This window comes from Chenopodium album, chromosome 9 (genome assembly GCF_948465745.1).
Source record: "Chenopodium album chromosome 9, dcCheAlbu1.1, whole genome shotgun sequence".
Taxonomy (NCBI): Eukaryota; Viridiplantae; Streptophyta; class Magnoliopsida; order Caryophyllales; family Amaranthaceae; genus Chenopodium; species Chenopodium album.
Genome location: NC_137842.1, coordinates 14,901,047 through 14,973,135, shown reverse-complemented (window position 1 = coordinate 14,973,135; position 72,089 = coordinate 14,901,047). Strand labels below are relative to the sequence as shown.

Sequence of the window (72,089 nt, the reverse complement as noted above, 5' to 3'; positions counted from 1 at the left end):
GCTCTTTTATATGGTAAGTCTTACTCAGACTTGGAAGGGTGCCGTATGAACAGCTCAGCCTCTTCTAGAGTTTTCTGTACTTGTTCAGATGAAGGAGCCATTCAATGTACACTCGGACCATATAAAGATCTGTACATTGCCCTATTAAGGGAGGCTTATATGAAGGTATTAATACATTTATTGGGCCAAAGCCTTATACTAAGGGGGGACATTTGTCCCTAATTTCATGAAGTGGTTACTCAATAAGGAATGTTTGGACCTTAGTCTCTCTTTATTTCCCCAAGGGGGTGGCTTGTGTTTCAAAGACTTGAATAAAATGTGACGGCTAACACTTAGTATAGTAATTAGGCCGTTCAAAAACTAGAAGAAACTTGTCCTATCTTATCTTTGATGGCTTTCTTCTATATTGTAATGATACCCGACCTTGAAGCTATCTGGTGAGCAATGAATGCTTGTATAGAGGGTCGGACACTAAGTAGGCATCTTGACTTCATGGAGGGCCTTATTGCATTAGGATTTATAAGCTTGCTGTCGTTTGCGGTCTTTAGTAATAAGTCGAGGCCGATGGTCTTTGTCCACTTGGCTTCTCACAAGTGCCGCTCATTTTTCTAAAGGAAGGTTGTTCGCTTATTAGCTGGTCGGCACTTTGACTCTTCCAACTTGTCTTCTCAAAGGAGGGTTATCGTTTGCTCAAGCTAGGCCTTTTGGCTCAGCTCGATCAGTTGCTTTGCTATCCTTTGCATACTAGCCCCCATCCATTAGGACTTTATGCTTGGTTAGTCTCATGTCCGCTTGATTATTCTCGGACAGGCCTAATATTGGTGCTCAGTTTCACTTTGTTGCTGGACGACTCTCTAGTGGCCTATCTTTAGATATTGGCTAGGACCTTAATGCCTTGCCCTTGATTGATGTTGCTAGATACTTGATGCCATTCGGTTGGAGCATACTAAGTCTGGGTGACTCTTTTGATGCCCCTTATACCATCCTTGGGACTCTACATTTGGAATCTCGGCACGAGTGTCACCTAGCCCCTGCTCATTGGGTGCTAGCCGCTTAGCTACTGCCCTTGCCCTTGCTAAAGGCTCTTTTGCTTATCATTGGCCGTTATTCGACCATCTTTAGCAATTCCACTTGGACAATGGTTAGCTTGAATGCTTTGATTCTATATTCAACTCTTGAATGTCGAGCCAATTATCATAGTCGACACTTCACCAAGTTCAGATGTGAAAGTTGCTTCTGCCTTGGTACCGAACTGTTTGTGCTGATTAAATTCCTTTGCAAAGGCCGCCTAGAAATGAGAAGGAGGCTCCTTTGTTTAATAGCAGCTCGGACACCTAGCTCGGACTTTGTACTAGTCTGCCTGAAATCGGAAAGGAGGTCCCTTGCTCAACAGCAACTCGGACACCTATCCATAGCCGACTATGGATAGCTGTCCGCCTGAAATAAGAAATGAGGTCCTTTGCTCGATAGCAACTCGGACAGCTATCCATGGCTGACTTATAACATGTCCGCCTGAAATTGGTTAGGAGGTCCCTCGCTAAGTAGCAACTCGGACACTTATCCATGCCAGAACATTCGTTCACTCGGCCAGGAAGCTCGGACAATAAATAATTTTTTTTTTTTTTGGAATCAATATCTAATGATTAATCAATCAATCAATCATTATTAGTACAACTCTACTAGTTGGCATACAAATGTTTGCCAATTTTCTTCCTGCCGTATCTAATTCAGCACATGCCTGTGTAAATGTGAGCATCAATTGCTTCCAATATTTCTCCAGGAGTACATATTGATGAAGCTTTTATTAATAAGCTCCTTTATAGATGCACTTAATAACTTTGCTAATTACAAGGCACATACCACGACACTTGGCTTAGTGCTCTTTATTGCTCTATGGACAATTTCCACTCATCATATGTGTACTCGGCCATCTGCAATTTTTGACTTGGTAAAAAATTATGGCCGCACCAAATTGGGAATTCAATGCTTCTCTAATGTGCAACTCGGCCTGCTGTGGTGCAATTGCTGCCGCATAAAAGCAAGAACTTGGTGTTTATCTGATGGGCTACTCGTACACCCTGCCCCATGCTGGCCGACTATCTATACTAGGAGGGGTGTCGTTTGCCATTTAGCTCGGAATATACTCAACTCGGCCACGCTTCTGTCCGCATGAAAGTAAAGAGATGGTGGCCCTTTGATATGCAACTCGGCCTGGCTAGGCGGCTGATCCAGGCAGCTAATACGGGCAGCTGGCCGCATGAAAATAGGAACATAGAGGGGTAGTTTGAGGGCAACACGGCCAAGCTGCAGCTCGGCCAACTTCCTTGCCCTTTTTACACGGGCACCACTCAATTTTTTTTATCTTTTTTGTCTTGAAAAAATGTTTGAAGGCCATTTTCGGGCCCTAAATGAACTCGGATGGCTAAAAAAGCCTGTCAGTCACAGCAAATGTGAGTTTGACTTATTGGCCCCTTTCCATTTCTGAAAAGGTATTTTATGAAGCGTTCTGACACCGTGAGCCCGACTAGTAGAAATCATTTCCCTTATTTTGGACGATTTTCTTCGTCATCAAGTGGATGAAGGACGAGCTTCTATCTTACCTGTCCGACTGAATTTCATTACATTACCCCTTACTCAAAGGCAAGTCGGACACCCAACTTCATTACACTCCCGTCCGACCACCTATTCTTGCGAGGACCATCTTCAAGCTTTTACTCGGCCTCTTGGGTAGCTCGGACAGGTTGCTTGGCCGCACTAAAGTGCAAGGGAGGTTCCTTGCTAACAGGCAGGACGGACACTTACCAAAGGGCCGACCTGCTATGCATGGGAAGGCATGCTTTCCTTTTTCACTCGGACAAGGCATTCGGACAGGGCATTCGGACAAGCAGTTGGCCGCGCAGAATAGGGGACATGGTGCTTCTCTATAAGGCAGGTCGGACACTCTTTGAAGGCCGACCAGGCACGCTTGCGAAGGAGGGCTTTCTCATTTTGCTCGGTCAAGCAACTCGGACAGATTAAGGATCGAAGCTTGGCCATGTTGCTGCTGAGTTTGGTCGGCCAGATTGCTGCTCGGTCAGGTAGCTGCTCGGTCAGGCTGCATGGTAGGCAACCTATGCCTTGGCCGTGTTGCTATGCTTGGTATGGTGAGGTTCCGAATTTCACTCGGACAAGCAGCTTGGAACTTATTGTTGGCCGCTTAAAATCAAGATCATGATGCGTCTTTGGCTTGCAACTCGGTCAGGATGCCTTGGCCGAGTTGTTATGGGCCGAGTTGCTATGCTTGGAAGGGTATAATTCGCCTCTTCACTCGGCCACGGTGCTAGGCTACTCGGCCAAGCAGCTCGGTTCTCGCTCTTATCTCAGTCAGGGCCGACCTGCTATGCTTGTGATGCCTATCATCATCTTCTTACTCAGCCAGAGGTTGTTCGACCACCATTGTTATTCAGCCAACTTCATGGCCGTCTTGCTAAGATCTAAACCACCAATGTTTGCATTTTACTCGGCCATAATGTTGCTTCTATTTGCCGAATATAGAATTATTGTTCATATAAGCACTTTTTCTCGACTTCGGCTTGGCATATAACCAATTTGCTAAGCTTTGCAGCTCATCGGCAATTTTACTTGTACGAGCACAGTAATGAATACTCGTCTTTTAGACCAACAATTTTTCATAATTGGTTGAGCTGCTTGTGAAGTTGCCGCTTAGGAACTTGTATCCACCATCTTAACCAACACTCTAAATTAATCATTTTATCTTATATATATATATATATATATATATATATATATATATATATAAGAGGGGGGTGATTGTCCTTTACATGCCTATGCAAATGATATGCATGTCAGCTACTTTTATACACATTTTTTTTATTATATATATATATATATATATATATATATATATATATATATATATATATATATATATATATATATATATATATATTTCATATATATATATACTTTTGTATACATATTTTATATATTTATTTATTTACTTATTACTATTTTTTTTTATAGTATTGAGTCGTCCTTTGACGCTATCTCTCGGACGTACTCATGAAATTTCAAGTATTTTCTCAACTTGCAAATTTCTAAGGGCGTGTACGCCTAGGAGTGTCCTTGCCTTATTTAGGTAAAAAATACCTTAGGCGATTTTTTAGGACTTCCTAATGTTCATCTGTCCATTATAAGGTCGGATGGACTTATCGACCGTGTGGTCTTCATGGCCGAGTAATTTTATCTAGGGAATGCCCCTGCTTGACATTCTGCTCGGCCTATACGAGTAGCTATGCTTGTGTAAACAAGATTTTCAATTTGACTCGTACAGGCTGCTTGGCTGCCCTGTACGGGTAGCTATGCTTGTGTAAGCAAACTTTTCAATTTTGCTCGTACAGGCTGTCTGGCTGCCCTGTACGAGTAGGTATGCTTGTGTCCACGAGCTTCTTGCTTTTCCTCGGACGCTTTTCCTCATCCATTTAACAAGTCGTTTGACTAGCTCGCGGGCACACATTAAATAATGTAGCTCGAAGAAAATTTGAAAAAAAATTTATTTGATAACAATCATAATAATGATCACGACTTTGGGTTTTAGTATTGCCCAAGTCTTATCTTCATACAAGAGTTTGTCTCATTCTCTTAAGAATGATCTAGAAGAATTACAACTTTGCCCATTGGGTTACATTTGTAACGAAGAGTTCTATTTCTAGAAAAGGTGTTCGATTATGGCTAAGTGCCATTCCAGATGTGCCTCCCCACAGACGGCGCCAAATGTTTCGGGCATTTTTTGGATAACCCGAAAGGGGGGTATGGATTCCCGCGGGAGACAGATCTGGGATGCAACACTCGTACGGCCGAACACCTGCAAAACAATGGAACTCCGGTTTACCGGAGTTCCGCCTCCGACGATCAAGTTAGTGACCGGAAAACGGAATTTTAGAGAGAGAAAGTAGAGAGAAGTGAGAGCATATTTTGGGCATTGTGCCTTTGGGAATTGTGTGTTCCCCCTTTCTATCATGAAATGATGGGGTATTTATAGAGAAGTGGGAGATCATGCTCCTAGGGTTTCATAACCTAGGAAGACTGGCTGCCCTATACGTGGTTGACACGTGTATTAGGGTTTCCTTCATGCTAGGCATGTTTCCTTAATAGGCTTTGAGCCCTTCATTTTTTGATATCTCTCTTTAGGCCACGTGTCATGCTCTCATTAGCCTTTATTTAGCTGAGCAGGATGCCACGTGTCGGCTTATAATCGGGCCACTTGTTGGCCTCTCATTTGTCTATAAAAAGGGGGTAAAAATACCCCGAAACACTAGCCATATTCGAAGTTGCCTTCGCCCTAGACGTGCAAGGTTTAATTTCTGAGGGTTTGGTCCCAAATCTCTCTTTCTATTATTTAATTTAATTTTTTTGATTATTATTTCCTTGAAGTTACTAACGTGTGTATTTTGTTATTAGAAAGAGATACGAAGCATCAAAGTAAGTTCTTTAATGGTTTTAATTTATTTTATGATGTAGAGATCATGTTTACATTGTTATTATGATATTCCTAGTATCATGTCTAGGGTATTTTTAATATTGAATATGATTATTACGATGCTTCCTATGTTCTTCCTAATATTTTTTATTGCTTAGTGACATGCTAGGGTTTGTTATTATCTTGTTAGTATCATGCCTAGGATCTTGCTATTTTTATTATGCTTTAATATTAACATGAATCTGATTATGATTATAATTGTTATAATTTATGATGATTATGAATATTATTATTTTATGTTGATTATTATTATTATTATTATAATTTTATTATTCATGATATTGATAATTTATTATGTTGCTTGATATATTATTTGTTGTTATTGTTTGATCACCTTTTATGCATGTTTAAAGGGAATTGGTACTTGTAATCATGCTTAATAAGATAATTTATAATCTTGTTTAGGGTTAACGTGATTATAATTCAAGTGATCGCCAATAATAGTTTATTTGTGCATTAATATTCAACCAACATAGATAAACAGGTTTAGGGTTAATCCTAATGATTGCATGTTAGTCAGAAAGCGCACATGAATACGATAAGAACAAAGTAGAGGCCTATTATTAGGGCAGGTTCAATCTCTTTCAGGTTGGATTTGTACTTTCATCCCCGAACCCTTATTTGGTTCTAGACCTTATGGAGTTGACGATCTCTTGGATCGTTAAGGGGTGTAACCTTCACCCTGTGAACGGTTTACAAGTTCCTAAAACTTTTTGGCGACTCTTTTGCTCTATCTTCTTCCCTTTTGGACGCCACCGTACTTTAGTGTATGATCACAGTGGGGTTCAAGCTAGGGGTTAACGCTTGAAATTTATTCCCTACAGTTTTTGGCGACTCCACTGGGGAGGATTTCTATTTTAATTCCTGAATTTGTTTCGGCAATGATTTAGAATGAGTGGATGAGACTCGAAACGTTCTAAGTATTTCATGTGCGTAATTTTGATTAACATTATTGTCATATGCATAAAAAAGATCTCATTGGAAAGACCATCCGTAATGAGTTAAAAACAAAGGATTTTACACGTAGGAAATTTGAGAAATATCTTTCACAACTAGGACCGAAATAACACCGCGCGAAACTGGAAAATTTTATCGAGCACAGAAACACTAGTAGAAAAATGCTTATTTGCGTAGCTCATTTATAGTGTATTTTCGTCGCTCATTTAAGTCATTTGCGTCGCTTCTAGGCGCGACGCAAATAAGAGTCATTTGCGTCGCTCCTTTATAAACAAGCGACGCAAATGACTCCTCTGATAAACTTATTTTTTGTTATTTGCGTCACTCCTTTATAAAGGAGCGACGTAAATGACTCTTTAGATAAACTTATTTTTTGTTATTTGCGTTACTCCTTTATAAAAGAGCGACGCAAATCACTTTTCTGATAAACTTCTTTTTTGTTATTTGCGTCACTCCTTTATAAAAGAGCGACGCAAATGACTCTTCTGATAAACTTCTTTTTTGTTATTTGCGTCACTCCTTTATAAAAAGCGACGCAAATGACTCTTCCGATAAACTTATTTTTTTTATTTGCGTCACTTGTTTATATAGGAGTGACGCAAATGACTGAGTAGACAATACAAAACTGTTGTATTTGCGTCACTTGTTTGTTTAATGAGTCACGCAAATGAGGTGAATTTTTTTTTTTTTTTAATTATAATATAATAATTGCCTTGTATATGTTTGTAGTACCTGTTTTCGTTACTAGTGGTATAAAGTAATATGCTAACGCTAATATAACTGAAATTAAAATGCAATATTATTGAATAATGCAAATGTAAATTTCGGCAAAGTCTCCTTTGTAATTTGGCCTACCCATAAAATTGGGAATGACGACATTATATTAACAACCTGTCCAATAATTTACATCTCAATATCATAGACATTATACTCATCATCCCAACACCAATTAACCAAATTACTTCATTTCAAGCCTATAATCCAAAACAAGAGTCAAACATGCGCTAAGTGGTAAATCTAAAGTTCAACATTACATATAAAATACTCTGCCCAAATATCTCGGATCTCATTTATCTCCTCCTCGGTGTACGGTGTAGTTCTTGAAAAATCCTATCAACACAACAAATATACAAGAGGAAAGTTTTAATTCAAGATTGTAGCTAACATCAAATTATATTTATCAAACAAAAATGAAATATTTGACAACTCATACCTGAATAAGATCTTCACTGCTATGGTGATGTTCAAGTATTTCGTACATATAACGCATGACGTAGTAGCCACACTCACGTCCACCCAATTGTTGAGGACACTACAATAAAAATTATAAAAACTAAAGATTCTATTAGAGAAAAACACATATTATCGGGGATAGAATTGCATTACATATTTACATTAAAATAGACATTCACTACAAAATACAAATAAACTCATTACCACTGTGAATTGAATGGTGTAACAGGAAGAGCAGCTATTGAAATTACATAGTATAGCAAGTGGTTTTAATAATACAAAGTAGACTACACTGTACACAAAAATGGGTATTTACGCATAGTAAACCACACAACTAGAAATGGCTCCCAGTGATACCGAGCCATGGTGATATATTCAAGGCCTCTGGAACCAGTGAAAGGAGAGTTTAACAATGCAAGAAAGGATACAGAAAACACACTGCACTATCAGATTCCACAATCAAACTCACAACACAACCAATTATGATTAGCATGGCAGCTCGTTCATGTCATTTATTTACCGAGAGAATGTCGTGCACATATCATTACCAAGGGCATCTGAGTAATACCCATTGTAATTCAGGCAAGTCCAAAACCGAGCAAGGCCGAACTGCCCGTGCTTGGGAGACTTGAGATAAGATGAATGCAGTTCTTTAAGATTTTCATCGAAATTTTTCTTTATCAAACTTACCTGCCGATGAAATACAGAAGAATAGGATCAATCAGCTATTTACTTATTCCATCATCCTTAAATTTAAAACCTAAAGAGACATTCTTAAGAATAAAGTCAAACAAAAATGAACAATCATCATTATATTAGTTTCTTGAAGAAACTTAACCAAATCAAACAAGAATGCAGATCCAAAATGAGGACAAAAGGTATGAAACTCCTCCCCCCCCCCCCCCCCCCCCTCCACACTCCCCTATAAACAGACAAGGAGTACACTAACGATAAGTAACATCTATCACGTGAATGGAAGTTGTTTTGCAGGAACCTCAAATGAATTAGAGTTATGTCAAACGGCAAAGCTTAATACAGGCAGAGAAATAATGCTCTGTAAGTCTTTTACCTGAGAAATATTGATCTGTGAAATATGGTCTATCAAACCCTGGTTGTCAGACTGAAAATCTCCCACTCCATTGACAAGGCATGATCGAAAATCTAAGGCACATTGCAAAATTCTCTCAATGTTGTTTGATATGGATAAAGTTTCACCAGATAGGAAGCAACAACCTGTATCATCAACTTGGACAGTTCATATATGATAACTACGTGAACGACTCCAAAACTGTGGCTTCCTTCAGTTCTTTACTGGTAAAAATTTACCTCTTCAAAATGACTATGTACTTTATCATAGAACAGTCATTTTAAGATCCTTTTGTATGTCACATAGTCACATAATCCTCATCCCACAAAGTTATGAATTTACCATAATCTTAACAGGAGTATACTTGATTCTTTTACATAAAACTCTTCTCTAATCGTTGTAACACATGTGCATCTTCTTTTCCCTAATTTTTAATGTTCAATAAGGGGTGTCCAGACAAGCACCAACAAGGGTCTTACACTAAGAGCTTAATTCATCTATTACTGCATTACTGCTGTCATCTAGTTTTGCTTTCATAACTACTTCATTCATCCCACAAAAGTTGTCCACTTTTGACATTTCACAAAAATTTAAGTTCATTAGACATAACCCAAAAATTTAGTTGTCCAAGTTTTTCTTACTATTATGGTGGAATCCACTATATTCATATACAGGTATTCAAGCAACGACAAAGATGACATAGTATAGATGGTATGTTAGTTAAGAAGGGGAACATCTTCAAAATGGCTAAGTTGTTGTACTAATAGAGCAATAATCGACACATAAACTACTAGAAGCACGCAATCTTTGCTTACATGCGCTTTGAATCTGTTAGATACGCCATATGCACAGATTCTAGATCCATCATATCTTTGACCTGCAGTAAAACAACTCAGAGGTGAGGCAGAGATCACAGACATCCAGAAAAGTGCATATACTACAAGAAATGGAAAAAGAAAAGGATAACACTTCAGAGAGAGAGAGAGAGAGAGTAAAGAAGGGCAAAATGCTTAAAGTCAAGCCTTAGGAAGTCCTGTCATCAGATGTGAAGAAGGCTTACTAGTCTAGCACCAACTATGTCAACTCCCAAGCCCCTTGATAAGCAACGGGTGTCACTTTCCACTGTTCAGATTTATGAACCACTAAAAACTCTAAATGATCATACAGTGAGGCCATTATGAATAAGAATACAATGCAGGGGGTTAAAGCAGTAGAATTGGTATAGATATAATGTATTCAGAGCTCTTGATTTTTATTTTTCAACCTATATTAGTTTTATTTAAAATAAAGCACTCTAGTCGAGTAAATCTGATAGAACCGCTTCAATAATTTCCTCTTTAAATGCCTGACTAATTCATCTGATGCACCTCATGTGGCCATGCAAACTAAGGAGAGAAGAAAGGGACAAACCGACAAACAAGGGTTTTTTTTTTTTTTTTTTTGAAGGGTGTTGAGAGAAATCAAATAGATAGAAATATGTTATTATAGAGAACCAAGAGACATAAGACAGAAAAAGAAACAGGGTATACTTATAGGTTATAGCACTGGCTCAAACCTCATGCTTGAGGGAAAAGCAAAATCTACTCCAGGATACATCCGATAACTGCGATAGCACATATTGCTGCAACGTGGAGACAAAATGATTAACCTAATGCCTGAAACGCAAAAGTAAACTACGTCATCAACCTGTGATTATGTGGAGTCACTTGAGATTGTACATAAATGTGGAAATCTATTGTAAGTTGGATTATAAATATATTGATCAAGAACATGAATAAAAAAGAGGATATAGTAGGGATTAGTTACAGAACAGAATTACATAAGGCTATTGCTTTGTCATTTATATCAAAGAAGCAGCCATATAGGTAAGAGCCACTTCAAAACAATTGATTGTTGTTTTCCATTTACATATTAAAACTAAGTAGAAAGCATTGTCTCATCAAAGGCCTTGTTTAGCTACTGCTTACTGCTAGTAAGGGAATAAATGGAAGGCCCAGAAATCTATACTATTTGCCTAGAAAATTTCCAAAACGTCAAGTTCTTTATGTAACAACTTATCTTGGAGCTCTATGTAGATTGTTGTCTTCTTTAGTTCAACAAATTTCAAACTCTCTTAAAAGTTACAGTAGTCAAACGCCCACCCATGGCATTGCAACCAAGAATAAAGTTTTATAGATTCAACTTCTTGGGTGTTTCTAAACCCCCCCCCCCCCCAAAAAAAAAAAAAAAGAAAAAAAAAAACTCCCAGGCCCTCTCCAAGCCACAGGTAAGCAATTTTCTATGTCTCGTAGTGAGTTCTATACAAAAGATAGGTGAAGCTTCTTGTAATTTAACTAGCCAAACAATGGCCATACATATGTTCCAAGGAAGTTTGATTTTTATATATTTGGAGTACTAAAGTATACCATCAGAGAAAGCTTTTGTTTTTCAAGTAATAATGAAACCACATTTTGGTCCCTTCCCAGTTCCCACACTAACTCCAAATGGCAAAGGCACCCCACCCCCTCCCACACACACACATAAAAGCAAGATCAAAATTGGCACTCACCCCCTTGGCACATTTAATCCAGTGACAATGGGCAGTGGGGCCCTGTGGAAATAATTCTGAGCTATCAACTACTAGTAGCTACACCAAACCAATAGGTGGTGCCTACATGCAGAAATGCAGATGATAAAACATAATTCTAGGGTTCCTACTTTGAACACAGATTTGAGTTTTCTTCTGAAGAAGATGGTTAATAGAACAACCAACAGCAAAATAAGGCAAACAGAAGCTTTCAGGACATTTCAATCGAATAAATACCTCAATTTTACGATGCAATTAAATTTTGTCCTTGCCTGCTGATGATGTTCATCAGTCTCACTGATTAGGTGCTTAAAAACCTGCAGAAACAAGCAACGAAAAGCCATTATCCAAGGTTGGTAATGTAATCAGATCATTAATAGCGTTTTTTCAACACATCTACAACCATATATCATAAGCAAGAGCACCAAATAAACAAATGCTGCATATAAGTATATAATAGTGGTCATTCACAATTTAGGTGATACATGTATTTTGGACGTTTTGTCTCTATATTCTCACTTCCATTCAATCACGTGTCAAAAGTGTTTGTAGAAACTATATTGGGACAGAGGGAGTGCAATTAAGTATAAACAATAAATGCCCCAATTACCCAACAGAATAAGAACCATCAAAACAGATGTGATGAAATGGTGATTTGGAGGGAACACAAGAATTCACATATTCGAAGGATAAAAAATGTGTATATGGGGAAATAACCTACTCCTTGATAATTGGGTTCTTGAGTTTTGAGTTCATGACAGGTATAAAGATCAAAGTCAACACATAATTAATATCTTTTACAAATATATATGATATGCTCTACCTACAAAGGATCATTTACTTTAAACCATCCAATATTCTATAAGCAGCTCAATAAATCAATACCTTCAAAGAGCACCATACATCAGCCAAAGACAGAACAACAAGCTTGAGCTGTATGAGATAAGTGAATATCTCAGCATATATTTTCAATGCACTTGAGGTCAGCACGATAGTGACCGGCCAATCAACTCTGTAACCAAGTCCTATAAAATCAAATGAATGGAGCCCTGCAATTCACATGATTACTAAACACTTCAGAAACTAAAGAGCAAACGGCAGCCACAGATGAGATATGCAGATCAAATAATGAAAACACTGAGATGAAGGAATAATTCCAAAAGATTTGAAAGTAAGAAAATTACCAAGCGCAGCAGCTGAAAAAGGAGTTGTCTTCTTTAATTCAACAAATTTCAAACTCTCTTAAAAGTTACAGTAGTCAAACGCCCACCCATGGCATTGCAACCAAGAATACAGTTTTATAGATTCAACTTCTTGGGTGTTTCTAGAAATTCAATGACTGAAATTATAAAAATTCAATTAAATCTGCCATATAATTTCTAATTAGTGAACTAACACTAAACCTGAAATTAAACTAAGTCATTGTTCAAGTTAAATGCTACATTCTATCTACCATGAAAAGATTGAACATAAATAGAAGCAATCTTACCATAGGTGAAATTGACTTCAAAAATTCAACAATGTCGAGCCGAAATCGATTTTTGGGGGCGAAATTAAGCGATTTTTCCACTCGAAAATTCAAAAATTCAACATTGCTGTAATTTGCTTGAACTTCCTCGGGTTTTTGGGGGCGAAATTAAGCGATTTTTCCACTCGAAAATTTCAGTTATTGCTCGAATTTTTTCAGCAGGATTTTTAATTGAATTTTTTGGGGTTTCTAGGGTTCGAATTCGTATGGAATTTAGTACATTTTTTGCTCAAAATGGGGGATTTTTGGTCGAAAATAATCAATTTTTCTGGGGTTTAAGGGTTCGAATTAATTAGGGTTTTTGGTCTAATTTTTTGCTCGAAATTGCTCGAATTTGCTGCCGATTATGGGTGTTGAACTTGATTGCGATTTTGGATGTTGAATTTGCTGGGGAATTGCAGTTTTTTGGGCGAATTTGTGGGTGTTTTTTGGGCGAATTTGTTGGATTGAAGGGTCGAATTGCAGTTTTCTATAGAAGCAACTCTGTTTTTTTCTTTTTGTTTAGTGAATTAGTGAAAGGTAGGCGTGAAAAGCTAAGGTCAAAAAAGCGCAGAATGAATAACCTAAAATGCAACAGAGTTATTTGCGTCACTTTATAATAAAAATGCGACGCAAATAACAAAATCTGAAATGCTGAAAATTTGTTATTTGCGTCGCTCATTTATTAAAAGAGTGACGCAATTTATTCACTCCCTTATTTGCGTCGCTTGTCAATAAATGAGTGACGCAAATAAGGTTATTATATGCGTCGCTTCAATAAATAAGAGCGACGCAAATGATATAAAGCTAACATACACTTGACTTTTGCGTCGCTTCTTTAATAACAAGCGACGCAAATAACTTTAAAGGATGGTAAAAATACACATTTGCTTCGTTCTTTAGAATGAGTGACGCAAATATGGCGACGAAAATGAGCCTTTTTCTACTAGTGAAAGCTGCTGAGGCATGTGGGAAGTAGCGTCAGGGGCAAGAGCTTGGCGCCAGCATTTTAGTCGTAGTGCCAGACGCCAGTATTGGCGCCAGGCGCTACAGCTAAAAGCTGGCGCCAGTCTCTGTTTGCTGGCGCCAACCTCCCCCAATACCGAGCCAGAAATATGCGTTCTAATTTCGACCAGTTTTTCGTATTGTTTGCTCGATCCTACTTCCTGATTAAATTTTTTCTCACTTTTTTGAAGCCCATATGTGTTCTACATATGGACATAACCCTCTGGGAATTCATGCTCCATCTACCCAATTGAACGCTCCGTGCAACAAAGGGTACATCCGAGATTGTTGAATTCACCAAACCATGGAAGCGAGTTTTTTCTAAAACTCGCGGTGTCCCATCCACTCGCGCCAACCCTTCACGGTTAGGCTTCCGCGCGGTGCATCCGGACAATTAACCATGGACCCTCTATTGACTAAACCATATCCCAAACTTTAGAGAAATAGAGTCATGGTTAGGTTGCAAACTCATTGCATCATGTTGTGACTACTTGACTACTTGTGCATCTCCTACTTGTGCATACTTATTATGTGACTAAATTAATCGTTTGGTTTGACTTGTGTTTGTAAGTAAATCTTAATAAACTAATTAATGACTAAAGGAGTTTGTTTAATTAATTAATTAATTGATTAATTTGAGCTAATAAATAAATATAAAATCGAGTCATAGTTCCTTTAAGTCAACCAGGATTTTTATTCCCGTATACTGCACAAACGTCAACATGTTTTGGTCATAGCTGGAGTTCTAGATAGAACTACGAGTCGTACAACCTATGGATTTGTAGCCCCTAGGTTTTTCTTTAATTTGGCGTTGGTTTCATCCCAATCAGAGTCGCAGATCAAAAGTTATGACTAAAATACCACAGTCTGTCCAGTTTAATGCATATACGTGAAGTCTTAACTTAGTCTTTGCTTGAGTCTAGTCACATAGTCTAGCCACATGGTCATGACACGAGTCTTAACATGTCACCTACACTCACTAGTCTTAACACACAGTTTGAGTATACATCACCATGGCCATGTCTTAGGTTCATCCATGAGTCGGTCTTTTCCGTCATTTGAGTTGGGCGGTACATTCTATTCCTAATTCTTCCTATCCTTCCATCTAAATCTTCTTTCACATTCTATTCCAATTTTTCTTCACTTCCTCCATCCATTGCATGTTGAATAAAGTTTGAGTCAAATAATTAACAATAAATATCCCCAATTTCCTTTTCCACAGTACTTGGTCGAGGAGAGAAGGGCGATTAATCAAGGACAACCTCTTTATTCAGGTCTAGCTTTTTGATAAACCGATTCGTCAAAAGAGGAAGGCTAAAAAGATAATGGCAACTCAAGAAGAAGTCAATGAGCTTAGGAACCAATTGGTTACCATGACTGAAACACTGAAGCTCCTCACACTTAAGGTCGATGACCCCGTGAAGCAACAACAGATGGACCTCATGCAAGAGAGCCTAAGCAAGTTGTCTAGCGATTACAAGTTTCAAGCGCTTACATCACAAGGGGTCTCGGTGGACAAAGATCTTCTTCCGCAGAAGTTCAATGCCAACGAAATCCCAAAATTCAAGGCAACGGATAATCCTTACTTTCATCTAAGAGCTTTTGAAACCATAATGAGTATTAAGGGTATCGATAAGAAGGTTTTTCCGTCTCTGTTCTCACTATCTCTTGACAAGGAGAAAACCTCTACCTTGGAATCGATAGTAAACGCTTTCATTGATAGATACAAGTGCAATATTCAAGGTGAAACCGATCATAAACAACTTGATATGCTAAGACAAAAAGAGAATGAAGGCTTTACTTCTTTCTTTAATAAGTGGAGAGAAACTTCTGCCAAGATGATTGAGGTCTCCACCGAAAAGGAGTCTGTGAGGATGTTTATCAAGAATCTTCAAGAAAAGTATTCAAAGCATTTAAAATATCAACACAACTTGAATACTTTCAAGGCCGTCTATGACATAGGTATTGAAATCGAAGACGACCTCGCAAAGCAAAAAGCTACTAACAATAGTAACCACGGTGGCTGGAAAGGAAAGAGGGATGACAATCCTTCTTCTTCCGAAAACGCCCACTCTAGCAATAATGTTAGTACCTTTGACCATAATGATGTCTTAGCCATGGAAAATCAAGGATCTAAAAGGAAACCCAGGCGAGAAATCACACCCATTGGAATGACCTACGATGCTGCTTTTGATCGTCTCTATGATCGAGGATTAATTAAACCTATTGGCCCTACCGAGGATCCAACACCAGAAAACCGATCTTCGAGATGGAATCCAAACTCCTACTGCAAGTACCATCGAGGAAACGGTCATACTACTGATGAATGTTATAGGTTTCAAAATCTCATTCAAGATCTCATAGAAGCAAAAAAGATTCCATTGCCTCTAGCTAGCGAGAAGACTGGGTGATGATGACGCGAACAACACCAGACAAGAGGCGAGCTTCAACGACAAGATTTTGTGACCTCTTTTTCTATTTCTTTTTCATTTTTTCCTTTCTCCAATAAGTCTAGCATAGGCACCTTTCTTTTCCCTTAGATTTATTTTGTAGGATCATTATATATTTTCTTTTAATAAAAATGAGCATTTATTTCCTTATATATGATCATCACATTACATTGCATCGTAAAAAAAACAAATAAATAAAAATAAAAATAAAATAAATAAATAAATAAATAAAAATCCATGTCGAATCAAGCACAAGGTATACCAATGATTTGAGGCACCCTTGTAGCCACATCATATCTCCTTTCACCTTTCAAATATGCAATCCTTTCTTCATAAACCACTTTGAGCTTCGTCTAACGATAGACCTTTCTTTTTTCAACCTACATCTACCTAACCTTGGGATGGGATGGTGTGTAACTTATGCAATTTCAAAAAGAGCTTGAGTACTTCAAAAAATCAAAATAGCAAAAATAGCAAAAAAATAAATAAAAGTGTACAAAAGGGTAAGTGTTCCAATGTCTTTGATATGAAGATATCTTCGATAAGAACACGTCTCAGATTGCGTCTCTTATCGAGTGCTCGGTACCGTGCCTGAGAAACATGAATGCCAAGTGAGTGATAGACCGCATGATCGGGATTGCCCACACTTATAAAAATGAAATAAATACTAAAACAAAGAGAGCTAAACAAGAGTAGAAACTCAAGCATAAATATAAAGATTCAAAAGCAAGGTTGCACACCTTGGGGGCTTATCCAGGGTCTTGAGCCTTTTATCCCCTTCTTCTTTAAACCTTTAGCCTAACCACGTTACAACCCTTAAAAAGACCTTTTTGAGGTATATACACACTTGTGCGAGGTTTGGCTAGAGCTACGTTCGGCCTGATTCCTAACGGATACGTAGGCAACCTCACATCGAGGTGCGGCCGTAATAAACATGCATTCACATTCACATTCACACACTTACACCATGATCATATCAAAGGATCTCCCATTCTCATCCCTTTTCACTTAAAGCTAGACTTGGGGGCTTGATCCCTACATCATTAGCTTACCTAGCCTAAGAGTCACCACCATTTGATTCTTTTAACAAATAATATTTTTTCCACACACTTAGCCTTTGCGGCCTAACTTTAGTGTCACTTTCACACACCGCACAAATATATGACCAAATATACTTCCCTTAGGAACCCTTTTGTCATGAAATCTTAATACAACGCTAAAGCATGCCTTGTCATATCAACATCACTCATCATTGCATCACGAAGCATGAAGTACTTAGCCTCCGTGACTAAGTTACCCAAATGCTTTCATCATTGAGTCAAAAGTTGAGATAGCCAAGGATGGATTAATCCTCGCACCTTGAGAGATAGTATCAAATGACATTTGACTAAGCTCATTCAACATGCACCTTCAAACTTCGTTTCTTCTTTTTCACGTCTTTCTTTTTCGTGAGAAAGTCGGTACCCTCCACAAAAATGACGGAAAATTTTTGTTTTTTGCATTTTCGAGTCGCACGATCACATTACAATCCACACACGAGTCATGTACACATTGAGTCATGTCGTGTCATATCACTTTGATTTGATTCTAACACGTGTGTCATTTCACTTCGAGTCGAGTCAACCTCGAGTCAGTCAATCATAGCGAGTCAAGTTTATACCTTGAGTCGTGTCAAGTTGATGAGTCAAGCAATGCTAAACCTTAGGTCAACCCTAAGATGATTAAAGAGATTGGCAAAGTTCTATAGTCAAAATAAATACAGGTACAGCAGAACAGGGAAGACCCTACTCCAGCGCCTGGCGCTAGAGATATCTCAGCAGCGACAGAGCTGGAAGCCTCTCAGAAAGGTGATTTCGACCTCATACAACAATTTCGGGTTCCTTGGTACGCCAGTTAGCCCCTATAAGCAATTTGACATGATTAGTAGTCGGCTCGATTACAATCGTAGTAAGTGATTGACCTGACAAAAAAAAAAAAATCGTCTCACTTAGCTTAAGCGCCTAAAGCACTGGCTCATTACAATCGGTCCAAAAGCAAGCACTTAAACGACAATATTTCCAAATATGGATTGTCGCGCATTCTTATTAAACGAAAAAGTTTTCCAAATATTGGATTGTCATCCCCAACTGACAATATTTCCAAAAATGGATTGTCGTGCATCTTCTTCAACGACAATTTTTCCAAGATTGGATTGTCATCTCTGGCAAAGTTTCCAAGCGTGGATTGTCGTGCTCCTTCTTTGTTGGCAAGTTTTTCCAAGTTCGGATTGTCATAAATTCGTCGGCTCGTTGGCAAGTTTTCCGAGATTAGATTGTCATGCACCAAGTTCCCTACGGCAAAATTTCCCAAAAGATTGTTGTAGGTCTCTATTCATCATAAATTTCGACAAAAGTTCCTCAATGTGGATTGTCTTCAGCAAATGGCAAATTTTCCCGAAGTGGATTGTCGGTCGACTCTTTTTTTTGCAAATGTTCCAAAACGCGGATTGTCAATGGTGGCAATATTTTCCCAAAAGGATTGTCGCATAGCATTGGCAAATTTCCAAGATGGATTACTTTCAAGAGTTATATTCCAAGATATGGATTGTCGATCGTAGCAAAGTTCTTATGAAAGATTGTTACGAAGCATTGACAACTTTTCCAAAGATTGGATTTTGACAAATTTTCCAAGATACAGATTGTCGCTTCATCGTGGCAACATTTCCAAGAATAGATTGTTACGAAGCATTGACAACTTTCCCTAAATCGGATTGTCATACATCATACAAGAGTTGTGTTGGCAACTATTCCCAAAGAAAAGAGGATTGTCATCACAGCAAAAGCACCGACATACTGGTTTACAAGCAGCAAAGCGCCGACGTACTGGCATAGCAAATATTAAAAAGCAGTGATCTTTTCGAAGACTATCACAGCAGGAAAAAGAAGCTCTTTGTTCAGAACGTCAAAGCAGCAAGGTGGCATTCCCTAGATTATGGAGAGTTGTCACAAACAACTGAAGGTAATTTCGGGCGAAGTTGTCTTCGATGGTATTCCCTAGGATGTGGAGTATTATCAATGCGGATGGAGATTGTTTCAAGAGAAATAATCTTCGATGGTATACCCTAGGATGTGGAATATTATCATTGCGGAGGAGGATCGTTTCAGGTGAAGCAATCTTCCAAATTTGAAGCAGTTACAGGCGTAGCGGTTTTCAAGCGGGATGACATTCTCTAGCTTGTAGAAGGTCATCAAAACAACAGTGAAGCGGCAACAATCGGTTACTTATAGAGACGTGTGCTCGACGGTGCAAGATACGCGTTTCTTAACTCTTTTATCTGTTTAACTAACGCTAGTTTGCAAGTATCGGCGTTGCAAGATTGATTTAGGATCACAGAACGTTCTAAATCATTCTCCGTCCCTATCGATACTTTGAATTTTGTTTTCGAAACTTGCGTTTCTCCAAACTCAGTCAAAGTGGGGGCTTCTGTAGACACCCATTTGTGTCTCCCCAAAACCAAACCCAGTGATGAGTACCTTTCACGTCGAATCATAATCGAATGAAACGAAAGTGTGGAAAGGTCTAGTGTTGCGGATAGTTTTTATTTCTTTTCTCTTCTCTCTGTTTTTGAAAACTTATTTTAAGAAAACAGCCAATCCAGTTTGGGTGGTCCATGATATGGGTCCAATAGTAGTGTAGTTGGATGGGGCTTACAAAGACCTTTCCAACAAAATATTATAAGCCCAATTCCGATGAATATTGAGGAAATTATGGCCAATTTACCAAACTGGGCCCGGTTTGAGCTTTATGTACGGCCCAATGATCTAGGGGAGGGCCTAATATGATTTATCATTCCTAATTCAATTAGGAATGGTTTTAGCCTTCTAGAATCTTCTAGAAGGTTCTTTTCATTCCTAATTCAATTAGCATTGATAAATTGACTTTTGTTGACTTTTCAGAGTTTTAATCAAAATCAAATAGCATTTTCGAGGAAATTATATTATTTTATCCTCCAGTACGGTAAACTTATCGGATTTTCGAAAACGCGTTAAATTTGAGCTTGGCGTCTAACCCCAGGCCTGGCGCCTGGCGCTAGCCACTGGCGCCTGGCGCTAGTGTTGGTGCTTGGTGCCAGCTAGCCAGGGTTGGCGCCAACCCTGTTTTCTGAGCGTCGGACTCTGTTTTGTTAAATTATCTTTTTGGCTGATTTTCTCTATAAATATCGTATTAAAAACTCCGTTTTCATTCACCAATTCTCACCTATTCTCACCAATTATCATCATCTACATTCATTCACCAATTGATTTCATTCATCTCTCTTAAACATTCAATTCTTTCTTACTTTGTTTTTTTACATACAAAATTCCGCATTCACAAGATCTAGAAACACCTAGCCATATTCGAAGTTGCCTTCGCCCTAGACGTGAAAGGTTTAATTTATGAGGGTTTGGTCCCAAATCTCTCTCTCAATTATTTAATTTAATTTTTTTGATTATTATTTCCTTGAAGTTACTAACTTGTGTATTTTGTTATTAGAAAGAGGTACGAAGCATCAAAGTAAGTTCTTTAATGATTTTAATTGATTTTATGATGTAGAGATCATGTTTACATTATTATTATGATATTCCTAGTATCATGTCTAGGGTATTTTTAATATTGAATATGATTATTACGATGCTTCCTATGTTCTTCCTAATATTTTTTATTGCTTAGTGACATGCTAGGGTCTGTTATTAATCTTGTTAGTATCATGCCTAGGATCTTGATATTTTTATTATGCTTTAATATTAACATGAATCTGATTATGATTATAATTGTTATAATTTATGATGATTATGAATATTATTATTTTATGTTGATTATTATTATTATGATTATAATTTTATTATTCATGATATTGATAATTTATTATGTTGCTTGATATATTATTTGTTGTTATTGCTTGATCACCTTTTATGCATGTTTAAAGGGAATTGGTACTTGTAATCATGCTTAATAAGATAATTAATAATCTTGTTTAGGGTTGACGTGATTATAATTCAAGTGATCGCTAAAAATAGTTTGCTTGTGCATTAATATTCAACCAACATAGATAAACAGTTTAGGGTTAATCCTAATGATTGCATGTTAGTCAGAAAGCGCACATGAATACGATCAGAATAAAGTAGAGGCCTATTATTAGGGCAGGTTCAATCTCTTTTAGGTTGGATTTGTACTTTCATCCCCGAACCCTTATTTGGTTCTAAACCTCATGGAGTTGACGATCTCTTGGATCGTTAAGGGGTGTAACCTTCACTCTGTGAACGGTTTACAAGTTCCTAAAACTTGTTGGCGACTCTTTTGCTTTATCTTCTTCCCTTTTGGACGCCACCATACTTTAGTGTATGATCACAGTGGGGTTCAAGCTAGGGGTTAACGCTTGAAATTTATTTCCTACAGTTTCTTAACTCTTTTATCTGTTTAACTTCTAATTTGAAAGCAGTTACGGGCGTAGCGGTTTTCAAGCGGGATGGCATTCCCTAGCTTGCAGGAGGTCATAAAAAAATCGGTTACTTTCAGAGACGTGTGCTCGACGGTGCAAGATACACGTTTCTTAACTCTTTTATCTGTTTAACTAATGCTAGTTTTTCAGGTATCGACATTGCAAGATTGATTTAGGATCGCAGAACGTTCTGAATCATTCTCCGTCCCTATCGATACTTTGACTTTCGTTTTCGAAACTCGCGTTTCTCCAAACTCAGTCAAAGTGGGGGCTTCTGTAGACACCCATTTGTGTCTCCCCAAAACCAAACCCAGTGATGAGTACCTTTCCGTCGAATCATAATCGAATGAAGCGAAAGTGTGGAAAGTTTAGTGTTGCGGAAAGTTTTTATTTCTTTTCTCTTCTCTCTGTTTTTGAAAACTTATTTTAAGAAAAACAGCCAATCCAGTTAGGTTGGTCCATGATATGGGTCCAATAGTAGTGTAGTTGGATGGGGCTTGCAAAGACCTTTCCAGCGATATATTATAAGCCCAATTCCGATGAATATTGAGGAAGTTATGGCCAATTTACCAAACTGGCCCCGGTTTGAGCTTTATGTACGGCCCAATGATCTAGGGGAGGGCCTAATATGATATATCATTCCTAATGCAATTAGGAATGGTTTTAGTCTTCTAGATTCCTCTAGAAGGTTCTTTTCATTCCTAATTCGATTAGCATTGATAAATCGACTTTTTTTTTACTTTTAAGAGTTTTAATCAAAATTAAATAGCATTTTTTAAGAAATTATATGATTTTATCCTCCAGTACGGTAAACTTATCGGATTTTTGAAAACACGTTAAAATCAGGCTTGGCGCCTAACCCCAAGCCTTGGCGCCTAGCGCTAGCCATTGGCGCCTAGCGCTAGCCATTGGCGCCTGGCGCTAGCGTTGGTGCCTGGCGCCAGCTAGTCAGGGTTGGCGCCAGCTCTGTTTTCTGAGCGTCAGACTCTATTTTGTTTAATTTATCTTTTTGGCTAATTTTCTCTATAAATATGGTATTAAAAACTCCGTTTTCATTCACCAATTGATTTATTTCATCACCTATTCTCACTAATCATTCACCAATTCTCCTCATTCACAAGTTTTTATCTACAATCATTAATTCTTTAGCATTCTCTTAATCATTCAATTCTTTCTTTAAACTTTGTTTTCACATACAAAATTCCGCATTCACAAGATCTAGAAACACCCACTAGTAGAAAAATGGTAATTGGCACCGAGCCATGGCCACCGGTTTTAGAAAACCGGTGGGGAAGAAAAGGGGAAAAATGGGCGCGGTTTTGAGGGTAGAGTATTGCCACCGGTTCGGTTCGAACTGGTGGGAAAATATTAATACCACCGGTTTTGAACCGGTGGCTTTGTTAAAAAAAAAAAAAAAAAAAAAAAACGCGCTCATATGAATAGGCCAAAACCCTAGCCTCTTATGCATCGCCTCCCTCCTCCTCTCTTTTCTCTCTCTCTTCTTTCTCCTTTGCTTCTCTCTCCTCAACTAGCTAGATCTCTCTGCTTCTCTCTCATTATCAACAACCATCATCGCCGCCGCCCTTCTCTCATCTATATCTCATCTGCTTCTCTCTCGTTCTCTCATTAAAGCTCAGTTGCAAAATCGAAAATCTCCCCTAAAAACATATAACTCCGGCGAAAGCTCAACAATGGCGGACGGAGGCGACATGGAAATCTCTCTTGACAAACTCCCTATCAAACGCCTCGAAATCATCGAAGAATCCGGCGCCGAACGCTTCTCATCGTACATTATCTCTCCTCCATCTTTACAATAGCTTAATTTGACCTAATTTTTCTGTAATTTTTGTTGATTTTGATTTGAAATTGTGGAATATTTTCAGCGACATCGAATACGAAGAGTAAACGGTGAACTTGATTCGGACTTCGCTTGGGCGTTGGAAAGAGATGCGAAGAAGCAGAAGAAGACGAAGGAATCATCAGCGCCCTCCACATTGCAAGGGGTGATTGAGAATTTGAGATTGGCTCATCAAGAGCTCTCTGTTATCATTGATCTAATTAACACTGTAAGCTCCTTTTTCTACGAATTACACTGATTTTATTTAATTATTTACTTTTTTTTTCTGGTTGTTATGTTGTATAATCATGCCTAGAAGTAGTATATATATATATAGCTTTAGTACCATTAATTATTGTTGCATTTTGTGGTGGTTTTCAAGTATTAATTGTACTATAATGTTCACGAATTTGCTGCTCTAATTGCTGTAGTTGTTCAGTGGGTTTACAGCCTCATTTGGTCTTGATTTAGTTTGTTTTTGTGCCTAATATGGTATAGCATCATGTTAGATATATCTCTAAGTTAAAATATCATGTTTTGGGTAAGTTTCGATATGATTATGAGCCTAAACCTAAGCAAAAGTGCTGCTGTCAGGTTAATTAGTGAACTGTGTGAATTGAATGGTTTTAACTGATTTATTTCATAATTTTTATGCCTAATCTTGTGCCTATCATGACCTATTATATTTTTAGAGTATGTATGTTAATGGGTTAAGGTTGATTATGGATTTAAGGTTGGTTGTAAGCAATTTTGTTATGCAATATGCTGCTGTAATCTTACTAGGGGCTGCTAGTTTTTAGCATGTTAAAGACATGAATTTAAGCCATAATTCTAATCACTAGGTGTTCACAACCCATAATTTGGTTTTATTTTTGAAGTATAATCATTCAATTTTTAATTGCAAGTGTTCAAGATGCACGATGAAAGTATTGTAGAATAAGGATCCAATTTGAGCTTGAATATCAGTTTTTTTTAAGCCTAAAAGTAAATTTCCCTGCTTTCCTCAAGCCTTTTCATTGTCATTGCATCTTATTCACAGTTGAGTTCTTGGACATGAAGTTGGCCCTTCTCTTTGGAGAGAATTAATAATTGGATGATCATTTGAGCTTTACTTATTGAACATGGTGTTAATTTACTGGAAAATTTTTTGTAGCTTTATTAATGAAATTTGCTATCTAACATCGTGGCTGTTATCAATGTTGCTCACCCCAAAGATGGGTGACCACCAGCTCATATTAGGTTGAGCAATTTTATACGATTATAATTGGAGCTAGTTTGCTAATATTTTTTGAGGGACTATGCCACCTCTTTTGCATTATTACCCCAAAATTGACATTTTTAGTTCTTGATAAGCTGCTGAGTATTATTTCATTGACTTAAGGGCTCGACATGGTACCAAGGGCTATAGAATTTGCTCTGCCATTTTCCACTTTTGAGGATGCATGTGTAAGTATTTGAGGTATTAAATTGATTGCTTTATTTGTTAGGTGTTTGTACGAATTATCCAGATTATTGCATTTCAGTGCTTATCTATCTTCTTTCTGATATGCGTTCCCATATCTTAATAAGGGCTTATAATACTAGTTATGTTATTTTCTTCTAAATGGTTCAGGTTCCTCCGGCATCTGCTAGTGCTGTGGCTTTTTCAATGGGGCTGTTCAGTGAGAGAGGAAGCCTTGGGCCAGGAAAACATCGGGCTTTTGCTGTTAGCACCGAAAGTCGTGCAAGTGACTTATTGCTGAGGTTCTTTGATACCTACCAAAGCATGAAGCATAATTGATTGGTTGTTATGTATAAATTCTTTCTTTGGAAGATGTTATTTTGTGTTGAACATACATGGATTTTTTTTAGTAATCTCATATAAGGAATTCCTCAGTATGTTGTTCCTCAAATTGGTTTGATTTCCTTGTCTTAGCATGTCACTTAAATATTTGTCCATGTCACCTAATGATTTAGCATGATAACCATCTTGAATATACTAAATATGCAATCCTTGTAAATAGAATCCATATTTTATTTGTTTTATAATTAATCTGCATAAGTTTGTTTGTTTCTTGAGGTTGGGTTGTCTCACAAGGTTCTATATGGAATGCATGTATGTTTTTCCTGTGCTGGTAAATTTTTCACCATGTATATTTTCAATTCTATTATGTTGCTCTTATAAAGTTCCCATAACACTCATATTGATGGTACTTGGCCTGTGGAAATTTTAAAATCATGTAATATGATCACTTCTGGTTTGTGTGCTTAAAGTTGTGCGTTTTCACCTTGCTCCACTTTCTTGCTCTCTACATGTTGTAGAACTACAGGAAAAATGAGGAGACTGCTGTTGAGAAGTTAAAGGAGCTTATTTTTTATGAGATCACTCATGCCTTAATCGGACGCTATAAGTTGAATTTCACCAGACAAGATATATCTTCTCTCTGGTTTTAATGCAAGCAGGTGTGTGTTCATGTGAAATCATAATTTATTAGATGTCTAGTAGATATCTCTTCTTCTTCTTCTTTTTTTCTTTACTTTTTCTTTTTCTTTTTCTTTTTCTTTTTCTTTTTTTTTTTTTTTTTTTTTTTTTTTTTTTTGCCTCTATTTGTGTGACAACTTGCTTTTGCTATGGCAGGAAGCATCATTGCTAGACATAACTAATCAAGCTTGTGGTCTTTTTAACCCGACTGAGGTACATGGACTTGTAGTTCTCCCTTTGTTGCATTTATCCTTATATTTTTTCATTTTCTATGGTTGTTTTCTTCTGAATGATGCATTGAATATTAGAACTATAAGTGGCATTAGATGTAGGTGGCCTGGCAAGGCTGCAGCTACTGCTGCCCTGCTGCCTTGCAGAGGCTGCTGCTGCAGGGTGCCATGGCAAGGCTGCAGCTGCTGCTGCCCTGCCGAGGCTGCTGCTGCAGGTGGCCTAGCAAGGCTGCTGCTGCCCTGCCGAGGTTACTGCTGCAGGTGGCCTAGCAAGGAACTTTGATCCTCTTGTATTAAAAAATTGTCTTATTCTATTTGTTAAGATTCGCGTTTTTAAATTATATAAGCTTCATTAACTAATCTCAATTTCTATTGCTTTCTTGATTTGCAGGTTCCAGAATTTCATCTAAGAAGTTCAATTTGTTTTACTAAGATATGGGGCTGCTTCTGTGCTGGTGTTCTGCTTCTGTGCTGCTCCTTATGTGTTGTTGTTCTGCACTTCTGCTACTGTGTAGCTGCATATGTTTGTAACCTTGTAATTTATTTTAATTTTTTAGACAAAAATTGTAATATTACAACATTTTTTTAATGAAAATATGTAAGTTTATATATATGTTAGTGTTTATTTATCAATTTAAGTGAAAAAAATGCAAAAAAAAAAAAAAATAAATAAATAAATAATTTTTTTTAGCCATTATTGGCACCGGTTTTGAACAGGAACCGGTGCCAATAACCCCTTTAAAAAAACCCCGGAATGGTTATTGCCACCGGTTAACCGGTGGCAATACTTGTTTTTGCCACCGGTTTAGAACCGGTGGCTTTTTAGAGGAGTATTGCCACCCCCCAAATGCCCAACGGTTCAAAACTGGTGGCATAGGGGGGTTTTGAACTGGTGGCCTTTTGGGTTTTTCTACTAGTGACCTAGCCATATTCGAAGTTGCCTTCACCCTAGACGTGAAAGGTTTAATTTCTGATGGTTTGGTCCCAAATCTCTATTTCAATTATTTAATTTAATTGTTTGTTTATTATTTTCCTTGATGTTACTAACGTGTGTATTTTGTTATTAGAAAGAGGTACGAGGCATCAAAGTAAGTGCTTTATTGGTTTTAATTGATATTAAGATGTAGACATCATGTTTACATTGTTATTATGATATTCCTAGTATCATGTCTAGGGTAATTTTAATATTTAACATGATTCCTGCGATGCTTCCTATGTTCTTCCTAATATTTATTCATGTTAGTATCATGTTAGGGTTAAAGATTTGATTTTTATTGCTTAGTATCATGCCTAGGATCTTGCTTTAATATTAACATGAACATGATTATGAATATTATAATTTAATTTTATGATGATGGTTTTATTATTATTATTATTATTATGATTATTATTATTCATGTTTATCCTAATGATTATAATTAATTTGTTATGTTGCTTGATATTTATTCTTTATTGCTTGATCACGCCTTTATGCATGTTAAAGGGAATTGGTACTTGTAATCACGCTCAATAAGATAATTAATAATCTTGTTAGGGTTAATATAATTATAATTTCAAGTGATCGCCAATAATAGTTTTATTTGTGCATTAATATTCAACCAATATAGATAAACAGGTTTAGGGTTAAACCTATTGATTGTATGTTAATTAAAAAGCGCACATGAATACGATCAGAATAAAGTAGAGGCCTATTATTAGGGCAGGTTCAATCTCTTTTAGGTTGGATTTGTACCTTCATCCCCGAACCCTTATTTGGTTCTAGACTTTATGGAGTTGACGATCTCTTGGATCGTTAAGGGGTGTAACCTTCACCTCGTTAATGGTTTACAAGTTCCTAAAAAAAACTTGTTGGCGACTCTTTTGCTCTATCTTCCTCCCTTTTGGACGCCACCGTACTTTAGTGTATGATCATAGTGGGGTTCAAGCTAGTGGAATTTTAAAGGCTTGAAATTATTCCCTACACTAAGCATTGAGAACTAATGGGGACACAATCCACCCTAGCCCCAACCAATCGGGCCACGTTCTCTCCACTAGCTTCAAATCAACCCTTAAGCTAGCTTCTCATGATTCCACGATGGAACCAGAAAAAGATAAAGAAATGAAAAACTTTGAGAAGGTAATCCCGACATCTCAACTATGCATACTCTCTCCATAGGTTTGAAGTCTATCTCCCTCCACTGTTCTTTGACCCAACCCCACTAAAGTCTAAGGATCTTTTATTGGGTTATAACGTAAGGCTAAGGGTTAAGGCGGGGTAAAAATTTGAAAATTTTGGTGATATTTCCTAAGTGAAGCAAAAGAGTGGCCTACTCTCAAAAACAAACTCAAGAAGTCACAAAATATCAAACAAATATACCAATAATGCCATCTCCCCCAAGCTTATTCAACACTAACACAATATATACCAAAAACGAAGTAACGCTCCCCCCCCCCCCAAAGCTTGAACGAAGCATTGTCCTCAATGCTTAAACTAGGGAAGAAAACGAAACAAAACTAAAATATTTTTGTGTTTTTTTTTGTTTTTTTTTTTGCTATGGACGGTTTTTTCTTGAAACTTCATTTGATTTTCTTGAATTGCATCTTTCTTCCCAAACTTTTTTGCATTTTCTTTTCAAGCTCAATTTTTTATACCTTAATTAAACCAATTCACAAAGTTTTCTTGCTCATGATCAACACTCTCAAAACTCAAACCTCACATGCCAATGCTTTACTAACTAAAAGGGTTGGTAAACATAGGCCATTGGGTTTGTAATGTGGTTAAGACAAGAAAGGGAAAATTAGGCTCAAATTGGTTAGCAAGTAGGTTAATGCAAAATAGAAAATCAAATTTGTAACAAAACAAAAAGAAGATAAAGAAAAATGAGAAAAGGTGCCCTTTTCCTCCCCTAGAGTGGCTCGGTCACGATCTTTGGAGCTAGAGGTCAAAACAAGGATTAAGACATGCATAGTTAAGGATCCTAAATAGCCGCTCAACAAGGTGATGAAGGCTAGAACAAATGAAGCTCACAAGGGATTATAACCAAACAAATACTAACCAAGGGTTTCAAATCCACTATAGAGAGCAACTCCATCTTACCACATTCCCGTGAACTAAGGCTTCATGGACCCCTAAAAGTTCTTAACCGACTACCTTAGCATATAGTATCCTAGAGTCAACCAATGACATTCTCAAACCGTGCACACATTTACCACTTAGGAAGAAAAACATCCAAGAATGCAATTCCCAAAATAGAATGTCCAAAATAAGAACAAACAAAACACATTTTGCCAAAATTACCTTGAAAGTAAACAAAAATCTCTTTAGATTTTTCAAAATATAAGAAAAGACATGGAAATGCATATACTCAAGTGCATGGCATAAATGAATCAACATCCCACCAAAGCATGATAGAGTACCCTCCCCCAAGCTTGAATGAGACAATATACTCAAACATAAACCAAATAATCCATGGGATGGGAAAAGAAAGAAATCAATCCAACAAACCAACACACGTCCAACGAGTCACCAACCATTAGAGAAAGAGCTAAGAAAGATATTACCGGATATAGGTGGGTGTAAACACCCGCAAATGAACCCATTTAACCTTTCAAAGCCGATTTCCTCTTGAATTGAATCTCGATTTCCATATGCTAGCAAAAATAGGCATTAAAATTCCTTAATTCTTGATCCAAACCAATGCATAAGTGTATATCAAGTCGTGTACCTAGCAAGGGGCACACAAACATTTCCATGAGAGAAAATCTATGAAAGCGATAAAAACCTCGGGTTACTTCCCGAGAAAGGCTTGTTTAACGTCCAAGCGAGACCGCTCTAGTAAATAATATTGCAACGAACGCAAGAGCTTATCAAATGCACTAGTACACATTTCATATGATAACAAGTAGGAAAATGACGGGAGGAGGACGTGCAACAAGATTATTGCACGTAAATGAGGAGGAAAATGCCAAAAGAAAGAAGAAAAATCAAAAGAAAAATCAAGAAAATAAGAAGAGAAAGAAGAAGAAGAAAAATAAGGAAAAGAATAAAATGGAAAAACCTCCTCAAAATCTTTTTGGGTGGCACAATCACCTATTTCCTCAATAATAGGAGGATGAAAAGGAAAAGTCTCATCAAACAAGAGAGGGTCCTCAATAGGCTCTTTGACAAAAGAAGGGAGGAACATGGGATAGTAGGAGATGTGGTCAAATTTCCTTGAGAAAGGGACATGAGGAAGGGGAGGAGAAACAATGGTCTCACAAAGCCTCACATCACCAATGAGGGCATGAAAATCAACCATAGAATCCTCAAAAGACTACTCATGACTCACATCTCCCTCAAACAAAAACTCTCCAATAGAAACAACCTCATCCTCCTCTCTATCACAACGATGAACAACAACTCCCTCAAGAACCTCAAAGCCTAGAGTCTCTAAACCATGCATGAAAGGATAAAGGCTTCTCTCAAACTCATCCCTTTCCTATGAAGCATTGCCAATGAACTCTCTCAAAAGGCTATAATGTCTTGTTACACCTTCAATGAACATACTAGCCATAACCTCAAATGAGTCCAAAGACTCATGGATAGAAGGGTCACCAACATGCAAGGTAAACTCATCAAGATGGGGAAGGGGGTTGGAAACCTCAAAATCGACATTATCTTCATTCACAACTCTTCCACCATCACTGAAGGGACTCTCAATCTCTCTTGATTTCTCAAACTCACCATCATCATCCTCATGAACTCCTTCATTCAAACATGAAGATGGCTCACTCACATCCTCACCAAGGGAAGCTCTCAAAGGGGGTAAATATGGGGAAGGATGACATTCAAGCTCTAATGGAGAATGAAAAGGATCAAAATCCTCAAAAATCCTCTCATTAAAAGAAAATCTCCCCTCACCTTCACACCCTTGGCCCACATCATTCTCAAAAACACTCTCACACTCTAAATGAGGTGCCTCACATCCATTTACATCAACCAAAGCACTCATCACTTGGGCAAGCCTCACTTCTCTCAATTTTTGTTCCTCTTGAAGCTCTTGGAGTTGTTGGGTGAGATATTGCATTTGAGAAAGAATTTGGGCATCAATGTTATTGGGTTGAGGTTCATGATCAAAGTCAAATTGCACATCATCAAAATTAGCACAAACCTCATCAAAATGAGCATAAGGGGGAAAGGTGTCAATTTGCATACTTGGATCATCACAAGGCACATAAGAAGAATCAAGAGAATTCATGCAAAAATTAAAAGAATCTTGGCATTGAGAATCAAAATAAGAAACATGAGATTCTCTGTCTAAAGAATCCTTAGCAAGCCATGTGAAGAAATCCCACGCATCATGCATAGACAAATGGAAAAATCTACCATTATTCATGTCCTCAACCATTCCCCTAGTATACTCATTCATGCCCCAATAAGCTATACCACAAGCATCATTAAGAGAACACCCATGGTAACTAAGAAAACCATCTAGTCTTTCAAAGTAAGCATAGAAGGGTTCACCATCAAATTGAGGAAAAGATAAGCATGCCATTTTTATACAAAGAACAAAGAAAAGCAAACAAAATCAAATAATATACAAGAACTTAGCTAATCTAATCAACACAAACTAATGAACGCCTTAGTCCCCGGCAACGGCGCCAAATTTTGATCGCGGGTAAAAGTAGGTTGTTGGGCTACCACCCTAACCAAATCAATCATTTATAATACCTAAACTTACACTAAACTAGTTAGTGGCAAGTAAAGGGTCGAACCCAAAAGGACTAAGTGTATCAATTTGTGCTAACTAGACTACTAGGAAAGTTTGTGAGATAGAGAGAGATTCAACTAAACACAACTAAGAACAAATAACTAAAACTAGGGAAAGTGGAATCCAATTACATCAATACATTCAATAACATCATACAGTTAGATGAAAATGACCTTGATTAGGAAAAATCAACACATTTAACTCACTCTCGCACAATTAAGCATGTTAATTATCCTACTAAACTAATTCACTCTCGTGCAACTAGCCTAGCAAAGGTATGGAAGAAATTAGGGCTCTCAACCAACTCACTCTCGCACAATCGATTGAAGGCACAATTAAGAACATAGAATCAATTAGCTAGAAAGATTCTAATACATAAAAGCATCATCCATACACAATAATCAAGAAACAACTCCATGCTAATCACAATCAATCATTCAATTTATTAACATAACCTTCATCCATTTTCCTATAACAAAATCTAAGCTAACATAATGAAGAAAGACATGGAAAACAAGGTAAAATAAGAATAAAAACAAGATTAAACAAATAAACTAATTAATCTACTCAAATCAATAAACAAAAAGCATAAAACTAAGAATTAAGCAAAGAAATAAAGATGAGAGAAAGTTAGAAAATGCTCATTGAATAGATGAGAAGAAGTTCCACAAAGTTGCTTCTTCAACCTCTCAAAAACTCCATGGAAATCCAAGCTTTCTCTCTCTACACTACTCCTAACCCTAAGAGAGAGAAAATAAAGACTAAACTAATCTAATCTCTCTAAAATAAAATGTTGATTGATAAGTTATTAGAAAATGACCCAAAGAGGGTATTTATAATACAAGCTAAAAATAATATAAAAGAAAAAGAAATAAAACTAAACATAAATAATTAAAATACTAAACTAAAAACCAAAAATAAACAAAACAACCATAAAATAAAATAAAAGGAAAATGAAAATGAAAAAGAAAAACGAACCCCAAAACCCACAATTCCCGTCCAAACCCACGAGAAATCAGACCCCCAAAAACTCATTTCACTTTCGAATTCCCCTGCTCCAATTCAAGCACCATCAGCCATCATCCCCAAACAACCATCATCACCGTTCATCAGCATCGTCGTCATCTAGCATCCAAAATCGTGGCCGTCCAATTCTCATTAAAAATCACGTGAAAAGCTCGTGATTGACCCACAATTGCGCGCTGTAGGGAATAATTTCAAGCCTTTAAATCCCACTAGCTTGAACCCCACTGTGATCATACACTAAAGTACGGTGGCGTCCAAAAGGGAAGAAGATAGAGCAAAAGAGTCGCCAACAAGTTTTTTTAGGAACTTGTAAACCATTCACGAGGTGAAGGTTACACCCCTTAACGATCCAAGAGATCGTCAACTCCATAAGGTCAAGAACCAAATAAGGGTTCGGGGATGAAGGTATAAATCCAACCTAAAAGAGATTGAACCTGCCCTAATAATAGGCCTCTACTTTATCCTGATCGTATTCATGTGCGCTTTCTAATTAACATGCAATCAATAGAATTAACCCTAAACCTGTTTATCTATGTTGGTTGAATTTAACGCACAAATAAATCTATTATTGGCGATCACTTGAAATTATAATCATATTAACCCTAACAAGATTATTAATTATCTTATTAAGCGTGATTACAAGTACCAATTCCCTTTAAACATGCATAAAAGGTGTGATCAAGCAATAAATAAATATAATCAAGCAACATAATAATAAATCAATATCATGAATAATAGTCATAATAATCATGATAATAATAATATCATCATAAATCATAACAATTATAATCATAATCATATTCATGTTAATATTAAAGCATAATAATAATAGCAAGATCCTAGGCATGATACTAACAAGATTAATAACAAACCCTAGCATGTCACTAAGCAATAAAAATCAAATCTTTAGCCCTAACATGATACTAACAATCATAAACATTAGGAAGAACATAGGAAGCATCATAACAATCATATTTAATATTAAAATTACCCTAGACATGATACTAAGAATATCATAATAACAATTTAAACATGATTTCTACATCATAATATCAATTAAAACAATTAAAGTACTTACTTTGATGTCTCGTACCTCTTTCTAATTACAAAATACACACGTTAGTAACTTCAAGGAAAATAATAAACAACAATTAAATTAAATAATTGAAAGAGAGATTTGGGACCAAACCCTCAAAAATTAAAACCTTTCACGTCTAGGGTGAAGGCAACTTCGAATATGGCTAGGTGTTTCTAGATCTTGTGAATGCGGAATTTTGTATGTGAAAACAAAGTAAGAAAAAGAGAATTGAAAGATGGATGAAGATTATGAGAATGATTAGTGAGAATAGGTGAAAATTGGTGATGAATCAATACAATTGGTGATGAATGAATACAATTGGTTAATGAAAACGAAGTTTTTAATACGATATTTATAGAGAAAATCAGCCAAAAAGATAAATTAAACAAAACAGAGTCTGACGCACAGAAAACAGAGCTGGCGCCAACCCTGGCTAGCTGGCGTCAGGCACCAACACTAGCGCCAGGCGCAAATGGCTAGCGCCAGGCCTGGTTCCAGGCGCCAAGGCCTGGGGTTAGACGCCAAGCTTAAATTTAACGCGTTTTCGGAAATCCGATAATTTTACCGTACTGGAGGATAAAATCATATAATTTCCTCAAAAATGCTATTTGATTTTGATTAAAACTCTAAAAAGTAAAAAAATGTCAATTTATCAATGCTAATTGAATTAGGAATGAAAAGAACCTTCTAGAAGAATCTAGAAGACTAAAACCATTCTTAATTGCATTAGGAATGATAAATCATATTAGGCCCTCCCCTAGATCATTGGGCCGTATATAAAGCTCAAACCATGCCCAGTTTGGTAAATTGGCCATAACTTCCTCAATATTCATCGGAATTGGGCTTATAATATATCGTTGGAAAGGTCTTTGCAAGCCCCATCCAACTACACTACTATTGGACCTATATCATGGACCAACCAAACTGGATTGGCTGTTTTCTTAAAATAAGTTTTCAAAAACAGAGAGAAGAGAAAAGAAATAAAAACTTTCCGCAACACTAAACTTTCCACACTTTCGCTTCATTCGATTATGATTCGACGGAAAGGTACTCATCACTGGGTTTGGTTTTGGGGAGACACAAATGGGTGTCTACAGAAGCCCCCACTTTGACTGAGTTTGGAGAAACGCGAGTTTCGAAAACGAAAGTCAAAGTATCGATAGGGACGGAGAATGATTCAGAACGTTCTGCGATCCTAAATCAATCTTGCAATGCCGATACCTGAAAAACTAGCATTAGTTAAACAGATAAAAGAGTTAAGAAACGTGTATCTTGCACCGTCGAGCACACGTCTCTGAAAGTAACCGATTTTTTTTATGACCTCCTGCAAGCTAGGGAATGCCATCCCGCTTGAAAACCGCTACGCCCGTAACTGCTTTCAAATTAGAAGATTGCTTCGCCTGAAACGATCCTCCTCCGCATTGATAATATTCCACGTCCAAGGGAATACCATCGAAGATTGCTTCTCTTGAAAAAATCCTCATCCGCATTTATAATATTCCACATCCTAGGGAATACCATCGAAGGCTATTTCTCTTGAAATAATCCTCATCCGCATTATGACCATCTTCCATGCCTGAGGGAATATGATCGAAGACAACTTCGCCCGAAATTACCTCCAGTTGTTTGTGACAACTCTCCGCAAGCTAGGGAATGCCGTCGAAGATATCCTCACTTGAAATCATCCTCATTTGATGCAATAATTTCCCAAAGGAAATTACCGAAGATCCACGCATGTCGATCTTTAAAAGTTCGCCTGAACTTCGATTCCGCTATGCCTATATGTCGACAATTCTGTTGCTTTGAACCTGTACGTCGGTGCTTTTGCTGTGATGACAATCCTCTTTTCTTTGGGAATAGTTGCCAACACAACTCTTGTATGATGTATGACAATCCGATTTAGGGAAAGTTGTCAATGCTTCGTAACAATCCATCCTTGGAAATGTTGCCACGATGAAGCGACAATCCGTATCTCGGATAATTCGCCAAAATCCAATTTTTGGAAAAGTTGCCAATGCTTCGTAGCAATCTTTCATAAGAACTTTGCTACGATCGACAATCCACATCTTGGAATATAACTCTTGAAAGCAATCCACCTTGGAAATTTGCCAATGCTATGCGACAATCCTTTTAGGAAAATATTGCCACAATTGACAATCCGTGTCTTGGAACATTTGCCAAAAAATAGTTGATCGACAATCCACTTCGGGGAAATTTGCCACTTGCTGAAATGAATGACAATCCACGTTGAGGAACTTTTGCCAGAATTTATGATGAGTAGAGACCTACAACAATCCTTTGGGAAATTTTGCCATAGGGAACTAGGTGTATGACAATCCAATCTCGGAAAACTTGCCAACGATCTATGAATGTATGACAATCCGAACTTGGAAAAACTTGCCAAACAAAGAAGGAGCACGACAATCCACGCTTGGAAACTTTGCCAGATATGACAATCCAATCTTGGAAAAATTGTCGTTGCACGACAATCCATTTCTGGAAATATTGTCAGTTGGGGATTACAATCCAATTTTTGGAAAACTTTGTCATTTAATAAGAATGCGCGACAATCCATATTTGGAAATATTGTCGTTTAAGTGCTTGCTTTTGAACTGATGCTTTGGTGCTTGTAATGAGCCAATACTTAGGCGCTTAAGCTAAGTGAGACGATCTTTCGTCAGGTCGATCACTTAGACTGTAATCAAGCCGATTACTCAATCATGTCAAATTGCTTATAGGGGCTAACTGGCGTACCAAGGAACCCGAAATTGTTGTATGAAGTCGAAATCACCTTTTGGAGAGGCTTCGAGCTCTGTCGCTGCTGAAATATCTCTGGCGCCAAGAATAGACTCTGTCGCCGAACGCTGTGATAGGGTCTTCCCTGTTTTGCTATACCTGTATTTATTTTTTACTACAGAACTTTGCCAATCTTTTTAATTATCTTAGGGTTGACCTAAGGTTTAGCATTGCTTGACTCAATAACTTGACACGACTCAAGGCATAAACTTGACTCGATGTGATCGACTGACTCGAGGTTGACTCGACTCAAAGTGAAATGACACGTGTGACTCGTGACTCGTGTGTGCATAGTGTTGACTCAATGTGACTCAAAAATGCAAAAAGCAAAAATTTTCCGTCATTTTTGTGGAGGGTACCGACTTTCTCCCGAAAAAGAAAGACGTGAAAAAGAAAGAAGCTTTCGAATGCATGTTGAATGAGCTTAGTCAAATGTTGTGTCTCACAGTTCAAGGGTTATAATATGTTAGACTATCCTAGTTGACTTGATAATGAAAGTATTTAGGTAAATTAGGCGCGGAGGCTAAGTACTTCATACTTCGATGCAATGATGATTATGATTGATGAGACAAAGCATGCTTCAGCGTTGTGTTAAGATTTCATGACAAAGGGTTCCTAAGGGAAGTATATTTGGTCATGTATTTGTGATGTGTGTGAAAGTGACACTAAAGTTCGGCCGCAAGAGCTAAATGTGTGGAAAGAATATTATTTAAAAGAGTCAAATGGTGGTGACTCTTAGGCTAGGTAAGCTAATGATGTAGGGATCAAGCCCCCAAGTCTAGCTCTAAGTGAATAGGGATGAGCGTAGGATATCCCTTGATATGATCATGGTGTAAGTGTGTGAATGTGAAAATGAATGCATTTTTATTACGGTCGCACCTCGATGTGAAGTTGCCTACGTATCTATAGGGAATATTTTCAAGCCTTTAAAATCCCACTAGCTTGAACCCCACTGTGATCATACACTAAAGTACGGTGGCGTCCAAAAGGGAAGAAGATAGAGAAAAAGAGTCACAACAAGTTTTTTTAGGAACTTGTAAACCATTCACGAGGTGAAGGTTACACCCCTTAGCGATCCAAGAGATCGTCAACTCCATAAGGTCAAGAACCAAATAAGGGTTCGGGGATGAAGGTACAAATCCAACCTAAAAGAGATTGAACCTGCCCTAATAATAGGCCTCTACTTTATTCTGATCGTATTCATGTGCGCTTTTTGATTAACATGCAATCAATAGGTTTAACCCTAAACCTGTTTAATCTATGTTGGTTGAATATTAATGCACAAATAAACTATTATTGGCGATCACTTGAATTATAATCATAATTAACCCTAAACAAGAATATTAATTATCTTATATAAGCGTGATTACAAGTACAAATTCCCTTTAAACATGCAATAAAAGGTGTGATCAAGCAATAACAATAATCATGAAGCAACATAAAAAATAATAATCATAACCATCATAAATTATAACAATTATAATAATAATCATGATCATGTTAATATTAAAGCATAATAATAGCAAGATCCTAGGCATGATACTAACAAGATTAATAATAAACCCTAGCATGTCACTAAGCAATCAAAATCAAATCTTTAACCTTAACATGATACTAACAATCATAAATATTAGGAAGAACATAGGAAGCATCATAACAATCATATTTAATATTAAAAATACCCTAGACATGATACTAGGAATATCATAATAGCAATGTAAACATGATGTCTACATCATAATATCAATTAATCAATTAAAGTACTTACTTTGATGCCTCGTACCTCTTTCTAATAACAAAATACACACGTTAGTAACTTCAAGGAAAATAATAAACAAACAATTAAATTAAATAATGGAAATAGAGATTTGGGACCAAACCCTCAGAAATTAAAACCTTTCACGTCTAGGGCGAAGGCAACTTTAAATATGGCTAGGTGTTTCTAGATCTTGTGAATGCGGAATTTTGTATGAAAAAACAAAGTTTGAAAGAATTGAAAGAATGCTAATTAAAACTGATTGTAGGACTTGTGAATGATGAAAATTGGTGAATGATTGAAAAGAATAGGTGAATGAAAACAATTGGTGAATGAATGAATGTGATCGGTGAATGAAAACGGAGTTTTTAATACGATATTTATAGAGAAAATCAGCCTAAAAGATAAATTAAACAAAACAGAGTCTGACGCTCATAAAACAGAGCTGGCGCCAACCCTGGCTAGCTGGCGCCAGGCGCCAATAGCTAGCGCCAGGCGCCAGGCCTGGGGTTAGGCGCCAAGCCTGATTCCAACGCTTTTTCGAAAATCCGATATGTTTACCGTAGTGGAGGATAAAATAATATAATTTCCTCGAAAATGCTATTTGATTTTGATTAAAACTTTGAAAAGTCAACAAAAGTCAATTTATCAATGCTAATTGAATTAGGAATGAAAAAGAACCTTCTAGAAGAATCTAGAAGACTAAAACCATTCCTAATTGCATTAGGAATGATAAATCATATTAGGCCCTCCCCGAGATCATTGGGCGGTACATAAAGCTCAAACCGGGCCCAGTTTGGTAAATTGGCCATAACTTCCTCAATATTCATCGGAATTGGGCTTATAATATATCGTTGGAAAGGTCTTTGTAAGCCCCATCCAACTACACTACTATTGGACCCATATCATGGACCAACCAAACTGGATTGGCTGTTTTCTTATAATAAGTTTTCAAAACAGAGAGAAGAGAAAAGAAATAAAAACTTTCCGCAACACTAAACTTTCAGCACTTTCGTTTCATTCGATTATGATTCGACGTGAAAGGTACTTATCACTGAGTTTGGTTTTGGGGAGACACAAATGAGTGTCTACAGAAGCCCCCACTTTGACTGAGTTTGGAGAAACGCAAGTTTCGAAAAATGAAAGTCAAAGTATCGATAGGGACGGAGAATGATTCAGAACGTTCTGCGATCCTAAATCAATCTTGCAACGCCGATACCTGCAAAACTAGCATTAGTTAAACAGATAAAAGAGTTAAGAAACGCGTATCTTGCACCGTCGAGCACACGTCTCTGAAAGTAACCGATTGTTGTTTTGATGACCTCCTGCAAGCTAGGGAATGCCATCCTGCTTGAAAACCGCTACGCCTGTAACTGCTTCCAAATTTGGAAGATTGCTTCGCCTGAAACGATCCTCCTCCGCTATGATAATATTCCACGTCCAAGGGAATACTATCGAAGATTATTTCTCTTGAAACAATCCTCATCCGCATTGATAATATTCCACATCCTAGGGAATACCATCGAAGATTATTTCTCTTGAAATAATCCTCATCTGCATTATGATCATCTTCCATGCCTAAGGGAATATGATCGAAGACAACTTCGCCCGAAATTACCTCCAGTTGTTTGTGACAACTTTCCGCAAGCTAGGGAATGTCGTCGAAGATATCTTCTCTTGAAGTCACCTTCACTTAATGCGATAATTTTCCAAAGGAAATTACCGAAGATCCACGCCTGTCGATCTTTAAAAGTTCGCCTGAACTTTGCTTCCGCTATGCCTGTACGCCGGCGCTTCCGTTGCTTTGAACCTTTATGTCGGTGCTCTTTTGCTCTTTTGAACCTATATGTCGGTGCTTTTTTGCTAATGAGCCAATGCTTAGGCGCTTTAAGCTAAGTGAGACGATCTCTTATCAGGTCGATCACTTTATGTAATCAAGCCGATTACTAAATCATGTCAAATTTCTTATAGGGGCTAACTGGCGTACCAAGGAACCCAAAAATATGTTGCAGAAGGCTAGCACAACCTCATCGGGTGGCTGGGTGCTTTGGGGTCGCTGAAAAACCATCAGCGCCACACAGCTGGCCTTAGCGCCAGGCGCTGATATTGGCGCCAAGCGCCAAGCCAAATTTGTGACGCCAATGCATAGGGCTTGGCGCCAGCACGGGGATTTCCTTAAATACCCCTTTCCTCTTCATTTCGCTGCTTTGTTCATCGCGAAACTGCTCGAAAGAAGTCCGAAAGCTTCAATTGCTCATTGCTTGCTTGTTTCTCAACCGAATTCGCTCAAATTTGTTGCAAATCAAAGCTCTTTTCATCTATTTTCCCGATCTATGTAAGTTTTCTTCAAACTCACATCAGTTTTTATGAATTCTTGGCATGTTTACTCACGAATTTCATGAAAATTCGAAACTTATAATGCTCAATTTGCTTTGTTTGTCAAGTTTTATGCCATGAAATTGCTTGATTATGTTTGTATATTGTCTTGGGAGTAATTTGAGACTTGTTTGACTCAATTTGGTGAAGAAATGAGCAATTTGCCATTGTTTGACCTCTTAAGGTCGTGAAGAACTATGTGACTTGTTCTCGATGTTTTTGCTAGCAATTCTTGTCCGATTTGTCACAATAATCACTATAGTGTTGCAAGAAATTGTTTGATTGCTTGAAAAATGCTGTCATGCTCAATTTGAATTTGTGCTCTGCTTTAGTACTACGTACTCTGTTTTTGCGAACATAGTATCATGCGGCTAGGCGAACCTTAGATACCATATAACCTCAATTCATGATAATTTTGCACAATGTAGCATGGCTAGACATCGAGGCTCGGGTTCACGGTCCTAAAACACTAGACGGGAACATGAGCCCGTAGAGGATGACATCACGCCTTCCACTTCGCTTGGTCGACTTCCGGAGTGGGATGAGCGTACCCTGTTCACCCCTACGGACTTTAGTCTCATCACAGGACTGGAGTTCACTTCTGTGCCACTGCCGTTTGACAGTGGAATCGACGTCTTTTCTTCGGAGGTTGAGGAGCTGTTGGGGCCGATCGCTATTCGGGCCCGAGCTGAGGTCGAGACGACTCAGTTTAGTGCTAGAGGAATTCGCCGCTCGACGCTGGCAGCGGCTCTTGATGACGATGCGACCACCCGAGAGCAGCGGGTGCGCATCTTTGTGCTGATGTTGTTGTCAGGGACATTCTCCCCTGGCAAGGGTAGTAGAGCGCTGCTTTACTATCTTCCTGTTGTCCGTTATCTTCACCGGATCGGGACTTATGACTGGGCTATCTTGGCCTATGCTGACTTCGTTCGTGCACTGAGGGACTCGTGTCGACACCGGTCCTTTGGGACGAACGTTGCTTTGTCCGCCTTTTGGAAGGTCGTAGAGGTAAACATTTATTCCCTATAAAGTTTAGCTCTGCATATTAGTTAGCATTTACCCACACTTTTATCTCCTTGTAGATCTGGTTCTACGAGTAGTTTCCTTCTACTGCGCCGGCGAGACCATCGCCGCGGGGATTTCCAGTGAGCGCCTCTTGGGGCGGTCATCATGTGGACATGTCCACTACACATGTCCGGAACTGGATCATCTCGGTACGACTTTTATTGTTTATCTTGCTCTTTCGCGGTGCTTTAGATGTATTCTTGCCTGATTGATGCTCTTTATAGGGACCTGAGGTGATATACCGGCCGTGGGGCAGTTGGGCAGTCCCTGGATTAGCCGCACAGTACTCTATTGAGCGTCGCTATTTTCTGGGGACTTATGGAGCGGTCGCGTACTTAGGAGAGAGGGTCGCCAGACAGCATTCTTCTGATGTCTTCGTCGTTCCTGTTGCTCCACCACGTCATATGTTCGACGAGGCGCGGTTGTCGAGCATGTCTGAGGGAGCTGGTACTCCCTGGCGGTCCCATGTGATCCTCGAGCGGTGTTATGCTGAGGAGATACTACCTTTTTTAGCTCCAGCCCCCGTACCGGCTGAGGATGTAAGGGTAATATTTTCTTGGCTTTACTTTCCACTAAGTAGCCCCCAAGTAATGTTTTACTGATCTTTTTGTCTTATCAGGACGGTGCTACTGAGTTCGTGCCACCCCGTATGTCCATCCACTACCAGGGGATGTACGGGCCGATCGAGGATATGATTTCTCCAGCTCCCGAGGGCGAGCGCTTCGTAGAGCGGTCGATTCCTCGCCACCAGACTAGAGTAAGCCTAGTTTTTTCAGATTTTTTGTGTTCATATATCATGCATTTTTACTAACTCATTTTTCTGACAGTTTTCACGAGAGGTGGTTTCGGCGATGGCACGATGCATAGATGCCTTCCGAAGGCAGCTCGCCCGAATGAGAAATGCGGCCGCTTGCCGTCGGGATGACGTCATCCGAGAGGTAGCCTTTCTTTACTCATTATTTTTGCATTGCTGCTTCAATTTTACTTTGTTTCTGATTTAACTCTTTTTGCAGGGCCAGCCTATCGCTTCTCACACCCGCACGAGACCTGAGGGGCGGAGGGATCTAGCGAGGTCTAGCTCGAGACGTCGTCGCACTTCGTCAGGGGGTAGAGGTGGTCGCTCTAAGGCTGCTCGAGCTGACATCGCTGAGGGCTCGGGATCTTCTTCTAAGGGTGCTCATGCTGCACTGGTAGGAGAGGCTACCTCGGCTTTCAGAGGTGGTGGGATGTACGAGGTAGGCTCGTCATCACAGCAGCCTCCGCGGCCTCAGCCTCAGGTTGATCCTGGCTGGAGTGGTCCTATATTGAGTCATCCTCCTCCTACGGAGACTGGAGCTGGAGCTGGTGGAGAGGTGACTCCTCGTACGGCGCAATTTTATGATATGATGGGACTACGTCCTCCAGCGCCGTAGTTTGTTCCTGTGTATATTTTATTTTGACTTTTTTATAGAACTTTGCCTAAGACTTATTATTTATAGACACATTTTGTATATTTATGTTATTATGAATTTATTTACTGTTATGTGTATGTTAGTGTGTGCAAGAAAAGTGTGACAACAATTTTGTGCAAAAATTCCGTCATTTTTATTATTGATGGAGGGTATCCGACTCTCTCCCCCAAAAAGAAAAAATAAAAAAGGAAAAATTGAATAGAATGTCGGGTGTTTGGAATTTAAAATAAAGTCCAAAAAGAATAATATAAATTAAAAAAAAAAATAGCTATATTTAATTAATTAGGAAAAAGGATAGAAAAGGATTAAACAGAGCCATAAAGTCATTAACCGACTCGAGTTTAATATTAAAAACGCAAGTTGAGCATGCGCGGCTGATCTGGCAACTTGGCGCCAGCTGGCGCCTCACTATGGCGCGTGGCGCCAGGCGCTACACTTAGCGTGTGGCGCCAAGCGTTGGCGGTTGGCGCCAATCACGGGATTGTGACGCCAATTGACGCTGGTACCGTGTTTCAGTATGATTGAAATTCCTCGCAATTTGTGTATAAAAATCCCCCTGCCCAGTCGATTCTTCTCATAATTCCAGCAAATAAATAATTCTCTTCTTTAGAAAAACAGTAATCATGTCTTTAGTCACCAAGACCTTCACCCAATACACTCATGAATGGTGTCGATCTCTTAATGCGAGGGAGAGAAAAGAATTAGATTTATTTCACTTGGGGGGAATTTATGGCATCAAAGGGGTAGATCTTGACCTAGACTTCATACATATTGATTTAGAATTTTGGAATGTTGATACTCATTGTTTCAGAATAGGGTATGATGAGATTAGCCCTTTGCCGGAGGAGTTTGGTGCTATCTTAGGCTTCCCTGCAATAGACCTTATAGCAATCCCTAGAGTAGATGCATACTATTATAAGGATTTTGAGCGCTTCTTTAATTTAAAGGAAAGGGATTTATCAAAAATAGTAGATGTCAACATAGTTAATTGAAAGAATTTGCATGCTATTATTTTGATAAACCTCTTTCTGAATCTTTTCATATATATAGAAGAAGGGCGTTCTTATTTTGCATGCTTAAACAATTTTTTTTTAGTAGTGGTAAAAATAATGAGGGTCAATCAATTATAACCACTGTACTAGAACAAATTGAATCAACCACCCACTCCCCTTTTCGCCGCCCCTTGAAACCCTAAAACCCACCTGAAACAAACCGAAAAACCAAACCCGTTAAGGGTTTTTAAACAACCCAAAAAACGGGTGGTTTTCTAGGTTGTTTCAGGTTAGTTTTGCGGGGGATGGCGCAAATTAGAGGTGAATGGGAGTTTCGAGTGGTGGTGGTGGCGACTGGAGTGTGTTCGACGGCTTTGGTGACTGGGCTGCGGTGGGCGGTGGCTGTGTGCAAGGTGGGAGTTTTGGTGGCAGTGGTGTGGTGGAGAATTGGATTTGGTTGCGCGCAAGGGGTAGTTTTGGTGGTGGTTGTATGGTGGCAAAATGAGGTGGCTGCGTGTGTCGTTGCTATGTGGCTAAGGGGTGGTTGGAAGGTGGCTGAGGGGTGGTTGGAAGGTGACAGGACCCCACTAACGGAAAACTTTACAAAAGTTGGACGGAGGTACCAAAATCTATATTTTTTACATTTGATGGGTACCAAATAAATTAAAAGAAAAAATATTTAAACGGGTGCAAAATTCAATTGGGGTCATTTTCAAGGTACCAAAATTCAAAATTTCCGCACAAATATTTCGTAACCATCTTTATTTCTCAATACTCATGCTTAGATGAAGCCAGTCATCGCATTGGTGATGAATGTAGATGAATAAGTCACATTGCACACAGACTTAGCCAACAAATCATCTTATTGAATTGATAAAGATGGCACTAGCAATACTTACTATAGTGTATATAGTGTGCATCAAGTCAAGGATCATGCGTAGACCATATTTTCCTTGAGAAGCACATATTGGCCCAATGCACACGACAAAAAGAGCAACAAAAACACTGTAATACTTCCTAAACACAAGTTCAGTCAACTTAGACAACTCGCCTATATGTGCTTCAATCTCCAACCCATCATCGGCTTAGGCGCCTAATTCTCAATCCCTCTAACTCAGTTGGCTACACGAATGAAATAAACTTTAATTTTGTTTCGGATAATTTTTATTTTAGTGATGTAGACAAACAGTGATAACATATTAGGTTAGTGATGCAGTTCCAATTAAATTTCCCCAACTATGTCCCAAAAGCCATGAACTGGTTTATTACTTGATTGTATCCAATAAAATCTGGTTAAAAGAGCCTCAACTATCAAAAGGGAAGAAAGTATACAAATCACACTCCTGTAAATATTCTCACAAACTTTAAAATTCATTAACCATCCACCCAGCCAATACCTGAAGCAATTCAATGTAGTAGGATATAAATGGACTACAAGTCAACCACAAAGAAGCTTCAACACTAAACACCACTTAAAAAAACATCAAGAACATCATGTAACATTTTGTCACCTACATGGTAACAGATAAAGCTAGAAATATATCTCACATGAAAATGGTATCTAAAGTATTAGATTTAGAAATGGTTATTCATAGTGGTTCTCAAGAGAAGGTTACGGAGACTTGTAAAAGGGTTTGGATCATCAAGCACATTCTACCCACTCTTTTTTTTTTCGTTTTGCCTTGGGTTTCAAAGACTTAATCCATGATAGGAACTGTCCCGCCATTTTTCACAATCTCTTGCTCCAGCTACAATGAACAATCACAGAAAAATGAGGTGTTATCAGGATTTCTTAGAAGAATATGATTAAGGTAGAAGAAATGATGCTGGGTAATATGGTAGAAAAAGAAATTTCCTCAATACTTCTCTGCCAAAAGGGACAAAAGGGAGAACAATTGACATTAGGCACAATAATACACAAGAAATTATAATAGAATAGAACTGCCTCCTCTAGTGCTACCATTTAGTACCTGGAAAAGAATTTCGAACTTCTTTTCAGAACAACATACTCCTGCTGCAACTCTTGCAGACACGCAAGACATCTGCACCAAATGGACAAAAGATCAGAGTTATCAAATTAAATTAGCATAACTATGATGTAATTGTAGCAATAGTTTGATGGATTAAAAGCATGAGATGTTAAATCAGAATCATAATACAAAGTTAATATTATATGATATATACCCTTCAATCCTTCAAAGCCTGATGACTAAGCCCTGTATAAATAATGAATAACTTGTGCTAATTGTGCAAGAATAACCATTAAGTAAGAAGGAATACTAAAATCATTTTATTGACCATGATAAGAAATAATTATCATACTCATTAAAAAGAGAGATAATTTAAATATTTGATATACTTTTGGAAAAACTAAGAAACCAAAGGGTAATTAGATCATCAGGGGAAGAAACTGACTCTTGGAAAGTTTCAAACAGTCAACAGAAAGGGGGGGTCAGAATCGGAGAAGCCCCATCATCCAACTAGCATTAGCCCTAAGGTAAGACAAGTATACGATAAGGGTGAATATACTAGACTACCTATATGATGACCTTTACACTAAGGTTTCCCTTACAAATAATATGAAGAATACACCAGTCTTATTCTGGAGTTTGCGTCAAACCAAGACATCTTTTATCAATAATATAACTTTATAATATGAACATATAACCGCTACACCTTCACCAATTCCTTAGCCATGAACAGCAATACTATAACTTTGTAATATGAACATGTAATTTATCAATAATTATAAGAACTCTTTGAAAACAAGAGACCTAGGAGGCTAGGACCCTAACTATTTCTAAGAGTTATGTTATCAGCATAACACTATCAATACTCCATTTGAGCATACCAAATTTCTTAATCTCTGAATACAAAAGCATGTATAGTCTGCCAAATGAGATGTTATTTTGATCTTAGTCAACTTTGGATCATGTCTACAATGGCAAAGCTCGTGAAACAACACATACTGTAGGATAAGGGATGATACCGTGATAGCATCAGAGATCAGATGAGATAAATGTCAATACCAAAATTAATCTAGTAATTAATCCTACAAAAATCTTTGGAGGCATCACACTTATTTGATTGAGAATGAAGAAGAAAAGGTAAGGTAAGATGTAAAGTTACAACATAGTCCTTGTACTCTTTATCTGCCAAGAGTGGGTGATACATTAATTTCCAATCATTCAATAACATAAACATATATATATTCACTACACCTACAAAATGAAGGAAATGACAGTTTAAAGTTCAAACACTTTAAACCGCATAAAAAGGGAGGGAATTTGAGTATCAAGCATTCAGTATCAGTAGACAACTTACCCATCACGATTTTCTCCTCGCAAAAAGCTCGAAACTTAACACATTGGTTTTTGACCCTATGTGCACCAATGTTGTGAAATACAACAAATAAATCACCCTCAAGATGTGCAAATTTAAACACTTCAGCAACAAATTATCTAGTGAACATTCAATAACCAAAATTACATACTCGTCAACTACCAACAAGCCAAGCAAAAAACATGATTTAAATAGCAGTTTTGAAGACAGATTAATAGATCATTTATTTTTAATTTTCGAAATATTTTGAATTTATTGTAGATTAGGGAGACACCAATCGTCGAAAGGCAAAGTGCTGATCCTAAAAATATGGCATCAATTATATTGGAAGGAGCTCAGCTCTTTCCTCTCCTTCCTCTTACCAGCAGATCTTTTGTATTATGTATAGAACTAGGAAGATTACGATGGTATACTTGCATCAAAATTAACTTATTAGGAATTTATGAAACTTTTATGCACATAAGTGCCGTGCACCAAATTAAGTATTGTATCAATTTTCTTGGGTATGGACCATGTATATTAAATCAAGTATGATACAGGTTCCTGATGGAGGATACTACAAGCTTATAGATATTCCAATGAGTAACTACAATGGTATAAACAAAGTATTCATCTTAACACAGTTCAATGGAGCTTCCCTTAATCGCCACATATATCGAACTTATCAAGGGAATGGTATCAACGGTTGTGACGGCTTTGTGGAGGTAAACTTCTGATGTAATATATAACTGCCCAATTTAAGATGTAAGATTGAATTTCCTAATCATATACGAGTTGCAAAATTGACCGCAGATTATGTAACAGATTTTGCAGCTACACAAACTCAAGGAGAAACTAGAAGAACTGCTGATGCGATCAGACAGTTTATATGGAGGATACAAGTCATACAACGATTGGTTTCCAAGTTCATTAAGTGGTATTTGGAAACCTATAGATTGGTATATATTGGACTGTGGAAAAAGAGTATGTGCTGAATGTCTCTAATATATGCAGGACGCATCGACGCGAGGATAAGAACATTGAGGATGTTTTAATCTTGTCTGATGACCGGCTCTATCAAATGGCCTATATGGAAAATCACCCCCTCCACCCCAACCCCGGCACCAAAACAGGCTGTACTAATTACAAAGTTACACCAAATATTCTGATCAACACAAGACCAAGCATTTAATCAAGATATTATCAGTATTAATTCAACAAAATTTCAAGTTATGCCAATTTTAATTCACAAAATTTTAAGTTATGTCAACTTTTTAATTCAACAACATTTCAAATTACATCAATTTTAATTCAAGATAGAATTTCAAAGCCCAAAAAAGATGTAGAACCCTAGAAAAGTACAAAATTCAAGACAGGAAAATACCTAGAACTACTCCCCTTAAACTGATGAGCATGATTTTCCACTTGGTTGAAATCTACAGCAGGCTGCTCACTTTATAAGGAAAAAAAAAATCCATCACAAATCAATGAAATAAAGTACAATTCAATTAAAATTACAACAAACTAAAATGAAAAATACCCAGGAAAAAATAAAAAACTTACAGAGCTTTGCTCAAATTCTCAAGGAGCTTCTCAGAATCTTGGAAAAAAAGAGTAACAACTTCAATAACAAAATCTGGGCTACTCTCATCAGCCAATTTCTGCAATTGGTTGAACTGATCATCCAAATAATGCTGCAAAAATGGTCAAAAATATTAAATCCATGATCAGAGAAAAAAAAAACACACACACACACACACAAACCCAATTGAAGTTTGAAAAAATGGATCAAAACCCAAAAATTTTTAAGTTGATTTACCTCCCTGTACAAAGACTTCATATAGTCAATGACTTGCCTCTGTAAGAGCTGAACAACATCCATGATTTTCTCTGTCGTGTTGAACTCTTACACACAAAGAAAATGTTTAAGATTGAGACTGAAATCAATGAAGTTTACGCAGAAAGGAATATATCCCAGCTTTTTTCAGACAAAATTTAGTTTTAAAGGAATAAAATTGATACACTAATTGATTGAGGGTTGATACTCCTGATTGAGAGGATGAGGGTCAAAACTTCTTTTTTATCTTTTTCGTTTAAGCTCAATATATTGTACTCCTCCTTCACCAAATACAAAGGTTGTTTTGGTTTTTACACGGAAATAAAGAAAGTTGTAAATTTTTTAAAACTAATGATTAAAAATAAATACTTCCTCCGATTTCTTTTAGATGCAACACACCCTTTAGCGCAGTAATTAAGAAAGGTGGGGTTAACATGATATAATAAACTTTAAAATAGGATGAGTGGTTGTTAGGAGTGTAATTTAATGGGCCATGTGCTTTAAATAAGGGATATATTATAGTTTTTCCCTAAAGTAACTTTCATTTTAGAGTGTGTTGCAAGTATTGTGACATTTCCTTTTTAGGAAAGTGTTGCAAGTAAAAGAAAACGGAGGAATTATGTGAATATGGGGTTAGACTGTTAGAGAGATAGAGGGAAAGAAAAAGTAGTTGGGAATAATTGAAAAGATATACTTCCTCCGTTTTTTTTATTATTGCACCATAGGAAAAGATATTCTTTTAAAACAAATGCTTCAAATTCTCATCCCAAGTAGGGTTATAAAACAGAATATCATTACGGTGCAGTTCCCCGTGGCGCGACAATTTTTATTTTTTTTTTGAATTCCACCGTGCCACGGTGGTAGCTGCCATGACACGGTGGAACTCTCCGTGCCACGGTGGACTCTGGATGCTGAACTGGCAAATTTTCTTGATTTTAGCTTCATTTTGTCATGGCGCAATGCTGACTTGGCGCATGTACTTGATCGACGGAGGAAGGATTTTATTTTTTAAAGTGGTCGGGCCCCCTTGAGGGGTTGCCTACGTATCCTTAAAAAGGAATCAGTCCAAACGTAGCTCTATTGAGTCATGAACCCATGCAACTAGGCATAGAATTTCTTGAGTTGATCCAAGTTGGTTACAGTGTGGAAACCGTTACCGTCCATGTCTACCAATTGTGCCGCTCCGCTAGACAAGATGGATTTAACAATGTACGGACCTGACCAATTTGGTCTAAATTTTCCTCTTGGATCCAACACATTTTTGCGAAGTGCCTTAAGCACCAAGTCACCTTCCTTGATGTTCCTAGTCTTGACTTTTTTTATTGAAATGTCGCACTTTACGCTGTTGGTAGGTTTGGACATGATGCAAAGCTGCCAAGCGTTTTTCGTCAAGTACGACTAGTTCATCATATCTTGCTCTAATCCAGTCGACTTCATCTAGTTGGCTTTCCAACGCGATTCAGAGAGAAGGGATTTCGAGCTCTATTGGTTGTACAGCTTCAACTCCATAGACTAAAGAGAAAGGGGTAGCCCCCGTTGATGTACGAATAGAGGTTCGATAACCCCAAAGGGCGAAATGTAGCTTACTTGGCCAATCTTTGTAATTTTCCGTCATCTTTTCGATGATAGTTTTCCCATTTTTGTTGGCTGATTCGACCTCACCATTTTTTGTGGCCTGTAGGGTGATGATCTGTGATGCTTGATATGATAAAACTGTAATATTTTCGCGCACTCGGCTTGGAAATGCGTTCCATTATCACTGATCATCTCATGAGGTACCCCATTGCGGCATATGATATTTTTCTCAATGAATTGAGCTACATGTTTTGCCGTTAACTTAGCATATGAGGCAACTTCGACCCATTTTGTGAAATAATCGATTGATACGAGGATGAGTTCATTCCCCCTTGTCCTGGTGGCGTTATCTTTCCAATGATGTCGATACCCCAAGTAGAGAAAGGCCATGGAAAAGTATATGAATAGAGAAGTGAAGGTGGAACGTGCTGTAAATTTGCATAGATTTGACATTTCATACATTTCTTGACGTATTCGTGACAATCTCTCTCCATAGTAGTCCAATAATAACCTTGTCGTTGAATCTTCTGGACTAACATCTTAGCATTCATATGCGTTCCACATATGCCGACATGAAAATTTTCCATGGTTTTCTGTGCTTCTTTCTTGGCTATGCATAAGAGATTTCTCCCTAGTGCGGTCCTCTTGTGGAGTTCTCCCCTGATGAGCACATACTGTGAGGCCATGAGCCTCAAAGCACGGCGTTCCCTTTATCAGTATTAGGAGGGTATTCTCCTTTTCTCACGTAGTTAAGGATATCTGTATATCATGGCTCTTCATCTTCTTCTTGTGATTCTTGTTCATCATCAAGTGCGTGAACATAAGCTGGCTCATATCTTCTTTCTATAATCAATGGCATTCTGATTGTGTCCGTTGGAATTCGCACCATTGATGCTAATTTAGCCAATGCGTCGCCAAACTGGTTTTCTTCTCTAAGCAAGTACGTATATTCCACTTCATCTAGTTACTCCGTGAGAGTTTCCATATGAGCTTGATACGTAGCGAGGCTTTCACTTCTCACCTTCCATCTCTTGGAGATCTGGTTAATGATTAGTGATGAATCACCGTAGATTATGAGCTTCTTAATTCCCAAGGCCACAACTGTTTCTAATCCCAAAATGCATGCCTCGTACTCTGCGGCATTGTTGGTGACATCAAAGTCGAGCTTCATGGAAATTGGGATATGCTCTTCATTGGGTGATACGAGCAAGACTCCTACACCACAACCTTTTTGGTTTGAAGCTCCGTCAAAGTAGAGCGTCCAACTATCATCTTCGGTCATGAGTAAATCGTCATCAGGGAAATCGTATTCATCTTCTTCTTTCTCAACTTCTTCTAACGGAAAATCTGCTAAGAAGTCGGAAGCCGCAGAACCTTTGATGGCTTTTGTGGTACAAATTTCAAGTCAAACTGAGCAAGGTTGACTATCCACCTTGATAATTTTCCATTGAGTGTTGCTTTTTCGAACAAGTATTTGAGAGGATCCATCTTGGACACGACATGCACTGTATGAGTGAGCATGTAATGCCTTAGTTTCTGTGCGGCCCACACAAGTGCGAGGCATAACTTTTCGAGCGGTGTGTATCGTGTCTCATATCCTTGAAGCTTCTTGCTCAAATAGTAAATTGCATTCTCCTTGCTTTCGATCTCTTGTGCTAGCATTGCTCCCATCGTTTCTCTTATGACCGTAAGGTAGAGTCGAAGAGGAAAGTCAGGCATTGCTGGTGCTATCACGCGTGGGTTTACCAAGTACTCTTTGATTTTGTTGAAATCTTTTTGGCAATCATCATCCCATGTGACTGGGACATTTTTCTTAAGCTTCTTGAATATAGGTTCACATATCGCCGTGAGTTTTGATATGAATCTACTTATATATTGCAGCCTTCTAATGAAGCCTCGAATTTCTTTCTCATTCTTGGGTGGTGGCATGGCCATGATCGCTTTGACTTTTGTGGGATCTATTTCAATCCCTCGAGAACTGATCACATATCCAAGTAGTTTGCCTAACGTGACTCCAAATGCACACTTTGCTGGATTTAATCTCATGTTGTACTTGTGGAGTCTCTCAAAGAACTTGTGAAGTGCAATGATGTGGCCTGGGCAATCTTTTGACTTGACGATCATATCTTCAACATATACCTCCACCTCTTTGTGCATCATATCATGTAACAATGTTGTGGCTGCTCTTTGGTAGGTGGCACCCGCGTTTTTCAACCCAAATGGCATTACCGTATAGCAATATGTACCCCATTGTGTGATGAATGTGGTTTTCTCCATGTCTTCCTCAACCATTAATACTTGATTATATCCGGCGTAGCCGTCCATGAACGATAGAAGTGCATGGTTTGCTGTGTTATCGAGCAGAATGTCAATGTGAGGTAGAGGGAACCCATCTTTCGGGCTTGCCTTATTAAGGTCCCTGTGTAGGAGTTTATAGGTACTACGCAGCGGATATAACATGAATCATATTCAAACAAGTACCAATCCCAAGAATCACATGCATAACACACAAGACACATAATCATACCTTTGACGCGTGAATTCCACGAAGCTATTCGACAGGAAAATCAAGGAGAGAATAGAGCCCCAAGCGTTGCTCCTCTACTTAGTCCACGAGATTTGAACGAGTCGTCCACCAATACTAGATTGGTCGAGTGATTGAGGAAAACCGCGATCACCACCTTTATGGACAACCGACCACCGCACGAACCACCACCACCGCAACACACCACCGGCGCCTATGAAGAGGAGAGATCCGTGAGAGAGAGGACTATGAGAGGGGTTGGGTTTCGTGTTTGCTAATTAGGGTTTGATCACACTGATCAGTTAATTGCTTACTGTGCTTGCAAACCTAGGCACCTAGTCTATTTATAATCTCATTATAATTAAACTAGGGCACGAAGCCCAAAACTCCCTTGTCCACTCCATATGGCCGGCCACCTAGAGTGATGAGGCCCGTGATGGGCCTCGTCCTCTAATGCTCGATCTAGCCCCTTTGTGTGACCTTATAGGATCCGTCCAATTGGGCTTTGGGCTATTTTACTAGTCCAAAGATCGTTAGTACCTCTAGCTATGGCAAAACGACGACCTAAATGTACGAACTTAATTATCTCCATAATTTGATCCATTTATATATCTAGTAATTGCACACGACGAAGACATAACTCCTTCAATCTCCCACTTGTCTGAGACAAGGGTGCAATATTCAAATTCCTTAAGTCAATATATGTGTTGATTTGATAATATGATTGCATCACATGTCGAGATCATATTAATCTACAAATCGTTTCTTGAAATCTGAGTTAGAATTACAAAACCAAATGATTACTGTGTAATGCATTTGAACGCGGCCACGTATTTTCTGAATTCTTCCTCTTCAAGCGGCCATGACACATTTCCTAATTTAATTGGTAGACTCTATCCAATCTTGTGGTAACATGACTCCCACTCAACTTCTGAAATAACCGGGAAACACCCTTTATAATCTCCAGTTACGGCTAGACGTTTGAGTGTACCACAGTCACAACATCCATTGAATGAAATCAATGTTCCACTCATGTCAAAGGAATCCACTAATATATACGGAAGCTCTATACTTGAACTTCAAAGTAGGTCAATAGTTCGATCATGCATCATTCATGCATATCCAAGTGATTGACCGAGCATCACTATGCCCCTATAGCCCATGAAACTGCGCTATCCAATCAATCTTACATGCTAGTCCATTTATTGAAATCATTTATGTCCACTTTAATGATCTCAAACTAGGAACTTTAAATAATGTATGAATTTTGTTCACTTGTGGGGTTTCAATTCACCAGGTCATCAACCTGATGAGCCCATCAATTCATAATTATTTTGGACATTTTATTTAATTTCCAAACCATAATTAAATAAGAGAAATAATAATTTCTATTTTAAACATAATTCTGCAAATTGATGCATTTCTCATGTAATATGTTTTCTCAAAACATATACAACTTAAATTACACAACTTGCTTCAATCCTAGGAATTTAATATGACTCTCATACCTTAGTCCATGGAAGGGGTTTAGTGATTTCTCACTCATAATAAAACTTTGCAGAACACGACCTTCTGCTGGTCAATGATCTCATAATTGAGGTGATATCTCATATCCTTTTGTTTGGATTTGTGATGTGACTCTGGCTCCTTTGTTCTTGGGCAAAGGTGACCCTTTAGTCACATGACATTTTAATCCGAACTTCCTCTCAAACTATCTCACTATAGTTTAATACACATATTCTGACATTGAGTATGCAACAGTGCTCTGCTTTGAACTCTTCAAGCTCACTGTCCTTTTCCATCCAGACACAAATATGCATTTAGATCACCATCTAAAATCATCTTGCCTGTTTGGAAAACTTGCATTCGTGTAACCTTTTGACAACTTGCTTAAATTACCATTTAACACAATAGCTAGAAATATTCCTTTTAGTGCTTCTCAAGTACTCAAGGATCTATTCTTGCTAATTCTCCGTATGCTCATTCTGAATTTGCTTGAAACTTGCTACACATGCACAAGTCATGTGCAATATCTTGCATTGTACATTTCATGGCACATATAATGAACCTTTTTCAAAAGCATAAGGTAGACTATCCATACAACTCAACTCTATTAGCTTTTGAAGGCACTGAGTTTTACTGAGTGTAATACCATGAAACATGGGAAGATATCCTATCTTAGAGTCTTGCTTCATGAACTTGTCAAGATCCTTATCAACATAAGTCTCTCGATTCATTCCAATCATTCTTTAAGATTATCTTCATGGATTTTAATTCCCAATGTGTACTCAACATCTTCTAGGTCTATCATATTGAAACTATCTTTCTAACTATTGCTTGACTTATTCAAGCATTGATATATCATTTCATATGAACTGTATGTCAACTACATACTAGACTAAAAGACCAATTGCTCCCACTAAAATTCTTGTCTCTACAAGAATTCTTTCGTTCTACTAAGGAAATTAAACTGTTTGATTGCCTAATCAAAACGAATGTTCCAACTCCCTGATGCTTACTTCAATCCATAAATGAATTTCTGAAGTTTGCAAAAACTTTCTAGGAATTTCTGAATTTCAAACTCTTAGGATGTATCATATACATACTCACCATCAAGAACATTTCATGAAAGTGATTTTGATATCCATTACTAGAATAATCCGAATAGGCTTACCCAACTAATAGGTTTGACCCTATTTGTAAGACTATTATGGACTAACACATTTATACAAACATGGAGTCCATATTGGATTTCATGGCTTTAGGCCATTTTCTGAGTTGGCACTTATCCAAAGCTTGCTTGTAGGGCATGGATTCTAACCGTTCTAATAAGAAAATTTTAGAATCCACCTTTTCTCAGAATTTCAACAAACTGTTTGTTTTGATCCCAAGTAGCCTACGATAGGTATGAGCGACAATAGAATTATTATCTTCAACTCTTTGAAGTCTTTCATTCTAGTGGGACGATAGAAGCCTCGCTAGTTGAATTAGCTTGCTTCGACACATGGTTTATCAAATTAGCTGATTTCATATGCCTTCGTCTCTGATTTAGTGTTATCCACATCCATTTGTTGCTCGTCTCGAGTCTCATCGAGATCTAAATTTACTCCCACTTGGATTTGTAGGAAGACAATCTTTCTATAAAGACACTATCGCGAGCAACAAACAATTTGTTTCTACGCGATTGTAGGAATAATACCTCTTAGTTTCCATGAGAAAACCATTAAGAACTATTTTTCTAATTTAGGGTGTATTATGTTATCTTTGTAAACATTTTACATTGATTTCATAACCCTTAATCCTATTTAGAAAAGATAACTTTTGGAACATTTCCAAATCATAACTCTTATGACATCTTTTCCTCTGCTTTGGTTAAGTTTCCTGTTTAGTATATTCGCAATTGTTGTTGTTCTAATGCATATCCTCAAAACGATATTTGTAAATCATTAAATCTTGGATCGAACAATGGCAAGCAAAGTTTGATTCCTTCTTCATAAACATACACTTTAATTGTAATGTTTCTGGATTGTGAATTAATTCAACAATTCCCTTTAGATGATCATTCCTTTTTGAGTAAAATATTTATCACAACAATCATATTGTGGTGTTAAATTGTTTATCTCAAACTGATTTTACATTTCATTTGTAAATTTTGAACTTTTCAATTATTCCAAGCTCTACTTCATTAAGTAATTATCGATATATTTACTTAAATCGTTAGTAAAAGCAATGAAATAGTTAAATCTTTTTGCTAATTTTGAACTTATTGGTTCACAACATCATATGTACGAGTTCCAAAAGGTCACTTTAGCTTCTTTTACCCTTTCTACTAAAAGGCAATTTGGTCATTTTAACTTATCAAGCATGACTTCTAATTCTCAAGTGTTTCATAATCATATAAGAATGAGAGTCCATCCATAACTTTGGATGTGCAAATGGTTAATGTGACCTAACTTTACTTGTTATAAGTAAGTGTACTTTGAATCATCTAAATCTTTTTTTGTGATCTACTTATATCAATGTCATAAAACAAAATTAACTCATATCTAGCAAAATGAAAATAATTTATTACCTTGGTCATGGATCAACACTTGTCCAAGTCAAGTAAACCAAATTCAGTATTCAAAACAAGAAAACCGAAATATTGTCTCATCAAAACTGGAAATTGTTCTAAAATCATGATAAACTAATCAAAAATTTAAAACTATGAAGCTATCTCTGGCCACTCAAATACTTCTAGTGAACCTTCAAGCTCCATTTCCATGCTAGCTTCACTTATTTGCAGTTCCTGCGCAACATCACTATGTTAAGCACTGCAACTTGGTATCACACACCTAAGTGAATGTTAAAATGTTTATAACATTATACCTGAGGTTGATGCTCCATTCTTCTTAAGGAAGTCATGGTATTTCTGGCAATTTCGCTTCCAATGCCCCTTCTTCTTGCAGTAAAAGCATTCACTTTCACTTGCAGCCTTGGGCTTTGGAGTCGTCTTAGGCTTTTCAGGAGCCTTGGCAACTTGCTTGCCCTTGCTCTTGGCACTAGCCTTTTGCCCCTTCTTCTTGAACCCCTTTCCCTTTTGAATCATAAGAACTTCCTTCTTAGGTTCCTTAGGGATTTGTTTCTCAGCACTAACCAGCATTGCATGCAATTGATTCATAGTCTTTGCAGTGGCAGTCATGTTAAAATTCATGATAAACTGGTTGAAACTTTCTGGTAGTGAATGGAGAATGATGTATGTTGCCAAATCATCACTATATGGGTGCCCCAGTTTCTCCATACTTTGAATTAGGCCGATCATTTTGAAAACATGATCATGAACTGTGGCTCCCTTCTCCATCCTACAATCCAGAATCTCATGATGGAGCTCATACCTTTCAACTCTAGCTTGTTTCTTAAACAAAGCTTTGAGTTCTTGCATGATTGAGTAGGCATCCTGGTCCTCAAAACGCTTTTGAAGACTAGGCTCCATGGTAGCAATCATTAAGCAAGTGATAGGTATAGCTCTGTCATGAGCTTCCTTGTGCTTCTTGATCTCTGCCGCAGTTGGATTTTCTGGCAGAGGTCCTGGTAATGGGGTGTCAATGATGTCCTCTTTACCCTCAGATTTTAGAACAAGTCTCAGCATTCTTTCCCAAGTGGAAAAGTTCTCCCCTGTCAACCTATCCTTCTCAAGGAATGGTCAAAGGTTGTAAACGTTGTTGTCATTGTGGTTACGGCTACCCATCTATGTCAAAATAAGGCAAAGTTTAATAATTATGTTTAATTTAAAATTAAAGTACCATAAACGCATTCATTTGGTAACTTTAAAACACTTTATTCAATAAATAATTGATCCCAATTGAATTTAAGTGATTCCAAGATCCTTTATTTGTGCAATAATTGACCGGACTTTGGCCCTACCATCAACCATTACATTTTCAAGGTGAGTAAACTCTTTACTGATTACAACTCTTGTAACTCTTGGTTGAATAATTAATCATCACATGTTTAATTATTTCCCTTTGCTTCAAGGTTCTAAACTCTTTAGGTAACCTTGTTGAGCACAACCAATTTAAAGTGTAAAATTTGTTTTACCCCCACTCCCCTAAGATATAATATGACACCCAGCTTTGGCATGACCCATCATAAATATCAAAGGTTTCATCGGGTTTTTAATTGGAAAAACAATCTCAATATTACTGGGACCTAGATTTATTATGTTGTGATAATTTAGTGAACTCTAGCGCATCATCAATCAACATAAATAAAATCTAACATACATAATCTACTAATGCAATAAATCATGACATAGTACGGCCCCTTAGTCCTAAGAAAACTAGAAATGAAAAAGCTCCCACTTGAATCATCATGGATCTCCATCCACTTTGCTCCTTTGGGCCTTCACTTCATGGGCTTCTTTGGACTAACACTATTTAAATAACTATTCTATTTACTTTAAATAAAAGTTATAAAAATACTCAACGGTACGCAGACCGTATTTAGATTACAAAAATACATCACGATGCGCATATCGTATTTAAGAATCTATGGGCCATACTAGTCTATATATAGCAACATAATATCATATATTATAAAAGTGCCATATAATAAATCACTCAACATGCTTGTCTAAACTACAACATCGAATGTTCATAATAAAGTCAACGCATTTCCTAAAATATCTCATATTTTAATCATAATTAGATAATATCATATATTATTCATGACCGTTTATAAAATATCATATATTTAATTTAGTCATGAGATAAAATCAAATCATATTTTAATCTAGAAAGATAAATCATATTTAATCTTCCATGATTATCCTAACAAATTTAGGAGATTTTATCCTAATTACTAGCCAATCAAATAATTTTAAAATCAATTATATCCTAATATAATTATGGGATAATCACATTATTTAAATCAGTTATTGTCCTTTTGGAATATGCTCGGAATATCCTAGTCAAACTTATCCAAAATTAACCACTTTAATTAGGATAATTACCAATTTAACAACTTTAAATATGGATAATATCAAATATAACAACTTTTGAATATTTGATTTTATCCTAAAATAAAAGATTTTATCCAAATAAAACCAATTTTATCTTTTAAAAATAAAAGATCATATTTTCAAAATATTCTATCTTTATCCAAAATAAAACTGATTTTATCCCAAAATAATTCACAATTATCTTGAAATAATTTTAAAATAGGATAATTAAATTTTTTTTTTTTTGAAAATACCGTGACTGCACGGTTGCTGGCCATCGTGGTTGGCTAGCCGGAGCTAGCCACGGTGGCTGGCTGCTTTGCAGCAGCCACTGCCGCAAGGCAGCAGCAACCAGCAGCAGAGGCAGCCACGGCAGCAGCGTGCAACGCTTGCACAGCTACTGCCTCAGCCACCAAGACCGCCGCCCACCTTTTCCCCTCCCTCTTGGACTGCCACCTGGTCGGCAGCGGCCGTGGCTGCGCCACCCAGCCGCGGTTGCCGACCACCTAAAACCTTTTTTTTTGTGTGTTTCAATTTAATTAAAATAACGCTTATCATAATTAAATTAAATCAGTCCATAAGATTAAAATTAAATCACATTCAACTTTAAAATTAGGGTTCTTCATAAAATTAATCCCAATTTAATTCCAACTTTTAAAATTAAATTGATGATTATACACAAAACACTTTTATGCATAAATCAATCCGATTAAAATTATGAATCATAAAATAAATCGAATTAAATCAAAATCAAGCACAAAAATCATATTTTAAGGCTAGGATTTTCGAAAAATTCGAAAATTAGGGTGAGGGGGTTCGAAAATTTCGAGCATATTAGGGCTAAAACTCGGTCTCTTCATGGCTATTTTGAGCACAATTAAATCACATTTAATCGATTCCAAAAGTTTAATCACATTAAATATAATAATTGAACCATAATTAAATTAATTTCTCCCTTTTAATTGATTATAAAATTAACGTGGACATCAAATAATCGTATTATTATGATCTAGTGCGTTCATGCAAGAGGCTAACTGATACCACTGTAGGAGTTTATAGGTACTACACAGCGGATATAACATGAATCATATTCAAACAAGTACCAATCCCAAGAATCACATGCATAACACACAAGACACATAATCATACCTTTGACGCGTGAATTCCACGAAGCTATTCGACAGGAAAATCAGGGAGAGAATAGAGCCCCAAGCGTTGGTCCTCTACTTAGTCCACGAGATTCGAACGAGCCGTCCACCAATACTAGATTGGTCGAGTGATTGAGGAAAACCGCGATCACCACCTTTATGGACAACCGACCACCGCACGAACCACCACCACCGCGGCACACCACCGGCGCCTAGGAGGAGGAGAGAGCCGTGAGAGAGAGGACTATGAGAGGGGTTGGGTTTCGTGTTTGCTAATTAGGGTTTGATCACACTGATCAGTTAATTGCTTACTGTGCTTGCAAACCTAGGCACCTAGTCTATTTATAATATCATTATAATTAGACTAGGGCACGAAGCCCAAAACTTCCTTGTCCACTCCATATGGCCGGCCACCTAGAGTGATGAGGCCCGTGATGGGCCTCGTCCTCTAATGCTCGATCTAGCCCCTTTGTGTGACCTTATAGGATCCGTCCAATTGGGCTTTAGGCTATTTTAATAGTCCAAAGATCATTAGTACCTCTAGCTATGGCAAAACGACGACCCAAATGTACGAACTTAATTATCTCCATAATTTGATCCATTTATATATCTTGTAATTGCACACGACGAAGACATAACTCCTTCACCCTGTAATCAACACACATTTTGACCCTTCCATCCTTCTTTGGAACTGGAACCACATTTGCTATCCACTCTGGATACTTGGATACTTTGATGAAACCTGCAGCCAATTGTCTTCTGATTTCTTCTTTGATTTTGAGAGCCACATCAGGTTTCATACGGCGCAACTTTTGTTTGACAGGCTTCATACCTGGAATGAGTGGTATTATATGCTGAGCTATATCCCTATCAATTCTTGGCATATCTTGGTATGACCAAGAAAATACATCAACAAATTCACTAAGCAAGTTAATTAGCTCTTTGCGTTCGTCTTGACTTAGTGTTAATCCAATTTTTACTTCTTTGATAGTCGTATCATTGGAAATGTTAACTGTTTCTGTATCTTCAATAATTGTTGTTTTATTTTCGTGTTCTTCCATTGCTTTTATTATTTCTTTGTCATTTTTATCATTAGCAAAGCAATATTGATCAGAGTCATTACATCAAGGAGGGCAAGGTCAGCCGCGACCTCGCCGGAGTTATTTGGGACAGAAAGAGAAGACTCAACAAGAGACTCAAGATTGGACTCTATAGCGGAAAGAGGGTAGGCCTCAGATCCTAAAGACTCGTCTACAGACTTAGACTCAGACTCGGACTTGGACCTAGACGACTCAGATTCATCAAACATAGGACCTCCGCCAGCGGTGAGTTCCAACTTCTCTCCACTTGGCATAGTGATCTTCACTGTCTTGCGCCATCCCTTTGAAACATTATCAGCCTAGACGATTAACTCGGAGGGGTCAAAATCCTTGCTTGTTATAACAGCTTGAATGAGCTCGGAATCATCATTGCAGACATGCTTGGATTCATTCTTTTCTAGTCCAAAAAGAAGGTTAATGTTCAGATCATTAGAGCTTGGACTAGCTGGTTTCTCAGTTGTGAAGAGTTCTTCGCCTTCATCGACGAAATCACAATCAAGGATCATCTCAAACCCTGGCTCGCGCCTCCCATCGTGGACGAAAGGCTTAGGGAATTCATAGCATGGGAAGTCTTCCCCTTCTTTGATATATTGACCATTGAGGGTGAATGGATATGGATCCATGACCATTTCCGTCTTCATGATTCGAGCATTATTGCGAGCCTTCATTTTCAGGAGGGCTTGTTTCACATCTTCTTTTGTTGGCTTGAATCCCAAGCCAAAGGTATCTTTCTTAATTGCACCAGGATGGCACCAAAGTTCAGCCATTTTCTTTTTGAGTCCGAGGGTCATTCCAGGGAAATGCCCTTGCTTCTTCATAATGGCATTAACATTGGTATTTGAATAAGGATTAAAGTCGAGATGACACTTCTCCTCTTCTTCGATCATTAGAACATCATCAAGCGAAAACCCCTAGAGATCTTCATCTTCTTCGTCATGTTCGACATGGAGGATGGGAGTATCTATAACTTGAATGCGCATGGGGGAGGCATCAATGGTAATTGGAACCCCTCCAACTATAACTTTCACTTTTTGGTGCAACGACGATGGGATCGCCTTTAGCTCATGAAGCCAAGGACGTCCTAACAACAGATTAAAAGAAGCCTTAATGTCCACCACCTGGAACTTGGTGCGACGTTCAATGGCTCCAGTAGTTATGCTTAGCATGATAGTACCCACGGCTTGACGGCGAGTATTATCATTTTTTATGCCCAACTTTTTTGCAGTGCGGAGTGGGCATACATTGATTGCAGAGCCATTATCAACCAGGCTCATAGGAACATTCATCTTCCTAAAACCACAGTGAGATGTAAGGCCTTGTTATGTTGGCGCCCTTCCGGGGGAAAATCCTTGTCAGAAAAGGAAATCAAATTGCTAGTACTTGGCAATTCAGTAGTGAGAAAGTTGACCAGTCCTTGAGGAGTCATATCATCATTAACTCCTATCTTCACTAGAGCATTCATCACAGCCTTTCGATTCTCGTGAGAGGTGGCTAAAAGTTTCCATACATTCATTTCCACCTTGGTCTTTTGTAATTATTTGACCACATCGTTGTTCACAGGGTCCATGGGATCAACTATTGGTTGTGATTGCGGTGGAGGTGGAGGTGGACTAGGCTGTTGCAATCGTCCACTTCTGGTGAGAACCTTGACCTCAAGGTCTCCCCATACATCTTCACTTGTGCCAAGAGACGAACAAGCTATATCTTTGAGATAGACATCTTCATCGTCACTATCCCAAATTCCATTTACTTCTTCATAGTTTGAGACAAATACAACTTCTGGCAGAGGTTCATTCACAAGTTGAATGAGTATTGACAGATCAAAGGAGACTTCATCTCCCATGATAGCCAAAGCATCAGAAAGAGGACCTATTTGAATATTAGGCTTCTTTCCTCCTGGAGGGATAGGAAGTTGATTAGCATCAATCAGGTCTTGGATCGCATCCTTCAACCTCCAACACTTCTTAGTATTATGACCCTTGCCTTGATGAAACTTGCAATGAGAATTGGGGTCATAGCTAGAAGTTCTATTCTCTGGTCAAGGTTTTGGAAAAGGTCCAATTGGCATAACCAGTCGTTGACTATGCAAGCGATCAAAGGCAGCATCATAAGTCATTCCCAAAGGCGTGTAAACCCTCCTTTGCCTTTGGAATCTTTGAGGAGGAGCATTAAGAGCCGGCACATCATTGATATTGATATTGTTGGTAGCATTATTGGGCTTGGAAGACGTAGATGAAGGAGTGTCGTTCTTCTTGTTTTTCCAAGTGCTGTTGATATTATTGTTGCTACCAGCAGTCTTCATCAGTTCATCTTCGATATTGATTCCAATATCGTACACAGCTTCGAAGGTACTCAAAGGCAGAAACTTCAAATGTTGTTTGCACTTATGAGTTAAATTGGGAATAAACAAGCGAACCATCTCTTTTTCCTTGGGAGGATCCACCAAGAGCGCAGCTGTTTCCCTCCACCTGCTTAGGTAAGTAGTGAAGCCTTCATTCTCCTTCTATTTGAGAATGGAGAGTTCACGTTCAAAAGTCTTGGTTTAGATTGTTACACTTGTAACGATTCATGAAGCTTTCAGTAACGTCCTCCCAGGTCGCAACATGTTTGGATTCCAGAGAGTAGAACCATTGTTGACAGGCATGCTCCAAGGAAAGAGGGAACACGGTAGGGAAGAGTGTCACATCTACTCCCTTTAGAGCCATGGTCACAGAAAAGGCCTTCAAGTGGAAAAGCGAATTATCAGTAGGCTTGAACATGGGAATGTCAGCAGTGGAAAACTTCTCAGGAAGTTTGTCCCTTATGGACGAAGAGGTGATAGGTTGCTCCACATAAATGAACTCTTCAGAGATCTTACTCATCTGTTCCTTAATCTTGTCCACTACAGCGGCAGTGACATTGTTTTGATTGTCTTTCTCTACCGTGTTGACTCTAGTGGTGAGTGTTTGCATCATGTTAGACGACATTTCAATTGTCTTGTTGATGTTCTCAATATCTTCCTTAGTAGCCATTGGTTGAAAATAGACTGGAGATGGATCTTGTGGTGGTTTCCTTGTACGCCTCTTTGGTATAAGAGGTTGTTGAGGTATTGATTCGAACCGTAACAATCTACCCCTGCTTCTTGACCAAGTGTTGTGACACCGAAACAAACACACCTTTAATGACCAAACTTAACCTTAACCCATCCGGAAATGAAAATTTTATTTTGAAATTCTCTTTATTTTTTTTATTTTTTCTAAAAAAATATATATATGGGAGGATACCATCCGACTTACTCCGAAAAAAACGACATACAAAAACGACACAAGACTACCCTAAAATACGGTCATGAAATGGTGCACGACTAACGGAAAAAATGTGTGAACACGACATGTGAGGGATTAAGTGAAGGTTATGGACACGTGTTATGACCGTACAGCTAGACAGGACACCAAACCAGACATACGAACCACATAAGCATGCACGAAGACCAAAAAAGCTGCATTTGACAAACTTCCTGGGCACCGTGTCACGGTGCTGACTGTCGTGACATGGTACAGAGCACCGTTAGACGGGGCAATGCACCATGCCACGACATTGCACACCGTGGCGCGGCAGAACTGCCGTGACACGGTGCGCAATTCCAGGCCTAAATTTGTGAAATTTCCAGATTTTAATCAGTTTTAGTCTGTACTAATTACTATGTGGAAATAAAAACCCTCGATCATGGGTTAAACAAAAAGAGCAAACAAATGAGGGTTAGCACCAAACAAATCATGTAGCATTTAGTCACGATGATGTAAAAAGATTTCGCAACCTAAGGTCAAGATCTATGTTCAACTATTGGTCAAGCTTTAGGTGTCAAAAGGGTACCATGGTTAAGAGTTTTGACGCGTTAGCAAGGCAGCCTCCCTTGAGGGTGTATGTCAACGGGCGGCTCTGCGAGTTCGTGATGAAATCGAACTCGACTCCATGGTTTGGGTGGATTTAATAACTCGGATGGACCCTTATTGCCATGAGCGTTTTTGGGTTGATAGAGCTTAAATCCCCCGGGGCTAAGACGCATGTATAACACACACGTTTTTTCAGAAAAATCAAAGGAAGTTGACTGTGAGAAGAGAAAAAAAGCCACCGGGCTGATTTTAGGATTGCCGTGACACAACAGATAGCATCGTGCCACGGTGCAGACCACTGTCAAAAGGTGAAATGCACCGTGACACGGCAGTAAGAAAATCTGACTGGTGCCCTTTTTTCCTTCGTACGCAATCAAGTTATTCAATTTTTCCTACGAGACAGACCTAAATGCGACGTTAAAACGTCTATGCTTATGCAAAAATGCCAAATTAATCACAGGAATATTTTCCACTCATATTAATTAAATACCGATCACTGAAATCGATAAATAACCAAGAACCGTCCCTAGTGGAGTCGCCAAATTGTAGGCGTCGCTCGAAGTGAGCCTACGTTAAGCATGTTGTGAATATGCTTGGAACTCATAGGAAGTGGGAATTGACATAATACGATTAGGGACAAGGAAACTAGGTAGTCGCCAACAAGTTTTTAAGGAACTTGTAAACCGTTCACGGATCATAAAAGGCAACCACGAATAAGGGACAACGATAGACAACAACGATTGACCCGTGAAGGTTACACCCCATTCATAATCCATGATATTACTAACTCCATATGGTTCGGAACCACGAAAGGAGGATCGGGGATGATGGTACGAAGTGAGTCATGGAGTCACATTCGCCTGTATTGGCCTCTACTCGATTCTTATAGTGAAAAATGATTCTTGCAATCTCAAAGGCATGCAAACAAAATATTCAATTCGCTTCAAACTATTATTAAGTTAAATTGGTTAAATATTAATGCAACACATTATTCTAAAATATTGTGATCACTTGATTAAACAACAAGATTAAAAAGGAACCTAAACCGATTGTTCAAATTATCTTATTAGGCGTGATTTTCAATTACATATTCCCTTTAAACATGCAATATAGTGATCATAAAAAAAACAATAAACATTAATATTGGAAGCAATTTAACAATAATTCCAACAATATAAAATCGTTAGAAAAATAATAGAAATAAAAGGAACATAATTCTTATTTTGATTCTGTTTGCTTGCAACTATAAAATAATAAACGAGTTAGTAACTTCAAGGAAATAATAATAAAACAATAATTAAATTAAATAAAATAGAGTTGATTTGGGGCCAAACCCTCAAATAGTTCTACCTTTCACGCCTTGGCTTAAGGACAGAACCATGAGTAAAGTATGGACTCCTTGGAGTGCTTGAAGAAGGAATTTTGAAAGAAGAAGGGTAGGCTAGTGTTTAGGCTAGAGCATAGAGGAGAGAAAAATAGAGAATTAATTGATGCCCCGTACATCAGAAATGAGGGGGTATTTATAGAAAAAAGTGCTGAGGGAACACACAGAACCCTAAAAAGATAAAAACCCTAAAGAAATGCGTCGCGACACGGCAAAGGGCACCGTGACACGGGAAATCCCACCGTCAGACGGGGAACTTTCCCGTGACGCGGTGAACAGTTGCGTGACGCGGGAAATATTTTAGGGTACAGGGAATAAAACGCGTGAAGGGTTTACACGGAACGGACACAGAATTCCCTGTGTCACAGCAGGTACACCGTGTCACGGGGAATCCCACCGTCAGACGGGGCGATTTCCCGTGACACGGTGGACAAATGCCGTGACGCGGGAGTCTGTAGTCCGTTATTCCGTCTAAATTTATTTTTAACCCTAATTTCGTTCAGCATTTTAAGTGCCGATTGATAATTTCGGGCCATTTCTGATTTATTATTATTATTTGGGCTAAAATAAATAATAAATAAAATAAATAAATAAAAGGTTTGGGCCAAAATAATAAAACAATAAAAAAAAAGGTTTGGGCTGAAACTATGCTTTGACTAAACATCAAGAATGATCCATGGACTATTCAAAAATTGAATTTAATTAAATACAATTTTTTTAAGCACTCTCGAGATTAAATACTGAACCCGACCAATAGTGGCGGTGAAAGGTTGTTCATAATCGTGTTTGATTTTGGGGAGACATTTTTAGATGTCTACAGGTTTGAATTATAATTATGTTTCTGAATTACGTCATGCATATTTTTGTTCAATTGATGTGCTTATTTGATATTGAGACAATGGCTTCAATTGTTGGATGACTATATATTTTATTAGATAACTGTTGACAGATTGATGCCCTTTTTTTTGGATTGATTTCCACATTAGTACAAAACTAACCTCAAATAACACCCAAAAACTGTTACATAATGTGATAAAAGTGTTATTATAGATAACAGGTAACACTTTATTGGGTTATATATACTTCCTCCCATGTTCCCTAAGGTCTTATGTAACACTTTGGATAACTTATGGTAACACTTTTAATAGTGATACTATAAACCCGCTTATGTAACACTTTTTATATTATTAGTATCATTTTGAAAGTGTTACCTTTTATTTCTTCACAAATGTTTAAAAAAACCCGGTGTACACTATTTATTGTATGGCACTATGAAAGAAGAAAGTTTTCCCTCCTTCATTCCAGCAAAAAAATTTACAAAAGCTTTCTCACTCTTAATTTGCTTTCTTCCTTCTTTATCCTAGTATGCTAGTGCATAATATCCTTTATCTGCAAGCCCCGAATGGTTATTACCTCCAAAACTAAGTTTTTTAAAATCTTTCAAGAACATTTTTTATCATCAAACGACGTTTGTTTACTCAATGGCCCATAATGCTAATCACATCAGCAGAAAATGCTTATCAATCATCTCAATTCAGTTACTACGAGCTCCCGCAAGCAATTTACTACTACGCAAGCTATACCTTTCCAAACATGCTCAATTAACTCATAAATCTACCTTCTGGTTAGTTTTGTTCTTGATTGTTAGCAATTTTAATTGGATTGCTTTCTTCTTTTTATAGTAATTTTAACTCATGAAAAATGCAATGAAGAAGAAGACTACTTATCTGATTGATGAAGTTGATCTAAATGCGGCCACCAACCACCCCACACCCACCAGCAATTATGTCAATCTTTTTTCAAACCTTTTTTCAGTTATTTTTTGTAATTTTGTTGCTAGCTACATGATGTCGATCTTCACTAATCCAATTTCTGATGAAGTTGATCTAAATGCATGTACATTTTCTTTTTTATTTTATTTTATTTTTTATTGATTTTGTTGTTATGTGATGTTGATCTTTATTATTTCGATTTGTTTAAGTGATTGTACTATTTTTTTCATGACTATTGTTAATTTTGTGTTTATTTTTGTTGATTTTGATACTCTTTTTTGCATATGTAGCTAAATTTTTTTTGTAAAAAAGGGTCACTTTTGTGAATAAAAAGGGTCACTTTTGTGAAAAATGGTCATTTTTGTGAAAAATGGGTCATTTTTGTGAAAAAAGGGTCACTTTTGTGAAAAAAAAGGTCACTTTTGTGAAAAAAGGGTCACTATTCGTAAAATGTTTGATGTACAATAAAATTATTGTGAAACGGGGGCATGCAAAAGTTTTTGTTATTTCTTATGTATCACTTATGTATATTTAGTAACATTTTTCAATCATATAGTACCACTTTATATTATCTGACATTTTGTATCACTTTTTAAACTAATGTAGCACTTTGTTGATTATTAGGTAACAATTTTCAATCATCTTTTGACTTATAGTAGCACTTTATTCGACATTATGTATCACTTTTTGCAAACTAATGTAACACCTTATTAATTAATAGGTAATATTTATTTATTTATTTTTATTACTATTATTACTATTACTACTACTACTACTACTACTACTACTACTACTAGGTCTACTACTACTACGACTACTACTACTACTACTACTACTATTATATTAAATATAAAAATATTATTAATAAGTATGAATGAGAATAACATATATAATAGATAATAATTTGGATTGATATAATTTCATAATTCTTTTTATTAAAAAAAAATCCATAAACACCAATTTTAATATAATGTTCGTCCAAACAAGATAATACTCCAAACAAAAAGAAAATAAACTTCGATCTCTTGCTAAAAAAGTGATAAAATAACAAACTTCGAAATTTCATAAAATTGTAGTAAGTGTTATTTGGGTCCAATTATGGCAATTGGGCCGGTCCATAAATGATTTAATTCCAAGCTCAAGGTCAAAAGTTCAACTCTCCAATCCATGCCAAGTCAAGTCAAGAGTCCAGTCGACGTGGCAAGCCCACTTGGCTCCAAGCCCATTTTTCCTTATTTTGCTAAGTAGGGATGGACCCGAATCCAGATCCGTTTTTGTAACAAGGATCCAGATCCGACCCGGATCCGTAGGGTCTAGAAAATGGAGACCCGGATCCATATCTGACGAGTCTAACGGATCCGGGTCCAATATATCTTGCCTAATTTTTTGCAATAAATGTAATGTTTAAGTAAAAAAATGCACATTTCAAACTTTCATCGGAAAATTAAGTTCAACCTGAATTAAAGCTATACAAGTAATCTATAAACACAAAGTAAATAACCAACTTATACACTTATATTTTAAAATAAAAATTATAAACAACAAAAAAAATACGATGTTACAAATGAGAAAGTGAAAAAAACAACGATGATGTATCCGATATGACCATCAAAAATTCATCTTTTGAAAGGGATAATTTTTATCACTACAAACATCATACATAGTTTTAATTAAGAAACAATAAATTTTAGTTTTTTTTAATAAGAAAATTAAAAAAACGGGTCCCCTAGACCCGAACCCAGATCCATTTTTCTCAGCAAAACGGATCTGGATCCACGGATCCGGGTCGGGTTCGAATCCACTGCCATCCCTAGTGCTAAGGTATAAAAGCCTTCACTTCTACCACTTTGCATTCATTCACAAATAGCCTCAAGCAATTAATTCTCTTGCATATCACTTTCTCTCTCTACACTGTACTGACTTCGGCATCGAAGGGGTCTTTCTCGGCACAACCCCCGAGGCCAGTTTACGTGTGTTTGCTGTGCAGGAAACCCTTAGCCCAGCATCACCTGGACTGAGTACAGTTTTCATCCCACTCGTTAGACCTCGCCGAAGGTCCTATTGTTTTACCCAAAACAATTTGGCGCCGTTTGTAAGGAAGACTTTCAAAAAACCAAGCTAATATTAATCGTTCTACTCAATCTTAGCATCAATGGTTAAGAACCGTAAGAACAAAAAGTCGGACGGAAGTGGCCCTTTTTCGTAAAAGAAGAGTCATATAGCACCTAGAAAAGGTCTACTTTCTACTCCGTCTCCACCGCCTTCACCGGGTAGGCACTCCTCAAAGGGGGGCCAGCTCGGAAGGGGCGTCTCGGGAGAGAACTCACTCTCCCTCTCATCGCACTCAGCAAACGAACTCTCAACGTCCGAGTCAATCCAATGCTCAAAGTCAGGCTTTTAGCATCCATTCTCGTTCCCGTTCTCAACCGAGAACCCCTCAAATAGGGCCCTCGACCGAGGAAATAGCGAGAGCACTCGC

The 72,089-nt window shown here is 37.8% G+C and overlaps 2 long non-coding RNA genes and 1 pseudogene across 9 annotated transcripts; 1 reads left to right on the top strand and 2 right to left on the bottom strand.

Annotated features, from left to right (window-relative positions):
* Nucleotides 1-7,381: 7,381 nt before the first annotated feature.
* On the bottom strand, nt 7,382-13,442 carry LOC145559593 (uncharacterized). Of its 6 annotated transcripts, XR_014092786.1 has the most exons (10): nt 12,872-13,442; nt 12,567-12,721; nt 12,268-12,431; nt 11,620-11,699; nt 10,372-10,471; nt 9,632-9,693; nt 8,799-8,962; nt 8,250-8,419; nt 7,710-7,808; nt 7,382-7,606 (listed from the first exon to the last, which is right to left on the bottom strand). It is a non-coding gene; the product is annotated as an uncharacterized LOC145559593 (long non-coding RNA). The 6 variants fall into 6 exon arrangements; XR_014092784.1 differs by having other exon boundaries at nt 7,710-8,419; XR_014092787.1 differs by having other exon boundaries at nt 7,382-7,595; nt 7,710-8,419.
* A 9,803-nt stretch (nt 13,443-23,245) lies between these two features.
* On the top strand, nt 23,246-26,941 carry LOC145559592 (uncharacterized). 2 transcript variants are annotated; one of them, XR_014092782.1, is made up of 6 exons: nt 23,246-23,588; nt 23,686-23,868; nt 25,252-25,382; nt 25,941-26,081; nt 26,257-26,313; nt 26,722-26,941. It is a non-coding gene; the product is annotated as an uncharacterized LOC145559592 (long non-coding RNA). The 2 variants fall into 2 exon arrangements; XR_014092783.1 differs by having other exon boundaries at nt 25,252-25,430.
* A 19,096-nt stretch (nt 26,942-46,037) lies between these two features.
* LOC145558421 (histidine-containing phosphotransfer protein 1-like) lies at nt 46,038-50,048 on the bottom strand (annotated as a pseudogene). Its single transcript, XR_014092464.1, has 6 exons — nt 49,740-50,048; nt 49,484-49,614; nt 49,305-49,373; nt 47,924-47,994; nt 46,570-46,641; nt 46,038-46,347 (listed from the first exon to the last, which is right to left on the bottom strand). The product of XR_014092464.1 is annotated as a histidine-containing phosphotransfer protein 1-like (transcript).
* Between the last annotated feature and the right edge of the window lie 22,041 nt (nt 50,049-72,089).